The following is a 71,402-nucleotide window of genomic DNA, read 5'->3' on the forward strand; positions in this document are numbered from 1 at the left end:
TACAGAATAATAAACGCGCGCCATCTTACAGAGTTGATTGAGGAAATAGCCGAAGGTCAGCTTTTCTTTTTCTGAATTTGACCACTAACACACAGCTGTTGGAATAGGCAGTCAAATCGACAACTGCATTGACAAATGAATGCAGCGTCATAAAAACACGCTAGCACCGTGAGCGGCATGTTCATTTTCGCTTGTTTCGCCTAGTCACTACAAGCACGTGCGCTTGCAGCCGCAATATGTATGTATGTATGTATGTATGTATGTATGTATGTATGTATGTATGTATGTATGTATGTATGTATGTATGTATGTATGTATGTATGTATGTATGTATGTATGTATGTATGTATGTATGTATGTATGTATGTATGTATGTATGTATGTATGTATGTATGCATGCATGTATGCATGCATGCATGCATGCATGTATGTATGTATGTATGTATGTATGTATGTATGTATGTATGTATGTATGTATGTATGTATGTATGTATGTATGTATGTATGTATGTATGTATTGTGAGCATTATTCCATAAGCTTTATTTTCTCACCTGTACGTGCTCATCACCGTTTTGGGGCCTGTTGGTGGGGCTCTCACTCGGAAGAATAAAGAAGAGACCAGCTGCCTAAACCTTGTGTCACGAGTGGTGGAGTGTGCTGTCCGGTTTCTTCGTACTCTCACTCCCGGTCTCTCTTCAGCTTCCTATACGCTACATCCCTGGAGCTCCGCTCGGGCCACCTGTGCCAACTGCACCCGACCATGTTCCAAGACCAGCAGGCCAATACCACAACATCCACCTTGCCTGTTCCTGCAGGAACCCCTTCTTGGACGGTCACCACCTCTCAGAAGGATCCACCGGTGTTTGCTGGACTTCCAGGTGACGACGTTGAAGACTGGTTGGAGCTATACGAGTGTGTGAGCGACTTTAACCACTGGAACGAATCTGCACAACTTTCTCACGTCGCCTTCTACCTAACCGGCTTCCCGAAAACTTGGTTTTGCAATCATAAGCTCGATTTCATCAACTGGAGCACCTTTAAACGCCACCTACGCCAGACTTTCGCGAACTCGTCTGTCTGCTCCGATATCGCCCAGAAGAAGCTTGCTGAGCGTGTTCAGCCCTCGGGCGAGTCGTACACTTCGTACATAGAGGACATCCTCGCCCTCTGCCGCCGCGTGAACGCCTCGATGGCAGAGAGTGACCGTGTACGCCACCTGCTCAATGGTATTGGGACTGTGGCATTCAATGCTCTTGTTGTGCTGAACCCCACTACCGTCGGAGACATCATCAGTACATGTCAGCGTCTCGATGAGCTGCATATGCTCCGCTTACACCCTGACACGTCTGATTTCAAGGCGTCCAACGACAGTGAGCTACGTGCCTTGATTCGCTCCATAATCCGTGAGGAACTGCACGCCCCAAGTATTGTCAACCCCTCCTGAGGTCCATATGACACCTCCTGGTGGCGGCCTACGCCATATCATGAGGAAAGAGATAGCTGCCGTGACCGGCCCGCAAGTCCCGAGCCCGCACCCTACGCCTACGCCAGATTAAGCTCAGGTTGCCTATATATAGTGCCACCCTCCCAGCAGCCACCACAACAGGCACCTGCGCCGCACGTGTCCTTGAATCCTATCACTAGCAGACCACCCCCTCTTCTGTCACACCGCTTCACACCGAATCACCACTTTTGTCTACAACTGATGATCCTACAGCTGCCGCTGCTTTACCGACCGCGATAAATCCCGATCTCACCGCTGCGCAGAAAGGAGACCTTTTCGCACTACTGCAAAAACACAGCGCCTTAGTTGACACTCACTCCAAGCTTCTGGGGTGCACTTCCGTCGCAGTACATCGTATCGAAGCCGAAGGCAGTTCGATTGCACGCAGCCGTCCGTATCGCGTGTCTTCCGCAGAACGGAAAATTATTGCGGATAACATTGATAACATGCTCAAAAAAGACATCATTCGGCCATCGCCCTGTTCTTCGTCGTCTCCTGTGTTGGTTCGCAAGAAAGACGGCTCTGTACAATTTTGCGTCGATTATCGAGCGCTTAATAAGATCACGCGCAAAGACGTATATCCGATGCCAAGAATCGACGATGCCATTGACTCCCTCCAGTGTGCACAATATTTATCTAGTCTAGACCTCCGATTCGGGTATTGGCAAATCCGCATGTACGAAGCGGACAAGGACAAGACAGCCTTTGCAACACCAGGCGGACTTTGCGAATTCAACCTCATGCCCTTCGGTTTATGTAATGCTTCTGGAACATTTGAACGCATGATGGACACAGTTTTACGTGGCATTAAGTGGAAAACCTCTCTATGCTATTTAGATGACATTGTTATTTTTTCTATAACTTTTCGTCACCACCTTGAGCGCTTGGACGAAGTTTTCACAAGGATTGCCAACGCTGGACTCCAACTCAACACAAAGAAATGCCATTTTGCCGGAAAGAACATCAAAGTGTTGGGCCCCCTTATCAGAAAAGGTGGCGTTCAACCAGATCCCGACAATGTTGCGGCCGTGCTTCGCTTCCCTCGCCCTGAAAACCAAAACAATTAAGAAGTCTTTTCGGCCTGGCATCCTACTTCCGCCGCTTCATCAGTCATTTTGCTGCCATGGCGTCGCCGCTAAACAAGTTGCTCACCTCGGGCACTGCTTTCCCTTGGACAGATGACTGCGAACTTCTTTCAAAGCCCTCAGACAAGCATTAACCACCGACCCTATCCTCTGTCACTTCGATGAGAACGCACCAACTTGTTCGCACACCGACGCTAGTGGTCATTGGATCAGTGCTGTCCTTTTACAGCGTGATACCACCTCACGAGAGAGGGTTGTTGCTTATGGCAGTCGCGCATTAACGGCTGCCGAAAATTACTACTCGATCACAGAACAGGAATGTGTCGCAGTAGTTTGGTCGATACAAAAATGTCGACCATATCTTTATGGACGCCACTTTATGGTCATAACCGACCACCACGCCTTATGCTGGTTGTCAATCAAAAAATTGTCTGGACGCCTTGGTCGCTGGGTGGTTCGCTTACAAGAGTACGATTTTGAGGGTAACTACAAGTCTGGAAAAAAGCGTCAAGATGCCGACGCTCTCTCTCGCTGGCCCTGCCGCTATTACCTTCGAGTAAATCTCTCAATTGCTCGCCACTTGACGATGAGACTAAGTCTCCACTCAGGTTATTACCTCTAGAGGTTTGTGGCACGTTATCTTCGCGTCACTCAGCTCGAATCGTGTCAACGTTCTGATCCCTACTGCAACAGCATTATCCAACGCCTGTGCGGAACTACTACCGCACCAAATGCTAGATTACGTCGGCAACTGCCGACTATTTAAGCTCGACAACGATGTGCTGCACCGCTACATTTACAACTCCGACGGACACCGCTGGATGCCTGTTCTTCCACATTCGATGCGCACACAAGTCCTTGAAGCCTTTCACGACGACCCATCTACTGGCCATGCATTTGGGTTTCCACAAAACATACCACCGCGTTAGAAGCCGTTTCTTGTGGCCAGGCATGTCTACCTTGGTGGCCAAGTACGTCGCTTCTTGTGTCTTGGTTCAACGGCGGAATTGCTGGACTGTTACAGCCCATCCCACGTCCCGAGACACCCTTTGCCATCGTTGGGATAGACGTAGTCAGCCCTCTGCCCATAACGCCAGCAGGTCATTGATGGATTGTAACAGCTGTTGACCAGCTCACACGTTACGCAGAGACTGCTCGTCTACGCTCTAGTTCGGCCTCAGACGTTGCCACCTTCTTTCTGGATGACATTGTGCTGCGTCATGGTGCACCACGTGTACTGTTAAGTGACCGCGGCAAGACTTTCATGTCAACAATGATCAAAGAAGCACTCGGAGCTTGTGGCACAGTTCATAAGACGACATCGGCATATCACCCTTAAACAACTGGCTTAACAGAGCGATTTCTTCGAACACTACCAGATACGATATAAATGTATATCGGGCCAAACCACGACAATAGGGACAATGTATGTATGTATGTATGTATGTATGTATGTATGTATGTATGTATGTATGTATGTATGTATGTATGTATGTATGTATGTATGTATGTATGTATGTATGTATGTATGTATGTATGTATGTATGTATGTATGTATGTATGTATGTATGTATGTATGTATGTATGTATGTATGTATGTATCAGGGGCGTAGCCGGGCGGGCGGCTTATGGGGCTTCAGCGCCCCCCCCCCCCCCAAAATTTTTTCGTGCTGTACATGCACCGCCGACCAAAGCAGCCCCCGGCGGCGGAAATCATTCTGGATTTTGTCTAGAATGTTTTTTTTCTCACGCTCGAAAAGACATTTTAGCGAAAAAATTGCGAACTCGGGCTGTGTGTCGTGGCAACGGCCATGCACCGGGAGTCACATAACGCAAGCAGCCCCATCGGAGCACAAGGTTTCAAGGGCGTTTTGATGGCGAACGGAATCGCCGCGGCATCTCGCGGATGCCGCGGAATCTACGGAGCACGTGGATGTCAATTCCGAAACTTTATGGGTATAAAGTTCTCATAAACTTTTGATGCGAAAGGTGCACTGACATTTCCAAACGTGTGCTTTAGATTTTCAATTGCTGAACTTTGTGGGCTTAACGTTCCTATAAATATTTGACGCCAAAGATGCATTGACTTTTCTAAAGTCTTCCATCGCAACATACGAGACAAGCCAAATCAACACACTATCAGACAAGATCACATGCACGCAGCGAGGTCCCATGAGACAAAGCGTTGTGGTGGTTTATTTGCGCCGTCATGTCACACAAGAAATACCAACATTTTTTTTCACCTGCGCCAAAGCATCTAGGTCAAGACACTAAAGCCAGCAAAGGTAACTACGTTCTTATTTATTTTTTCTACTTTGACTTTTATTCGCGAGGACACGTTGAGCCTCTTCAATTTTTTTGTACTCGCTACTCACAGGCTGCCAGAGCCAGCCAGAGCACATACATTTTTCTCGTGTTGCCCTGACCACTGGGCTGCGCACTTCGGTGCGCGTTCGGTTTTCTCTGGCCGAATGCATTTTTGCCTAGCAGAGTTTTGGACGCTTTCTGGCCAGCAGACGAGAAAAAGAAACAATGGTCGCTCGCCGCCATCGCTGCGGGGACTCGACGGAATGCACCGCGCTCGCTTGAGTGCAACCTCTACAGAAAGTCTTGTCTCGCCGGTTTAGGATACCGAGCAGTATGCACATGTTTTTTCGGTGGACCAAGCGTCTCGCGTTTTCTTCGATATTCCTTTGGTAGCCAATACAGGTGCCCAAAGTAGGCATTCGATTTTGGCCAACATACTTTCCTTTGCGTTTTTTATTTCGGTGCCCCCGCCCCGCAGAAGGAAAAAAAGAAAAAACATTGTTGCGGCGCAGCGAATTGTCGCACCGTGAAAGTTCGATTTTGTTACTTCTTTTGCGCAAAGTAATGGGCCATGGGACGCTTCAGTTGGCGGATACTCTTATTATATTATTTTGATAGAAATTATATGGACACTCAGGCGCATTCCTGTCGTCGCCGTCGCCCTCATGTTTCGTATAACGTCTAAGGGCGATAACATTGTATTTCCGTATAACACGTATAATATATATATATATATATATATATATATATATATATATATATATATATATATAACACTAACACGTATAAATACGTATAACACGTATTTCCTGAGAGTTCCGTACACGAAAGCGTCGGAGCCATTGAGTTTTATTGTTCAAAGGCTGAAACACAGCGCCCTTTTCGAATTGAACACAAGGAGCTGCTTACATGCGCGGAATCGCTGAAAATCAGTGTGGTGCTGAAATACCTTTGGCAACATCTGAAATCGCCAAAAACGGTTGCCGTCAGGTATTGCTGCGGAGTTCCGAGTCAATTGTCCAGTGGGAAGGTTGACTGTGCTCCATTACCTGAAGGCAGCCCATAAAACAGCATCTCAGGAAAGAACACTAGGGATTAAGTGAATACAATCGCATTCTGGTACCAAAGAAAACGACGCTGGTGATACGGTCGCTGTTTCAGCGCACAACCATGATCTGGCTGACCAAACGTTGTGCAAGTTCGCAAATAGGTGCTTGTCACCCCTCTCCCTCTCATTTATATGACGCCGTATACATCGCTTACAGCCAGACGGCAATGTTGCCAAGGGATCATGCCCTACCTTAACAGCTGTTGATTTTTAAGTCAGACAGCCAGAGTCCTTGTGTTCAAGTTAGGCATCGGGTGTCAAATTGACAAAGTCTTTTTTTCGTAAATGCTCTTTGCCATTGGCTGGTCGCCTTGTTTATTAACAGGTCCAGCATCAGACTTGGTTGGAATTTGCGCTTACAATTCTAGCGCAAGGCCAGAGGTGCTATGCAGGAGGCAGTGAGCTTGGTGAAAATCGGGATCTTCACGAGTTCGACAGCGAAGTTCCAGGATGAAAGAACTAATAGTACCAAGACAATGTTTCTCTGTCGGCACGCCTCCAGTTCCATTGGTTGGTAAGAACTCGAATTAGCCTAGACTTGAGGAGGGAACGGAAGAAACTGGTACATATGATGCCGATCAATGAGTTAGCGATAAGAGGGAAAATAGAGGAATTCCGGATCAAGCTACAGAACAGATATTCGGCTTTAACTCGGAAAGAGGACCTTAGTGTTGAAGCAATGAACGACAGTCTTATAGGCATCATTAAGGAGTGTGCGATAGAAGTCAGTGGTAACTTCGTTAGACAAGATACCAGTAAGCTATCGCAGCAGACGAAAAATCTGATGAAGAAACGCCAATGTATGAAAGCCTCTAGCCCTACAGCTAGAATAGAAGTGGCAGAACTTTTCAAGTTAATCAACAAGTGTAAGACAGCTGACATAAAGAAGTATAATATTGTCACGTGGTAGTGACGGTGAAGAAAGAAGCAGTACGGTGGAATACAAAACTAGCTTTTATTGGGCGAACCTGTTCCCACAAAACAGGCTACACTTATAGCACAACGATAGCGGCGAACACGGTCGGCGATCGTCGGAAATCTGATCAGCGGGTCAAGCGCGTCGCTTTTATAGAGCAGTCGTCGAACGTTCCAGACTAATCGTTCGGACCCGCGTGCCTTCCACAATGTTCTACACCATTCGCGTTACGCGATGGAATCAGATAACACAAGGTTCGGCGACAACAGACAGCCGGGTAGAAGCATCGATAACTTTCCAGAAACGTCGGATACATGCAGGCGCGTCCCTCACTGTGCGATTGCATTTGTTAAGCGGCGAAACATGGTCGCCCGATAAAGGTAAGTACACGTGTCAATACCCCCCTCTTAAAAAGCATCGACCCGATGCTGCAAACAAACGAAGGTAATAAACAAAAGCACTCGTAGCAAAGAAAAGAACAAAAATGGCGAAGTTTGTCAGCGTCCGTAAAAGGGTTTAAGGCGCACCACGTGGACCACTTCAGATCGTGCGCGGCGCCGCTGTGAATGCGAAATGCCGTCTGGCACGACCTCATAGTCCAGAGCGTCAATACGTCGGATGACCTTGTAGTGTCCGAAATAGCGTCGGAGTAGTTTCTCACTGAGTCCTCGTCGGCGTATCGGGGTCCAGACCCAAACACGGTCGCCAGGTTGGTACTCGACGAAGCGTCGTCGGAGGTTGTAGTGTCGGCTGTCGGTCCTCTGCTGGCTCTTGATTCACAGGCGGGCGAACTGTCGGGCTTCTTCGGCGCGCTGGAGATAGCTAGCGACGTCAACATTCTCTTCGTTAGTTACGTGCGGCAGCATGGCGTCAAGCGTCGTCGTCGGGTTCCTGCCGTAAACCAGCTTAAACGGCGTGATCTGTGTTGTTTCTTGCACCGCCGTGTTGTACGCAAAGGTTACGTACGGCAGGACCGCGTCCCACGTCTTGTGTTCGACGTCGAAGTACATTGCTAGCATGTCGGCGAGGGTCTTGTTCAGGCGCTCCGTGAGACCATTCGTCTGCGGATGGTAGGCAGTTGTCCTCCTGTGGCTTGTCTGGCTGTACTGCAGCATGGCTTGGGTGAGCTCTGCTGTAAAAGCCATTCCTCTGTCGGTGATGAGGACTTCTGGGGCACCATGTCGCAGCAGGATGTTCTCCACGAAAAATTTCGCCACTTCGGCTGCGCTGCCTTTTGGTAGAGCTTTAGTTTCAGCAAAACGGGTGAGATAGTCCGTCGCCACGACGATCCACTTATTCCCGGATGTTGATATCGGAAACGGCCCTAACAAATCCATCCCAATCTGCTGGAATGGTCGGCGAGGAGGTTCGATCGGCTGTAGTAATCCTGCTGGCCTTGTCGGTGGTGTCTTGCGTCGTTGACAGTCTCGGCATGTCTTGACGTAACAGGCGACGTCGGCGGTCAGACGCGGCCAGTAATACCTTTCCTGTATTCTTGACAGCGTCCGGGAGAACCCCAGGTGCCCAGCGGTTGGATCGTCGTGTAGGGCGTGCAGTATTTCTGGACGCAGCGCTGACGGTACAACAAGAAGGTAGCTGGCGCGGACTGGTGAGAAGTTCTTCACGAGCAGGTTGTTTTGTAGCGTGAACGAAGACAACCCGCGCTTAAATGCCCTAGGGACAACGTCGGTGTTCTCTTCCAAATACTCGACGAGGCCTTTTAGCTCCGGGTCGGCTCGTTGCTGTTTAGTGAAGTCTTCCGCGCTTATTATCCCAAGAAAGGCGTCGTCGCCCTCGTCGCCTTGCGGCGGGGGTTCGATGGGGGCGCGCGATAAGCAGTCGGCGTCGGAGTGTTTTCTTCCGGACTTGACGTATATTACCGTGACGTCATATTCTTGTAGTCTGAGGCTCCACCGCGCCAGCCGTCCTGAAGGGTCCTTTAAGTTAGCCAGCCAACACAGTGCGTGATGGTCACTGACGACTTTGAATGGCCTGCCATAGAGGTAAGGGCGGAATTTAGCTGTAGCCCAAATGATGGCGAGGCATTCCTTTTCAGTCGTAGAATAGTTGCTTTCCGCTTTTGACAGCGACCGGCTAGCATACGATATCACCCTTTCAAGTCCTTTCCTCTGGACTAGGACGGCACCGAGGCCTAGGCTACTGGCGTCAGTGTGGATTTCGGTATCGGCGTCCTCGTCGAAGTGTGCAAGTACCGGCGGCGACTGCATGCGTCGTTTGAGTTCTTGAAATGCCTTGGCCTGAGGCGTTTCCCACTTGAACGCGACATCACATTTGGTTAGATGTGTTAGCGGCTCCGCGATGCGTGAAAAGTCCTTGACAAAGCGCCTATAGTAGGCACACATGCCAAGGAATCTGCGCACTGCCTTCTTGTCGGTTGGCTGCGGGAACTTTGCGATGGCAGCTGTCTTCTGTGGGTCGGGGCGTACTCCTGATTTGCTGATCACGTGGCCTAGGAACAAAAGCTCATCGTAAGCGAAACGGCACTCTTCCGGCTTCAGAGTGAGCCCTGATGATTTGATGGCTTCTAACACTGTCGCAAGCCGCCTAAGGTGATCGTCGAAATTTCCGGCGAAGACAACGACGTCATCCAGGTAAACAAGGCACGTCTGCCACTTCAGTCCGGCTAACACCGTGTCCATGACGCGCTGAAACGTTGCAGGCGCCGAGCATAGTCCGAATGGCATGACCTTGAACTCGTAAAGGCCGTCTGGCGTGATGAAGGCAGTCTTTTCGCGATCTCTCTCGTTGACTTCTATTTGCCAGTAGCCGGACTTGAGGTCCATCGACGAGAAGTATTTAGCGTTGCAGAGCCGATCCAATGCGTCGTCTATCCGTGGAAGGGGGTACACATCCTTCTTCGTGATCTTGTTCAGTCGACGATAATCGACGCAGAAGCGTAGGGTTCCGTCCTTTTTCTTTACCAGGACTACAGGAGAGGCCCACGGGCTATTCGATGGCTGGATGATGTCGTCGCGTAGCATTTCGTCGACTTGTTGCCTAATAGCTTCACGTTCTCGCGTCGAAACTCGGTAAGGGCTCTGGCGGAGTGGTCGAGCGCTTTCTTCGGTTATTATGCGATGCTTTGCAACTGGTGTTTGTCGAATCCTCGATGACGTCGAAAAGCAGTCTTTGTATCGTCTGAGAAGAGTTCTGATCTGTTGCTGCTTACTCACAGGAAGACTTGGATTCACGTCGAAGTCTGGTTCGGGGATAATGCTCATCGGGGTAGATGCGGCTGAATCCGAGAGGACAAAGGCATTGCTGGTTTCCACAATTTCCTCGATGTATGCGATTGTCGTGCCCTTGTTGATGTGCTTGAACTCTTGGCTGAAGTTGGTTAGCATAACTTCCACTTGCCCTCCGTGGAGTCGAGCGATCCCTCTTGCGACGCAAATTTCACGGTCGAGCAGTAGATGTTGGTCGCCCTCGATGACGCCTTCTATGTCAGCGGGTGTTTCAGTGCCGACGGAAATAATGCTGGAACGCGGCGGGATGCTCACTTGAACTTCGAGCACACTCAAGGCGTGGTGACTTCGACAGCTCTCCGGCGGTATCGCTTGACCTTGTGACAGCGTTATCGATTTCGACTTCAGGTCGATGACTGCGCCATGTTGATTCAGGAAGTCCATGCCGAGAATGACGTCTCGTGAACACTGTTGGAGGATAACGAAGGTGGCAGGGTAAGTCCGGTCATGAATGGTAATTCTTGCCGTGCAGATTCCAGTCGGCGTAATGAGGTGTCCTCCAGCGGTCCGAATTTGGGGGCCCTCCCATGCAGTCTTAACCTTCTTCAACTGGGCGGCGATGTGTCCACTCATTACGGAGTAATTGGCCCCTGTGTTGAATAAGGCAGTGACTGCGTGGCCGTCGAGAAGCACGTCGAGGTCGGTGGTTCTTTGTCTGGCGTTGCGGTTAGGTCGTGGCGTCGGATCACGGCTGCGTCGTGTTGAACTGAAGTTGGAACGTCGCGTCGTCAAGTCGTCGTTCGTCGGTGTAGTCTTGCCTTTCTGACTTCGTCGGGACGGCGGCGTGTCGTTGTTATGTCGTCGAGATCGTTTCTTCGTCGTCTTCGTCGGCGGCGGAGGATCTTCGTCAGTTCGACGAACAGCAACCGCACCTCCATCGGTTGCTGCTTTTAGTTTTCCGGATATGGGCTCGCTGACCGACCCCGGGCTGGGCCAGTGTATGGTCGGCGCTGCGGCGACAGGTAGCGGCCTGGTGATGGCGAACGCGATGGTCGTCGAGTGCTCCACTGAGTAGCGGCGAGGTAGTCGGCGATGTCACGAGGTCGTTCACCTTCCCTCGGGCGCTATGCGTTGACGGCGAAGCCTCGCAATCCCAGGTCGCGGTATGGGCATCGGCGGTACACATGGCCGGCTTCGCCGCAGTGGTAGCAGAGCGGGCGGTTGAATTGCCGGTTCCGCATTTCAAGTGTCTTCTCAATGCCGGTGGCCTCGCGAAGGAACTCTGCTACGGTCGTCGGTGGGCTTCGCACCATTGCGCCAAAAAGTTCTTCCTTCACACCACGCATGAGTAGGCGTACTTTCTTTTCCTCGGCCATATCCGGGTCGGCGTGGCGGAACAGACGGCTCATTTCTTCCGTAAAGATGGCAACGTTCTCATTTGGTAGCTGCACTCGGGCGTCCAGCATAGCTTCGGCCCTTTCCTTGCGAACGACACTTGTAAAGGTGCGCAGGAAGGCGCTACGGAACAGGTCCCACGTTGTCAAGGTCGACTCCCTGTTCTCAAACCAAGTTCTGGCGGCGTCTTCTAAGGCGAAGTAGACATGTCGTAGCTTGTCGTCGCTTGCCCAGTTGTTAAACGTAGCGACCCTCTCATACGTTTCCAGCCAGGTTTCCGGGTCCTCAAATGTGGAACCGCGGAACGTCGGTGGTTCCCTGGGCTGCTGCAGCACGATGGGGGACGCTGGGGCTGCCATTGGGGTTGCCTTGGCCACAATCTTCTTGGTCTTCTCAGGTAGAAGTCCGTGCTCCGGGGGCAGCTGTTGAAGACGGCGGCTTGCTCGGTGGTCCGGGACTACGTTGGTGTTCTGTTTGCGGTCTGGGCTGGGATCACGGCTTGTCGGGGGTGTCCCGTACATGAACGAAAAGCACCTCCACCAGATGTCACGTGGTAGTGACGGTGAAGAAAGAAGCAGTACGGTGGAATACAAAACTAGCTTTTATTGGGCGAACCTGTGCCCACAAAACAGGCTACACTTATAGCACAACGATAGCGGCGAACACGGTCGGCGATCGTCGGAAATTTGATCAGCGGGTCAAGCGCGTCGGCTTTTATAGAGCAGTCGTCGAATGTTCCAGACTAATCGTTCGGACCCGCGTGCCTTCCACAATGTTCTACACCATTCGCGTCACGCGATGGAATCAGATAACACAAGGTTCGGCGACAACAGACAGCCGGGTAGAAGCATCGATAACTTTCCAGAAACGTCGGATACATGCAGGCGCGTCCCTCGCTGTGCGATTACATTTGTTAAGCGGCGAAACATGGTCGCCCGATAAAGATAAGTACACGTGTCAATATGGATAGAATTGAACATGGTCTCATGAACGGAGAAAACCTAAAAGCAGTGAAAAAGAAACTAGGAATAGGCAAGAACAAGATGTATGCGTTTAGAGACAAAGCCGGCAATATCATTACTAATATGGATGAGATAGTTCAAGTGGCTGAGGAGTTCTATAGAGATTTATACAGTGCAAGTGGCACCCACAACGATAATGGAAGAGAGAATAGTCTAGAGGAATTTGAAATCCCACAAGTAACGCCGGAAGTAAAGAACGCCTTGGGAGCTATGCAAAAGGGGAAGGCAGCTGGGGAGGATAAGGTAACAGCAGTTTTGTTGAAAGATGGTGGAGAGATTGTTTTCTAAAAACTGGTCACCCTGTACACGCAATGCCTCATGACCTCTAGCGTACCGGAATATTTATTTATTTATTTTTATCTTATTATTCATTGCACAATAATGTCAATCCCAATAGGGATGATTGGAGGAGTGGGCATATGGTCATCAAAAAAGTACAATATGAGCAAACGCTGAAGAAACAAGGAGTTAGCATAGAAAAACATGGACGCTTACATTTATTGAGTAAGACACTGGTCTTCACACAATTGCTCTTGCAGAAAAAAAATAACTAAAACACTAAGTTGTGATTGCGATTGTTCCTTCTAGATGATTTGTAAATGTTTCTAATGTGGGCTGGGCAGTAATAGCAGGGTTTAAGCAGTTCCACTCTTGCACAGCTCGCGGAAAGAATGAAAAGAAAAAAGTATTGATGTTACAAAGAAATTGCTCTAGCATGAAAGCGTGCTTATGCCGAGTCGGTCTAGTGTGTTTGTACTTTAGAAAGGTGGCGGGATGCAACTTCAGCGCACTGTGTAATACCAAGTATAGGAACTTCAATCGTTGAACCTTAGCTCGAATTTCGAGGGTAGCGAGGCCTGCGCGAGAAAGAAGTTCGGTTGGTGAATCTGTGCGTTTAAAACGATTATAGGTAAATTGGGCAGCTTTTCTTGTATGCGTTCCAGCGTATGAATGTAATTTTTGGAATGTGGAAACCTTACTATGCTGGCATATTCGAGTGCCGGTCTGATAAGGCTGACGTAAGCAAGCTCCTTTGTCTGGCTGGTGCAATGTGATAAGGTGCGTTTGAGGCAGAACAGTTTGTTGAAGGCTTTTTTAGCTACGTACTGTATGTGCGCATTCCAGCCGAGGTCGGATGAGATGATTACGCTTAAGTATTTATACTGAGTGACGCTTTGTAGAATAGTGTCGTTAAAACCGTACGGGAACTGCAGACTTGATTTTTTGTTTGCAGACATGCAGACAGTTTTGTCGGAATTTATCACCATTTGTGAGTCTGCACACCACTGCACTACCTTATTTAGGGAATTGTTCAGTTTTGCTTGATCTTCGTGGTCACGCACAGCATGATAAAGAATGCAGTCGTCTGCAAAGAGGCGAATGGTGACGTCGACTTGGTTTGTTATATCATCTATGTGTAACTGGAAGAACGCCAACATAATCTTAATCCATAAGAAAGGGGACGCCAAAGACTTGAAACATTATAGAGCAATCAGCTCGTTGCCCGTTCAGTCCGTTGCCTACAAAGTATTTACTAAGGTAATCGCAAATAGAATCAGGAACACCTTAGACTCCTGTCAACCAAAGGACCAGACAGGATTTCAAAAAGGGTACTCAACTATAGACCATATTCACACTATCAATCAGGTGATAGAGAAATGTGCGGAATAGAACCAACCCTTATATAAAGCTTTCATTGATTACGAGAAAGCGGTTGATTCAGTCGAAACGTCAGCAGTCATGGAGGCATAACGGAATCAGGGTGTAGACGAGCCGTATGTAAAAATACTGAAAGACATATATAGCGGTTCCACAGCCACCGTAGTCCTCCATAAAGAAAGCAACAAAATCCCAATAAAGAAAAGCCTCAGGCAGGGAGATACGATCTCTCCAATGCTATTCACAGCGTGTCTACATGAGGTATTCAGAGACCTGGATTGGGAAGAATTGGGGATAAGAGTTAATGGAGCATACCTTAGTAACTTGCGATTCGTTGATGATATTGCCTTGATTAGTAACTCGGGGGATCAATTGCAATGCATGCTCACTGACCTGGAAAGGGAAAGCAGAAGGGTGGGTCTAAAAATTAATCTCCAGTATAGGAAAGTAATGTTTAACAGTCTCGGAAGAGAACTGCAGTTTACGATAGGTAGCGAGGCACTGGAAGTGGTAAGGGAATGCATCTGCTTAGGGCAGGTAGTGACCGCGGATCCGGATCATGAGACTGAATTAATCAGAAGAAAGAGAAATGGCTGGGGTGCGTTTGGCAGGAATTCTCAGATCATGAACAGCAGGTTGTCATTATCCCTCAAGAGAAAAGTCTATAACAGCTGTCTCTTACCATTACTCACCTACGGGGCAGAAGCCTGGAGGCTTACGAAAAGGTTCTACTGAAATTGAAGACGGCGCAACGAGCTATGGAAGGAAGAATGATAGGTGTAACGTTAAGGGATAAGAAAAGAGCCGATTGGGTGAGGGAAAAAACACGACTTCATGACACCTTAGTTGAAATCAAGAAAAGAAATGGGCATAGGCAGGACATGTAATGAGGGGGGGTAGATAACCGATGGTCGTTAAGGGTTACGGACTGGATTCCAAGGGAAGGGAAGCGTAGCAGGGGGCGACAGAAAGTTAGGCGGGTGGATGCGATTAAGAAGTTTGCAGGGGCAACATGGCCACAATCAGCACATGACTGGGGTAGTTGGAGAAGTATGGGAGAGGCCTTATCCTTGCAGTGGGCGTAACCAGGCTGCTGCTGCTGCTGCTGCTGCTGCTGATGATGATGATGATCTAGATTCATTCTGGGTGGCTACCATCCCTTGCACGTTGCCTTATGGGTGGTCGACAAAGTGGGGCGCACGTGATCATGCCATCGGCGCATGGTCCGCGCCCTCTTTCACTTGTTTGTCGTTCCACCGAGCGCATTACATGCACACGCAAGTTGTAAAATAAATTCATTTAAGACGATATTATAAGTAAATTTATTGCGGTTCATAAGCATTTTGAAGTTTACAAGACGTAGACTGAATGCGTCTTAATCTAATGTGTAATTAATTACGCTTTGGCCTATATTTCGAGGGAACCCTAAGGTGGCGTCATCAGCGGGCGAGCATGACGGCTAAGGAGGCAATGGGGGAAAGTCAAAGAAGCCCAGTGTAAAGAAACTCGTACAACGAACTTTCGGTGCACGGCGCAGGGATCAGGCTCGACGATGACCACTATTCCTTGGACAGTTCTGTTCCTCCGGGAGCAACCTTTCCGTGCGCCCCGGAAGACTGCCAATAGTTTAGGCGATTTTGCAGATCGCGACGCGCACCAGCTGTTAGACGGGGTAATGCTGAGGAAACAACCTGTCCGGTGCTACTTGTGTGAGTGCGCCGAGTTCCTTCACTCTGCGTGACTGCGAGCGCCACGAATATTACATACAGTGCTCAAAATGAAGACAGCCTATACGGCTACGATGCGACAAGGAAGTGGCGCTGACGATGGATCTCTCAAACAACACAGTGAAGGGCACATCAGCAAACTGCAGATAAGTATACTTCTACTGTTTCATATTTACCGTAACAATATCGCGTGGCTTGAGCCACTTTCGCAACAACGAAATGAATGTCTTTGCAGTTTAAAACGCTCCGAGAGACCAATGTGTCTTCGTGCTTTAACAAGGATTTGGATCCGCGAAAATGTAAATGTGATCGCGTTTGCTCGAGCTTCGAAGGTAAGCCGCTCCCCCAGTAGACATGTGCCATAGGCAGAAACAAGGTGGAAAGTGAGTTCGCACCATCTGCGGCAAAAAAAAAAAAAAGGAGCTAGGTCTGGTGTCATGCGTCTGCTATTCAAAGGGAAGAATTTTTTTTACTAAGGGGTTTTACGTGCCAAAACCGCTATCTGAGGCACGCCGTAGCGGAGGACTCCGGAAAATTAGACTACATGGGGTTCTATAACGTGCACCTACATCTAAGTACACGGGTGCTTTCGCATTCCGCCCCAATGGGAATGCGGCCGCCGTCGCCAGGATTCGATCCCGCGACCTCGTGCTAAGCAGCCCAACACCATAGCCACTAAGCAACCACGGCGGTTGAAAAGCGAAGGATTAGTAGCCTCCTTGGAGAGGCATGCCGGCCTAGCCTGGCCGAGCAGTGAATTGTCCGGGAGCTTCACGTGCCATGAGCGTGATAAATGGAGGGGACAGCTGAAGGAGCTTCTCAACTAATGTGGCCCCGCAGAGAAGAGTGACAAGTTGGCGTCGGTATTGTTCCGAGCTTGTTGCACAAATCAAGCGGCATGCAGTCGTTGTGTCAGAAGCTGCCATGTAAGTTACACTGCTGTTATGGTCATTAATCAAAAAAAGACGCTGATGTTATCGGTCTGCGTTATGCTCACAATGAACTGTCGCCTTATTCGTCGATTCTTCAGGTGTCCACCAGCTCAGAGCTTCGGGGCCGTGCTGCAACAGTGGCTTTTATTAGTTGTTAATCATGTTAAATATGTTTCAGTAAACAATTGACCGCAGTTGTTCTCTCGAGTAACCTTTATTGCGATAGCATTTGTATGGACATTCCAGCCGCATTTCTGCCGTCGCCGTCGCCGTCGCCGTGAGGTTCCGTATGAGTGAAAGCGTGTGAAGGTGAGCCGGCGAACGGCAGTCAGTCTTCAGAGCGAGAAACGCGGCCAGAATGCGTGCCTCCCCCCCAACCCCACCTCTTCTCCCCTGTGGCGCGTGAGGCAATGGGAGTTAGGCGAGGGAGGAGGGGCGTTGTTCTCCGGCGGCTGCTACGGTACTTCGATGTCCTCCTCGCCCACCGCTCCGTATAGAGTGGACTATACCGTGGTGTCTACTACGGCGTTGGCCACACGAATCGCGGACGCCGTAGTACACGCCTTTGGCGGACGCCGTGGGGACGGGTTACCCGCGCTTGTGTGGCTTAAAGCAAACTGCGACGTGGCCAAAGTGCGCGCCCGCGCAGTCTTCAAATTCAATACAATCTGCAATATTTGCAAAGTGTACGTAGTGCCAGTAGCTTCTGATGCGTTGTACTTTCGACGTTTCGTTCGCGTTGAAGCGACAGATGCACGGAGGTCAATTGGCTCGCGGCTACTGCCGCGATTCGTAACTCCAGCGTTTTCACAGACAGTTCCCGCTGTCATTGAGCGAGATGTGCGCATGTTTACCTGTGCGCGCGTGACACAGTGCTGCTTAATGTAGGTAAAACACATTGACGGTCTAGTTGGTTTGAATCCATAATATAATCGGTAAGCACGACTGAACAAGGCGCAGAAAGAAGCAGACACGCAGAGAGCGCTGTCTCTGTGCGTCTGCTTCCTTTTACGTCCTCGTTGAGTTACGCTTACACATCATATCACTGTTAATTTAGGGAGTAAGTGAATGTTTGCAAGTTTATACTGCCGATAAAGCTACTATCCTTACTTCGTACAGCTATTTACTAATTTACTATCGCAATAGGTGCTTCGCCTTATGGGCGGAACTGCGAATTTTAAAAAGAAAGTATCGACTGGTAAAAGGTTCAAAGGGGCTTACAGGCCAAATATTAGTATTAGAATAGCTACATAAAACTGTTTTCGGCGCCCGAGGACCCAGTAAAAGACTGTGTACCAATTATTGCGCAATCTGTTACGCGAGGAAGACGCAAACATAACGGAATGTTGCGCAATTTGTTTTCCTCTCGGTAGACTTCGCGTAAATCTGAGAACAGCGCAACAGGGCGCTGGATGAGGCACATATGTCTTATCCTCGCGATAGTAATTACATTGACACCCCAGGTGCATTTTTGCCGTCGCCGTGATGTCCCGTGTAAAGTCGAAGGGCGATAACACCGTCGCCTCGTGCCGTATGCTATTGTGCGAGGGAAAGGACGCGAGGGGAACCGACGATCGCGGCGCAATGTGGCGTGCGGGAGGGAGGAAGGCGGAGAGCAAACGCGCCGTCTTGCGTCGCGCGAAAGGCCGTGGGGGGATGGGAGGTGAGAGAGGGGGGTGGCGCGTTGCGCTCTGGCAGCAACTGTTATATTTCGCGACTGGGCGCAAGCAGAACCGAGGGAACTGACGACCGGGGCTCAAAATCGCGCTCGAAAGGGAGGAAAGTGGGGCGGCAGCGCGGGAGGGAAGGGAGGGGGCGGCTTCTATTCCGCCAGCAACTGCGTACTTTAGCGCGGAGGCGCTCGAATGCGATCTGCAAACGGCTCGTACCGTTGCGCGTGTGGTTTTCTCGTTGCGGTTAGCGTTGAAGCTATAGACAGCACGAAAGTCACTTCGCTTGTTGCTGCTGCCGGGCTCGCTCACACCAGCGTTTTGATAGCGAGTGTCCGCGGTCATCGAGTGTGATGTGTTCATGTTTGCCTGGGCGCCCTGACATTGTGCCTATTGATTCAGTTAGTAAGCGAATGTTTCGAAGTTTATACGGCCGGTACATCTAGTATCCTTACTGGGTATAACTGTCTACTAATTTGCTATCGCAATCGATGTTTCGCCTTCCGGGCTAAGCTGAGACATATTTTTTTGGTAAAGCGGCAAGAAGAAAGCTTAGTTTCGTTTTACGTCTGCGTTTCTAAAAAAAAGGTACTGATGAAAAGCTATATGCGCAGAAATACACACGAGAGACATGCTGCTTGAAGAACAAGCCAAACAATTGTTCTCCAAGGCAGCTACTATAACATAGCACAGTGAAAGCGGACACTGCGGCCGCAATGCAGGCGCAATCACTACGCGGCGTAGAAACTCGGAAAGGAATTTATTCTTAAGACTTAAATACACGTCACATGCAATTAGGAACACAATTTGAGCGGTCCCATCGCAAACAGCAGAGCGTGAAGCAGTACGAACGACCCTGCCGAGCAGAATCGCCCACAGTTTCCAACGGCGCCACCTTGATGCGGCCCACTCCACTTAGATCGCAGCACGGCCACAGTATTTCTCGTCGTCGGGCGCCTCTGTGGAAAGGATGCGCTGCTCCCGGCCACTCGTTCCACTCAACCGTGTTCTAGTGTATAATATCTGCTACGGTACCCTTGAATACCGTACCGCCATTTTGAAGCGACAGTCGTTGCTCCCGTCTCTATGTGTAGAATGTCATTTTTTAGTCGGTACAGCGGTGGTCCTGATAGCCTCAGTGATGCTCCTGCGGTGAACAGCCATTCCGCGGCGCTGCGTTGCCGTTCCTCCAATAGACGCAGGATGGTCAGATCCTTGCCATGACTTACTTTATCCGGAATGGCACAGCAGCGCCCCTGGCGACTGCTCACCTGATGAACTCCCTCGTGCGTGCGACCCTCTAGAATGCATTCGCTTGGAATCTTTCGCCTCACTGTGGCCACTCGCGGTAAAAAGTGGAAAATTTAATGATTCGCTCGACCACCGTTTGTGATGAGAAATTAGACGAAAGACAGAGACTTTAAGAAAGAAAATGTTTGTTATTTTATTTGTTGTATTTTAAAGCATTCGATTGAGTGGTGTAAAGAAATGTGTAAGGTGATAAGTTCAAAGACAAATTATCCTAAAGATAAATTATCCTACATAATTCCTACACCGCTGGAATAGTTCCTCTGCAGTGCACACCGATCGAATTGCGAAAACTGCATGTTCAAAGTTTTTAAACTACATTGACTCTCTGCTAAACCTTATACTTATTCTAGAGCTTTGTCTGTTGATGCGACTCAGGCACCCTCTGTATATTTTAAAACATATTTCCTGTACGTTGCATGGTATTGTAGTTGCCACTGCTGACTGTTTTGTAGAAAGGTAACTGTGGGCCTTTGTCAAGCTACCTATACGATAGATCCACTTTTACCTACAGCTTCCTTTATCAGTGTGACAATGAAATAAACATTAATATTGCTATTTAAAAAGTGAGTGTGCAAGAATCGGCCGCATGTGCCCTGTTCGCGTTCGATGTAGGATAGAAGGATAATGCCCGAAAGAGGAGGCGCGCCCTTGAAGCGCCCGCGAAAGGCATGGCAAGCGGCTCACGGCAGGTGCAAGGCGAATTTACAGTGGTGGCGAAGGCTGGGCCGAAAAGTGGTTTAGCGCGACTGCAGCACAACCAGAGGATGGGGGGCAAAACACTCATATAAAGAAATGATAAAGCTACAAAATTGGAATGTAATCTGCCAATAGAAAAGAAAAAATATATTAGCACCTTGTTTTATGAAAGAGGTAAGTCATTTTATTAAAACCTGGCAAATTTTGTATTTTTGCAACACTCTTGACCTGCCCCCTATTCATGAGTGTGCGGTGCATTACAGCGCGTCTTTGCAGGCCTTGTTTCGATACCCGGCTAACCCGGCCACAGTGGCGGGAGCTTACGAAGCGATTTCTTATCGCCAGCTGTCTGCGATGGCGCGCCTGGTAAAGCTTATAAATTTAGCTCGCCGGTCTCAAAATGCTCCTTTTGCGAAGTTTTCGTCGTCCTTGCACGTCGCTTCTTTGTCACCGTTCGGTAAGATTTGCAGCCCGCTGCACCGCTGCGGCAGTTTTCTCGGTTTTGTCGTTTCCTTCGGCGTGCGGCCAGTGCGAAGTCCTTTTCCGTCTTTGCACTGTGACTATTGAGATGATTAGCCAACTTAAACAATACTGCTTGTGCTGCCTGTGACATGTATTTTTTGTTTGTGTGCCAAGGGTGTGCTTTGTGACTGTATTTGTTTGGTTGCTACAATAAACAATGAATATGAAACTATGAAAACCATACTTGCCGAACACTCTATTGCGAACTGTGCACTTGAGCCAGTGCTTTGTGCATCATACCTTGCTGTACTCAAAAGCTCTCAAAAGTACTAGCACCATTATTTGCACTACGAATCATGCATGCTTCGCCAGTGTCTGGAAGTGTTGCTGCCTTTCTATGCTGCCCCTCCTTTACCAGTCACTTTCATTGCGTTCCCAATTGCACATTAACAAGGCCATAACTAGCAGGAACTCGAGCACATTTGACTGGCAAAGGTTGGGGCGCGCTGAAAGGCAGCAACCTTCGAGAGGTACGGGCGCGAAAACGCGGATTCTACAGAAAGACCGCTTTATAATTCGCGCCAAAAGCATACGTATGCGTGACGTCATTCTACGTCACGTTTGCGTAGTTTGCCCCCCAAAATCCAGGGGGCGCTGGAGTGCCCACGAGCCGCCATTTTTTTGGACCAATGGGCGTCTATGGAGCCTTCGCTACCAGTACATCTACCTTGGCAGGTGTGCAGGCAGGCAGCGGGACAGACGCGGTATTTCTAAATTGCGATAATACGTTGATAACAATACGCGGCGATAGCGCGTTTCGTTGCGCAGCATTCTGTGCTTGAAACAGGGAAGCAGCGAGCCAGTCAGGATGCGCTCACGTTGTCATACGTAGCATTATTTCTCGACATATTTTTTTATTTCGCCTGCTCTTCTTGCGTTGCTCCATGCTATCGCCGTTCACTGACTGCCATCGAGCAAACTCGGGCAAAACGCGTGCGAACGAGAAACTCGGCGCATCTTGCATAGCAACCCAGGCGCGTTCATGGAGCGCATCACCTGCAAGAAGCAACGACGTGCTTCGAGCGCTTTGTGTGCTGTCTGGCGATGCTGCAGTGAAGGCCCTGCGAGAGAGAAACGGTTACTGACACTCACTCGCCTAGAGCATGCTATTGATTGATTTTCGCGCTGTCTTCGACATCATACAAAATTTAGGGGAGCGGAAGACAAGAAGCTCGAACTAAAGGAACCGATTGGTCGCCCGAGGCTCGCAATGTGATCTAACGGGAAGAGGAGAAAAGAAGGCTGTGAGTGACGACATTGAGGACAATTTCTAAATCTATGGGCGATTCTTCACGCCGATAGTACCCCGCTTTGACCGCAACATGTGCCTTCAGCCTCCGCAAACTGTCGTGCCATTCCGTTCGCGTATTGTTCGGGCAGATTTTGGTACAAGTTATCATCCCGAAAAGAAAGGCATTAACCATACCGACGATATCGTCGTACAAATATGCCAAGAATAACTCATTGGCTAACCTTCATCTTTGCGTCTTCAAGAAGGAGAGCCAGATATACATGAAAACTAGATTTCTCGACGATTCTTAGTCCAAGTTTCGGCTCTCGGAGTCCAGCTAGTTCACCGGTTAGGCGTTGAGTGCTGTTGTATGGAACCGTTTTCGTGTGGGGCATGAGTGGTTGTCGCCATAGTGTACGGCATGCGGCTACGAGACCCTGCGGTTACATGCTCTACGGCGCTGTAATCTATCCACGTATATGTGATCATCTAATATCTTCGTGGTTATTTCTGCTTCGAATTTGATAGCTGCCAAATTGTTACCTTCCTCCGCATTTACTGCTGACTCCGTAAGCGTTCTTCAGAACGATTCTATATGTTGACGCTTCACTCTTACCTCTAAGGTGGTGAGCACGATGGTGATAACCTGAACGGCAGTGGAACTCTACATTTTGGAGATTGGCCAAAAGTTGGGCGGATTTCATAAATATACAAGCAGGATGAACTTAACAATATCTAGTGATAAAAAATAAATAAATGAAAGGATGCTCGAGTAGATATATTAATTTCTTGCACAGTCATTCTGCAAGAATAATAGTATGAGAACCTGTAAGAAGTATCATCCAAGAGACAAATGCCTAATATGACCAATGAGATTGGGAATAGAACCGCCAAGCAATTACATGCCCTATTTTGCTTGTTTGCTTACTCGCTGGTAATGGCTGATACCGACTATAGCGGATTGGCCTAGCCATCTTAAAAAAAGACAAGAGAAATAATTCAGGAAAAATTAAAAGAATTATAAAATAACATAAATGATTAGGAAGTCCACTAAAAATCTTTTTGAAACCATTATAAGCACTTCAACGGCTGAGCAAGCACCCTTGCAACATGGGAAAGGAGAGGAAGCTCCAAGAGAAAGAATTTCAATTATTGTAAAATTCACTTCAAATTGCCTAAGTGCTATTTCTAAAATATTCTTCCCTGCATTTGTGAACCGGCGACCGAATAAGAATAAGAAATAATAATATTTTGTCTTCTTTATCGCATTATGGACACAGCGCGAAGGTGGCCAGACGAGGCCTGTGTTGATAAAATCATAAGGCAGCTATTTGACAACCTAAGTGAGTGACAGTTACTTCAGTTTACTAGTTAGAAAGAATGTTTTGCGCCAGGGGAATGGCAGGTGTCGAGACTCAGCAAAATTATTTACGGCTGGGTTTAACAATGCAGGCGTGATAGCATATGACTTGAATATAGCTGCAGGGATGTATGTCGACGCTGGAAGTGCCGAGAGAACTGGACCCTTGCTAGGCTATCTGCCGTTTCATTCACGAATAATCCTTTATGTTAAGGTACCCGGGCTTGTCTTACTCATTAGAACTGAGCAGATACTACAGAATGGAATTCATGCAAAACGTGAGAATCCCTATTGAAAGTGAGTGATCAACATAACAACAATGAATCTGTTATTGTGACAACTGATGAAGTTGTTGAACTTAGTTTTCATAGGCTAATATCGCCGCCAAGAATTAAGCCAGGAATGCTGGTATAGGTTTGCCAGCCTTTCTGAGTCCTTTTATCCGTGTTTATGTAACTTCCAAACCACAGTTGTATAGACCTTTTTCATGTTTGCAAACAAGCAGCGCGCGCGTCCTATTGGTGCTCCTCAGACGCTTCCGGTCGAGCAACTTCCGGAAGCTTGGCTCTCGTGTCGAAAGCCTGCACTGCGAGCGCGCTGCATGGTCTCCGTGCGCATGGTGGAGGTTTTTTATTCTATGTGTTCGATATTAATCGCTTGCACCTCTCAGCACTGTGGCTATCGGACATGTCCAGCGAATATTTTAGAGGACTGGACAACGCTGCACAGCATCGCTACCAAGACAAGCTGTCCTTCGAAGGCCAACAGCTGCCGGACCCGTTGGACGACGATGTCGTGCAATTTTCTTTTTCGTCAAGCCCGAGAAACTTTCCGCCTGTCACAGCAGCGGATATTTTCATGTATTTAGTGGAGGGCGTTTGCTTCTACACAAAAGAACAGTTCAAGAACCACAAGATGAGTGACGCTTACAATGCATTCTTGAGTGGGAAAGTTAAGCGTGTAATGTCGTTCAAGGCAGGCAAGCGCGGAGTCGGCGTCGTCCTCTTAACTGCATCTGTGGAGGCCAGCCAGCTGCTCTCGAAAACATACCGACCGTGGTGCGTCGTCAAAGACGATGGCGCTGTTGTAAGCGCTCACTGCACGTGCATAGCAGGGTAAGTACAGTTTACTGCCTACTCAAGCGCACGATTTACATTACCACGACCTTAGGTGCCGATTTGTCTTAGTCCCACCGTGGTATCTTAGAGGCTAAGGCGTTGCACTGCTAAGAACGAACAGTGGGTTCGATTCCCGGCCACGGCTGCTGCATTTCGATGGGGGCGAAGTGCAAAAAATTGACCGCCCTTCCACTACTGTGAAGAGGGGTGCAAGCGAAGCTTGTGTTGACTCATTTGTGCTACGAGCGCGTGCCGAGCACGAGCGCAAACAGAGGGGCGCCAACGAGCCAGCTGCGGAATATTTCCACTCCGTGAAGATGGTTAACCAGCGAAGCGCAAACGTACGGCCGCGGTGTTTATATTAAAGTATTTAACAATTGCGAGGTTACACACACGTTCGGCTGCGACGGCGAGAACGACCTCACTGACCGAGTGCCCGCAGTTGTCGCTTGCGTTCGATGTCTCGAGTTTGTTCGGCAGCGTTATTAGCAGCATTCGCGCGCCATTTCCACTTGTGATTCTCCGAAGTTAAATGGCTTAAAAATTAAATCTGTCCGTCACGTAATACAATGAATGGCTCATATTTCCCTTAAGCAATGCCTCATACCCCCGTAAACGCGGCCTCCCCATTACGGCGACAAAAGAAGTGAAATTCCACGCTCGTATGATGAGCGGTGACGGAGCCAGCTGTGGAAAGTAGACGTTCTGGCACGTGAAACTCCATCCATCATTATTATTTGTCGTAAATTGCTAAATATGGGCCTACATTTCTTGTTGCAGGAATTAGCAAAATTTAAATAATTTTTAGAGTTTTACGTGCCAAACCCACGATATGATTATGAGGCACGCCGTAATGATTGGACTACGGAATAATTTGGTGGGGTTCCTTAGCGTGCTCCTAAATTTAAGCACACGGGTGTCTTCGCATTTCGCCCCCATAAAAAGGTGGCCGCCGTGGCCGTGATTCGAACCTGTGTCCTCGAGCTTAGCACCGCGACACCTTACCTGCTATGCTACCACGGCGGAATAAAACTTAATGCCAGTTAACGCGAATCAAGCTATGGTAATGCACACTTTATGCATTGTGGGCTGGATGTTCAATACCTTGCACATTTATCGTGCAAGTCACACTGCAGTTAATGCAGTGGTTTACCAGAGAGTTGTCGCTAACACCTAAAGCGCACTTGCCCTTGTTTCAGACTTGGAGAATGCTGCACACACGTGGCTGCCCTTTTATTCAGCATAGAAGCAGCCATAAAATATGGGCTGAACGACCCTTCTCCAACTGAGACAGCGTGCAGGTGGTCTGAGGTATCCAGGAAATCTATGGTGAGTTTTTAAAAAATTTATGGATGTTTGGTTTCCCCAATTGGTTTCCTTTGTAGCTTCTTGATATAATCATGGTGGATAAAATTGTGAAGGAGGCGAGAGTAAATGGGATAAATATTTACAAGCGTATTTCAGTAGACAGACATTTCACACACATTCGTCGTCTTCCATCAATTTGGAGAACACCGCACTAATCAATGTTCATACCCCTCCATAACAATATTTCTTTCATAAAATTGCAACAATGTGTATTTTCAGGCAGCCCCAGTCAGCGAAATAAACTTTTTCAAGGCAAAGCCTGGACAACAAGTTCCTGAACCTGCCCCGAGGCAACAAGGGTCTATACCAACATGGAGCTCTGATCAAATGCACAGCTTCTTGCAGCACGTCAAGGTAAACTACGAGACTTGCATTACTTCTAGTGAAAGTTCACGCACTATTCAAGCTGTCATAAGCTACATATTCAGCATCAGCATACTTTGGTACACCAAAACCTAATCAAAAGATCACATGCTGCATACTCACTCTATTTCCAACACCTTATCTTATGAAATCATTTATTACTTTCATACAATCATGCAGTGTTATTGGATGTAGTGGCTATCTGTTTTCTATGACACATGACAGACTGTGGTCTGGCTACATCAGTGAATCTTTATTATTGGTCTCTTTCACAGACATTCGCCCCCAGCACACTTGTGTTGAGTTGCGTGACAGACAGTGAAAGCACGGATTCTTCTCCCGAGACTGCTGCAGAAGAAAGGAAGACCAACCACCAGCACTGTTCATCGCAATCAGCAATAGATGACATTTACAGCAACATTGACTTGAATACTGCAAAGAATGTTCAGCTCAGTAATGAATGCTGTGAAGAAATTGAGCAGTCAACCCGTGGGCAATCACGGACATTTAGATGGACCCACGAACGCAAAGGCAGAATAACGGCCTCAGTTTTACATCGTGTGCTAGTTTGTCGTAGTGGCGTCAATGGCATTGTGGCTGAAATCATGGGCTATGTAAAGGCACCTAGGGTTTCAAACATCTGTTGGGGTGTGTCAATGGAGCCGAAGGCCAAAGAGGCATTCATATCGCAGGAGTCAAAAAAGCACAAAGGGTTTCAGTTAACTGAATGTGGTCTATTTGTTAATGAAAGACTCCCTTTTCTTGCTGCCTCTCCCGATGGAATTGCCTCCTGTGAATGTTGTGGGAAATCTGTGGTAGAGATTAAGTGCCCTGCATCTCTAAAAGGTGCTCCACTCAATAATGCTTCAAAGCATCTGCAATATTTAAATAATAATTTGCAGTTAAAGCATGACCACGCATATTATACGCAAGTACAAGCCCAAATGGCTGCCACGAAGCTTCGCCGAGCCTACTTTTTAGTGTTTACAGGGCAGTCCCTTACAATTGAGCTTATCAGCTTTAATGAATCATTTTGGTTGCATGCAGAACTTAAAGCAGCAAGCTTTTTTTTTACCCATATTTTTCCTGAACTGCAGACTAAACAAATTCTGAAGCAAATAGAATGTGCCAAAGAAACATGTTACTGTCACGGTAAGAAGTCTGGCCGCACTGTTCAATGTTCACTGTGTAAAGCAAACTTTCATTTGAAATGTGTTAACCTTAAACGTACACCAAAATCATGGATGTGTACTAAATGTCAAGTGGAACTAGGGCCAGCTAATGTAAGCGCACCAAGTGTAGAACACCATCAAGAAAGCTAAAACAGAGCTGTGGTCTTTTTTCCATAAAACTAAACCATTGGAGTTTAGCAAATTCACAGCCTACAACACTCTCCAGACATTTCACTTGCTGATGCAATAATGAAAATATTATGGCCATTCCTCTACTGCAGCGAGACTGTACCAAAGTGGATGCAATATGTAATCCAGTAGTAAAAGCAATAAATATTGAATATATATGCTTTGAACACCACTGGCTGCTTCACTTTTTATTTGGCAAGCAAGACAGCTTATTTTTTCAGTTACATACAGCAAGGTCTTTATGGTTTGTGTTGATGATAGGTGTTTGGAGATTCACCAGGCCACTACACACAATTGCCAACTTGTCAATGGTGGCATAGCCTACATCCCCAGCTCTTTTTATAAAGTTCACAGGAAGGATCATGTGAAACAGCCTAAATGATTTCAGCCTCTGAATTGATCGCTCGACGTGTATGCGGACACTGGAAATTTTTCTTGAAGTGGTGACCTCAGCCCCAGGGAGTTGTGCTCGTTTCTTCGTCAATGAAGGCATCAGCAGGCTTGCACCTCGAGCACCAAACATTTCTTCACATCTGAATCCTCTGTCTACAAGGAACACATCCCCTTCTTCTACCAATTCAAGCAGTCCGCTATGTTGCGTCAGCTCTTTGTCAGAGACCCTCCCGCCCCATGCTTTAGAAACGAACATGATTGATCCTGATGGGGAAATCACCACAAGAAGCTTGACTGTGTTGTGATGTTTATAGTTGGAATACGTCTGGCTTCTTGCTGTCATAGAAGTGGGTCTCTCGATAAATATTTCTGTGCAATCAATTATGCCCCTGACATTCTTGAATGCAGCATCTCTGAATGCTTCAGGGCACCTAGATTGCAGTGTTCTACGAGATGGCCAAATCAAGAGCTTCTTGAAGTTCTCAGCTAAGACATCTAGCCACGAATGAAAAATCCGGCTTACAGAAGTTACAGAAATGCCAAAACGAAATGCTAGATCTTCCGTCAGAAGTCCCAGACGCAGTCTCATAAGCACTAAAATAAGCTGCTGCTCTGGATCCAGGGCTGTTCGAGTTGTTGGGCTCCAGACAGACAGAACCATTTGAAGCAATGCAGCAAACATTTCCGCAGGCACGACACCTGTGTGGAACTTCACAGCTTTCTGAGACTTCATAACAATGTCCCTAGTTTTCTTCCGAATCGGAACTGGCTTATTCTTCATCTCAAGCTCTGCATTTTTTTTCTTCGCAGATGCCAGCTGTTCTTCTAAACAAGCAACCTTATCTTTCAGTGCTGCATTCTCTAAAGTAAGAGCAGATATATCAACCATAGTAAGCATTGTCTCTGTTTCAGCTTCACAAGAACCTTTAGTGTAATCCTCGAGGCCGACATTACTGTCAGTTATTGACGATGTTGCAAGGTCACTTGTAGTAGATACACATATTTGCACCTTTGCACTTTTGCTCCCCACTGCAGGTCTGCTCGCTAGCACACTGCGCCTCCTTTGGCCACGCTGGTACCGCTGAAGTTTCTGGTTCGTGTTGCCTTGAACACGGTATGGAAATATTGTAGGGACATAGTCCGGATGGGTAGGGTCAGACGACGGCCGGCCTGGAAAATAAAATTGTCAGTTATTAAAAACATTCAGGGTCAAGCGCAATATTGAAAGTTTAGCTAGGAAGAGATGAAAGTCAACAGAGCTACTTTGCCAGAATTTGTTTTGCAACTGACCATGCTTGCTTGTATTGAACGGCGCCAAGAAGGCGGCAAGAAGTGAAAAAACGGATGGTAGACAGCACCGAGCACATTTTACGTGCCTGTAACCTTCGCAGCCGGCTCGCGATTTTTCAAGCATGTAACACGGGTGTCACGCGGCGCACTTTCGATAACGATCAAATCTCTAAGTTCAGATTGGTTCCGTTGTGCAATTTGCGGAAAGGTGTCGATCGCAGTAGAGAATTTTGATCCGGATCGGGCTCGAGCGACAGTTGCCGTGTGACACCGGTGCAAAATGCAAAGGATCAACTAAGATATTCGAAACGTAAAATAATCAGCCAAGACTCCTCCTAGCTCCATTTAATTTACTACAAAATGGCCCTTCTACATTAGGCACCCCCGTCGCGCTAGCTTGTACGCGCGCAGTGCTTGACACTGCGCGATTTAAAATACGATCAAAACGCACGGATTAGCTTTTCGCTGCCGCAAGCTGCGCTACAAAATGGCAATGGGCTTTTCCAATACTCAGCACTACATTATTAGTTGACAAGCAGTGATCTCGCATCGCCTGAAATCTTAGTAGATATTGCTCGCGATAAGCGGATGTACTAAGCTCACGTAAACGCGCACAGCGTTGCGCGCGGCATTCGCAGCACCAACATTCTCGTGAACGATCCTCGCAAGGCGTACAACAAAGCGAGATTGCATAGTTACCTTCAAAATGCGCGGTAAGTGAAAAAACAAAATACTCACCTTGAATGAAATGAGCAGAACAAATCTGAGAGCTGTTTATAGGCACCCATTTATCTCTTCGCACTGCAGCGATCCACGCGTCCCGTCTGTCACTTTCTCTAGGAAACCTGAATGTTCGCACTTGCGAAAGGAGATTGGTGCCAGACCGCCGGCTGCATCCAGGTACAACACAGCAAGGCCCTCGTTGGGTTTGTCCAAGCGCGGATGATAACTGTGGCGAGAACATTTCGCGAGCAGCAGCAAACGTGAACCACCGCAAGAAAAACACACAACAGCCAAGGACGCCGGAAGTTTCTTGGGAGGACATCCGGTTTGCGGCACGCTGGCGCGCCCTGGCGGCAAGCCTTCGTGAAAAAGGTCTATAAGGTCAGAAATCCTAATCGAAAAAGACCAGTCAGGAGCAGGGGAGAAAATGCCAATGTTCGACTTTTCTTGCTATTTCAATTCCTGTGTCTCAATGTTTGTATGTGTCACAAGACAGATTAAACGATCTTCTAACGACCCATGTAAGGCAATTTAGGTAGGTCCTTGTGGTATCTTAGTGTACATTGACACCTTAGCGGCCGCTGTGATATCTTGCCAAAGCATCATTTGGGCCTGTCAATGTTCCATCCTAATTACGAAGCATACATATTCTACCAGTGTAGCTCTAATGATTAAAACAATAACTTCAGTCTGATCGGATGCTTGGTATGACTATCTGCTGCGACAGTATTGATTCTTTGTTAAAGGAATTAATCAATGAGAATTATGTTCAAAGCCATGTTCTTTTCTAGCGTATTTCGCCGCGGTGTACAGGCGTACTTAAATAAAAGCGTACAGGCCCTCTTGATAGAAATCGTAGTAGTGGCTTAGTGCACCCAGTCGTCTCGATTACCTCCTTCGCAACGATATTTTGCCGCGCGGAAGCCTTTGCAATGCGTGGCGCCATCTCTCGTTGGTAATTGGTACCGTAGAAAGCACTACGGTCAACTGGGGCGCCACCTAGAGCCTAACTAAACAGAGGCGGCGGGATCTTTTTGATGTTTGCTGATTCCTTTCTCGCGCATACCTCTACTACAGACTGGACGTCTTCGTAGTAAACCCGAGAAGAAATGTCACACGTCTGCATGGTCAAAGTGGCAAATGACTTCGGTAGCTGTAAGAGGTCTAACTTGATGTGCTTCACTAGGCATCCGTTATTTAGGCTATCAAGAGAAGAACCACCTAACTTGAAGTTGGCTAACAGCGAGCAGCAAGTAATTGCAAACGCCGCCACCATGGCGGCACTAAAAGAAGTGTGAAACTTTCGAGACAGAGTTGACAACTGTACTAATTGTTCATTGTATTGAAGATTTGCTTTCTTTCGTAATTGCCCAAGGAAAGACAATTGATAAAGTATAGCAGTCAATCTCTTCCTATGCCTCGCATTGATAAGAGAAGAAGGAGGAAAAACTCAGAACCACATTTAAATGGGTCTAAAATGTCAGTTGACCGGGGGCCACTTGCGGTGGCCAGAAGTACTTGGATCGTGGCGACTGGCTCTGCCCGCTGCGTTACCCAGACTTGCACTTCTGGATGCGAGCTGAGCAGCGCTTGGGGAACAACTAAAATAAATGCGCAGAATTAGTTTTGACATTCAACGAACATGTGGAATTTTTTCTACTATATCTGTGATGCTCAAAAAAAAAATCCCTGGTTGATTTGGCGTGGAATGACCCTGCTTCAAAGTGTCTGCTACTGCATCCCGAGCGTACCTTCGAAAGCGCTCGATAGGTGGTTATCTGGGGAACTTGTACACGCGGTGCCGTGACCACGAGCCTGCAGCAGCCCATCGCCATAGCCACTAAGTGCGTAGCATGGCAGACAAATCTCACACGCTCATTTTCTGACGTTTGCCAGCATATATTCTCGCCTGCACTTAAAACTGCGAAAAGTCAATCAAATTTAATTTAGAGGTTTGTGAACACGGTGCATTTCTGTCGAAAAAATGACCTTAAAGGGCTTTCGCTACTTTGCCGCCTTCCCAGATTAACTTGCAATTGACTTGTCTACCTGCACCACATCCCATCGCTTCAGCTATGGCACTGTTTTTCGACTTTGATCCCTTCATACTTACCTGGTGCTGGGTCGGCGGTGATCACCGAGGCCTCGGCCCCGTGCAGAGGCCTCGCCATTGCACTGCGGATGGCTGAAGCACGCCACTTCCCCAAGTCGGGGTAGCTGGAGCATGCAATTTTTGGTAGTGGGGCTAGGCGTGCGCGCCAGCCCTCTTTACGAAAATCAAAAGATATTGGATGTGTTCTAGGAAAATGCCGATACAGCTTAGATGCATGCAATGGAAGTTCGAAGGGAGCCGTTTGGAAGGCATACGGAACGCTCTTCTGCTACGTGACACCACCTTGCGGCGACAAGCAAGACTTGAGAAAAGCACACATTATTTGCGATTTGCGCACTGCGCAGTCTTTGCGCTTGAAAACCTATGAAAAAGGAATCTTTTGCTGGGGCGCTCCTATCTAAATACATGTAAAAGGAGAATTCGTTTTTCTCACCAACCACTGCGCCAAATTTGACGAGGTTTGTTGCACTTAAAAGAAAGCTTAAACTCCAGAGACTGTTGGTTTTAAATTTTTGATTTACGTCGTCAATTATTTATTAAAATTCGCAAAAATCGCGAATTTTCAAAAAGTGAACCGATCAAGTTTGCAACTCCGTAACTCAGCAATGATAATGATACCACAATTCTGTGAATTGCTTCTAATTGCACATCTAAAGGGGCCAAAACCGGTATGTTACACATTAATCTCAAAAGATTTTGCAATATGGAAATACAGTTTTTGCAGAATCCTTGTACACAACGTAAAAATTCACTAAGATATAAAATGACATATCGAATTTGTCCGCTTTCGATGATCTAATGGGTACCGTTAACAGAACCGCGATGTCTGTTCTTGATGCAGACCTATTAATTTGCAAACTTTGTGCTTCTATATTTTCCAATGTCTCGCATTTTCGAAAATCTTTTTAACAAAATTCTGGCCCGTAATCGGAATTCCGCTACGAACAGTCACTGAACTGCAACAAATTTATTTAAAATCGGTCCAGGGGTTACCTCAGAAAAGCGTTTTTGTGTTTTACGCGTATTTGAATAGACCGCATAGGAGTTCCGACAGAGCTAAAGTTAGCTCGTAAGGGCGCGGCATAGCATGTCTACGCTTTCTTGTGCGTAGGCAACCTTCCTATCGGCTTTCCATAACTGAGCAGAATCTCAATAAAGTTGTTACCACCACCACCAAGCGTCCTGCTCTGCCGCCATCTTGTTTGGACGGATAAGTAGCCTGCATCGTTTTTGACTTCGACACTTTCTTCGCAAAGCTGTCTACTTTATCGTCTTCATGAGAACTGGAACTAGACCTAAGATGGCTGCTGACCGCTTAAGCGTCTACTATGCCGTCTACGGCGAGTATTCGAACATAGCCATAGTACGTGAAGGCCTGGAGATGATCCAAAGCTCCTGTGTTGCTTCAGCCTTTATTCAGATGGCGTGTTTTATTTCGTGTTCATTGTAAATATTATCCTATGGCACAGAGATGCCGAAGAGCCAAGTTGGGAGCATAGACACGAGGACAACCTCATAAAAAATTGGAGGACGCTTAAGCTTTTCAAGAGTGGAAGGCGATAATGTTATCGCACCCCGTTCGCACCGCCCACTCATTCGCTCGGCATGCTCTTGAGTCACACAAAGACGAAACGTGCACCTGAGCAAGCGGAACGAACCAAGGAATTCGGTGTCTCGTAGGGAGAAACGATCTACGCGAGGCAAACGTCGTGATCGACACGGACAGCCGGGCCGCGACGCGCCATGAAGGCAGGCGTGATCATGTGGCTGACGCCTCGATGGGATTGTCCTCTATCTCGCTTGGGAGCACCACGTAGACGCATGCCTCCTCGCCAGCAGAACGGCACACATCGCAGGGGACGCTTTCCCACGAGACGCGCTACCGCGCAGCGATCACGTCAGAGGCGTCCCGCATCGGACGCTGCACCTAGGAATCGCGCTGTGAGCGGATAGCGTAGCCGCGTTGCCTAAACACGAGGGTTCTAGTGGCGCACGCTGGAAGGGGAGAGAGCGAGAAGACTTCTTGAACGCAACGGTTTTGGGGCATCCTCGCATCAGTCCCCGCAAGGCCCCAATGCGCTCAATCGAGACGAAGGGAAGACGCGAGCGAGTGGCGCGCCACCTGTCGGGGCAGCGCCGTACATAGCGAGGAAGGGGTCCTCTGTGTTTGCCGCAATATGGCTCTGCGTGTGCGCCAAGCGCAGAAGAAATGTAGCGGAAACGTACTTAGCTACTCGTTGAACTGCGACTTCTGTAATTTACATGCTCATAATTACCGATATACACCGCAGTATAACTTTCTTCGGCACGTTTTCTAAGGCAACACCGCATTCACTAGAGGCGATTTTGTCCCGCTTTGAACCATCGAACTCATGGCTGAGAGGCTGAGAGACGCTGTATTTTTTCGGGACATTCTCCAACGGACACTTAGAGATGACATTCACATGACTCCATATTCAATTAGGCTTCTACCGTTTAAGGTTACGGGTGGTCCTCCCTATTACATGTTCATAGTACTTGGTTTATATAGCCTATGGAGAAGTAGACTGTGATCGCCATGCCGAAAGACCGGATTCTGCAAAGTCCTTTTGCGAAAGTGCTGCTTATGTAAGAAGTATGTACGCTGCGCAGGAACCTCCGCCAGACTGGATGCATTTGTTGGATGCATGTGTGTGTTTGCCTGAGTTTTAAGTGTGTACTTGTGCCCACTTTGTAATACACCTTCAGTTTGTTTTCCACGTAAATATGAAAAAAAAAACTCATGACTGAGTGGTAGCGTCTCCGTCTCACAATCCGGAGACCCTGGTTCGATTCCCACCCAGACCATCTTGCAAGTTGTTTTTTATTTATGAATTGCATTCCACCATTTTTGGCTCACTGCCAACGTCGACGACACCAGCTTTTCCGCGACACGAGTACCTTAACGCTGTCGCGTTAAAATGCGATGGAGGTCTGCTTGTTCTACTAGGCATATCATAAAATAACAAGAGGAGTGGTTTGTGCATGAGTATATTAAGGGGAACGGGAAGGTATTCGTTTGGAGTTGCTTCTAGACAATTTCCTGTTTTTTAGTTAATTCACAAAGGTTGCAATGTGGGCTTGTTGTAATGGCATCCTGAAGGGGTGTACGGTAGCGCGATTAAAAGACGGGACAAAAGAAGACACACAGGAACACACACAGAGCTTAAGAGGAAGCATAGCGCTGTGTGTGTCCCTGTGTGTCTTTTGTCCCGTCTTTTAATCGCGCTACCGTACACCCCTTTTAGTTAGTGCTTTATCTGCGGCGGGTTAGGCGAGGCCAGCCAATCAACAATGTTGAGTGATTTCCTGATACTTTACCATGCGGTCCCGCATCGACGACCCCGCCATCTCTGTCTCCACATGCCTAACTCTGGATGGTAGTGCAGGGGAAAGCTCGAGCATAGAGAAAGGAACTTTGCTCGAGCGTGCTCGTGGGTGGCGTCGTTGCAGGGGAACAAGGAGGGGGCCGGCGCCCAGAGAACCTCGACGGTGCGGCGGTAACAGTTATTATTGAGGATTGAATTGAAGACTGGGGTAGTGCGTCCCCGCGCGATATTTCGAGCGGCGGTTTGGAATCGCTTGTGATGTAAGTATTGGTAGCGGTATCTGTTGTGTCGTGCTGTCCTCTGGTGTCCTAGACCGCTCAGTCGGCCGGCTTCGGGGGCGACGCTAAAGTATCTATTTCTAAAGCAATAGCCGTTTCCTTCACCTCTGCTGCGTTAGAAGCCTTTAAACGATATTCCCGTCGTAAGTTGACCTTCGTAACTGAGGACGGCCACTGTGAACGCTATGTGATCCGGGAACTCTGCTGCGTCAACGTACGCCGTTTTACAATTGCATTTAGAACGAATGTGTAAGGCTTGGGAACGTTGTGTCGGTGCTTGAGTGATGGGCAGGATGAAATGTTAGGGGTTCGATTGTTTTCCACCAACCTATTCAGGTGACGACTTTTGCGGGCAGAATTTGTCACAGCACAAAAGTTCTCATTTCAACACGCTATTGGTTTTCACCAATGCTGCACGCTTACATATGTAGCACGTTCACGTCTATCTTCGAGTTTGCGACGCTTGGCTCAGCGTTGTATTGCGTTAAATGTAAGAATATCGTTCTCGCCTTGTATATTTGTCAAGTCTTATAATCTGTGTCATGATTGTTTCGAGTCAGTCACTTTCAATATACGCACTGGCCTCAACATAGTATACTACCTTTAGGGGCAGACCTCATGCTCCTGTATTTCTTCGTATTTCTCCCCTGCAATAATTGCTCTACGACACTGTAGGTGTTCTGTAACAAATAAAAAATTGACTGCCGGTCACTTTAGCGTACGCCAATCAGGGTGAAGACGAAAGCCTGCGAGCTCAATAGATATTTATTAAATTACTTGACATTCTCATTCTAATGCCTTGTTACCTACTACTTATTTTTTCCCACCAAAGGTCGTGAGTTAAAGTGCTTTAATTGAAGTTACCTTAATTAAAAGTGCCTTAACTAACTTCGCCCAAATTAACACCAAAGGTCGAGGGTACGACTCTCACCAAATGTGGTGGGTACGAGTGGCTTAATTAACTGTGCTTTAATTAACCTCGCCTTAAGACCAAATGTCGTGTTGAACTCCCACATAAGCTCGAGGGTTCGATTCCCACTAAAGGTCGTGGGTTTCATTGCCTGAATTATTAACTCGATCCTAATTAACTATACCTTCTTTGGAATGATGAGAGGCCTCGGAGCAAGCTGTGGAAGACGATGACGACAAACGCGAGAGCAGTGGCACGGAAGCGAGGGGCAGTATGGGTACGGTGGCATGATGAGCAGCATCGGAGCCAGCTGTGGAAGTACAAGAGTGTGAACGCGCGAGGAGTGGCAAGAGCGAGTCTCTGCGCCAGGCGAGCTCACGACTCTGTGCCGCACACCGCGTTTTTAGGGCCACCGTCTGATGAAGCATTTGAGGCATTAATAAGTAAACAGATATGTGAATAGATAAATGAATGAATAAATAAAGAACGAAAATTACGTTGCCGAGGGGTTTATCTATCTTTCGCTCACAGTGCCGACAGATGCGGGGAGGGAGAGAATACATTAACTAGCTATTCAATCAATCAATCAATCAATCAATCAATCAATCAATCAATCAATCAATCAATCAATCAATCAATCAATCAATCAATCAATCAATCAATCAATCAATCAATCAATCAATCAATGAATGAATCAATCAATTAATCAATCAATCAATCTATTTTTATTTTCGTCGCAGACAATACATTGTTACTGCGAAAATAGGGGGCCAGAGAAAAAAGCTGCATCTGTGCAGCTTGACTAAGCTCTAGCCACCAGTACAGCAGCAGTGACACGACGATTTGTTATCTTGATTCAGGTATATAAAGATATCAGCAAATAAACGATCAGACAGTCCGATCACAAATGACAATTACAAGAACAATTAGAAGCATAAGCACTTTCAATACAGTCAAGCAAACAGGTCAAATAAGGTTTTGTTAGTAAGGGCCAGAACGTCCACACTTTTGCGGTCTAGCTCATTTAGTGTAGTTGCTAGGGCGTAGTCAAGTTTTCTTTCCCATAATGGGTGCGCGAGGAGGGAAGGTAGTATGGCGGTTGATATCGGAATGGGTAGGAAATTGTACTTTTCCTGAGATTTGATAATTCTTGGAATAGTTCCGCCCTACCTAATGTGGCGCTTTTATAGGTTCTTAATAATTTGTATTTGTATATATTGTGGATTTTTAGAATATTATGTTTGTGAAAGAGTGGTTCTGCGTGTTCTAAGAACGAGGAATTTTCTATTGATCTAAGTGCTTTTTTCGGAATAAGGAAGAGTTTCTGCAAGTTCGATGCTGTCGTGTTTCTCCATATTAGCATGCAGTAATGTAAGTGAAAGTTAAAGAGTGCAAAATATAATATCTTTTTAATGCTGACTGGAAAAGTGTGACGGTTCTGGCTTAATACACCGGCGGCTCTACTTAATTTTCGCAATAAAGTTTTCACATGCTCATTCCAACACGTTTTCTGAAAAAAAATGACACCTTGAATTTTAACAAACTTTTCTATTTTAATTTTGAATGGCCCGAGAGCAATATGGTCGTCTATATTTTCTAAGGTACCTGGGGTGGGAAACAACACACACTTAGTTTTTGACTCATTAAGAATGAGCCTATTGTTCTGGCACCAAATCTGCACGTTGTGACAGAACGGACTTCCCTTTTGTCTTACGATATCAATGTTTTTTCCCTTAACGAGCACCGAGCAATCATCGGCATAAATAACATATCTACAATCCTCATATATTTTTACAATGTCATTAATATAGAAAAGAAAGAGAATTGGTCCCAGTATGCTACCCTGTGGAACTCCAAATGCAATAGACCGTAGGTGAGATTTATGCTTATTTAGTTCGACGTATTGATGGCGCGCACTCAAGTAAGATTTAATACATTTTAGTTTTGTGCCACGAAACCCATAATGCTCTAATTTATCTAACAATATTGGACGGTTGACTCGATCGAAGGCTTTGCTAAAGTCTAAGAGTATACCCAATGTCATTAACTTATTTTCAAAATTGTTTAATATTTCTTCCTTCTGAGCTAGAAGTGCTGTCTTGGTGCAGCGTCCCTTTCTGAAACCAAATTGGTAGTCCGTTAAGAGGTTATATTTTCTAGTAAATTTCTGAATGCGAGAATTAATCCCTTTCTCGAGTCCCTTAGAGAATACAGGCAAGATTGACACAGGGCGATAATTACCTAAACAATTTTTGTCACCAGTCTTGTAGATTACTGAAACTCTTGCGACCTGTATGTTGTTTGGAAAAATCCCCGTCGAAAGAGAGGCGTTATATATTTGTGTAAGCGCTGGCGCAATTAAATCTATGACGTATTTCGTATGACGAATTTTTTAAACTAAATCTATGACGTATCAACGCAAGACAGTTGATAAACCTTGAACGAAGATTTAATTGCTGCTTTTGTCATTACTGACTCAAGGGCAGGATTCGGCAGTGTCCAGTGAACTCATTTTTTTCTCGGATGGCTCGCTTTACGAAATGAGGAATTTCAGCCTGATGCGCTCCACGCACATTCGTCGCCCGAAATTTAGCGCAGCACGGATGTGGGGATCTAGGCATCCTTCTCGAGCTTGATGAGCTCGAGGATCCCTTCCTGCATGGTCCTGACGGCGTCGTACTCGGTGAGGCCCAGCCGGCGCTTGTTGGAGACGTCGTAGACGCCGCCTTCGCTCGCCGTGTGCTCACCGCGGGTGCCTGTGGGAAGTAACGTCGCTTAAGCATGCAGCAGCCAATCCATTTACCTCTTTATACGTCTGGTCGAACTTTAACATTGGCCGCAGATGTGGTCTCGCTCAAATGTAACAGCCTTCGAGATCAGGCGTGAGAAGGTCTGAGGCCAAGATCATAAGGCATCTTATTCCATTTCGTGAACAAAGCGCAACGGGCCTTTTATGAAAGTAAAGCCCTAGAACCCTGTGTTTGCACATAATTTCGGGATCTAAGCAGAAAATTCAGGCTGTTGGCGCGAATTTATAAGGAAGGAAGGAGGGGGAAATGTAATTGCTGTCACTTCAATGAGTGCGCAGCAACTGGCATTGCTGAAGTGAGCATTTTCGTTTCGTTTTACGCGTCCTTTATTCCCTCTCTCGTCGCATTTTTTTTCAAGATTCCCCAGATACGCGAAACCTAAATGGACTTATTCATTCGTAACAGTTCTCGTCACTTGAAATTTGTTTTAAAAATATATACATTTTATGACCTTTACCGGTAATTACTTTGCATCACATTCCCTCAGCGTCATATATATCCCCGATAACATTGTGTTTTTCAAGTGTGGAAGCTGCGAAAAAACGCAAGTGTAGGGTTGCAGATGTTTCTGTACATTCTGTTACTGCCATTTTTATCTATACCGTGCAATTTGAGTCACGTGCGTCAGTAGTGCTACTCATGTGTCGGTGAAAACTTTTCTTTCAGAAACTTCGCACACCTTGCGAATTTCACCGAAATTAATTTACTAATTTGATGTCCTTGAGCTTATAGTAGTCGATTGTGTAGTTCTCTCACCGCTACCTGCTGGCCTTCTGGTTAGCTTATAGATATGGAACAGCGATGGCGCCGGAAAGGCGTTGGTTCTCCGTGGCCAGGACAAATTTCACTTCAATTGCGAAGCTTTCTTTCTGTGCAACTCGCATTAGTTTCCTCTAAGCATTGTGCTACTACTAAATAGGATACTTTTTACTTTTTTAAACTTCACCTATGTTGCGATTTTCCGCAGAACAGATTTGCTTAGCGAGGTTTAAGACAGCTGCGCGTTAAAATTTGTTGCCAAACAACGTTTGTAACTTAGGCGTATGTAAAGTTCACTTAAGACTCTGCAGAGTCTGTAGCTTCACTCAATTTGCTAGGAACGCGCACCAGTAGGCAGCATGACGCAAAAAATAATTTGACATTTATTAGCCGAGGTAAAACAAGAACAAATATACAATGATCATCTGGATCTGTAGCACCATGCTTATATGTATCCACGTGGAACCGATTAAGGATGCGCGCATAGTGATTTCTTGAGACCGACTCGAATGCAAATCGAACAGGGGCAGAAGCGAATCGAAGTGAATGGTGTATCGAATAGTTTTCCAATAATGAAAAGCCGCTGTCACGAATAATATAAAACGGTGTTAACATCCCAGTATTCTTAAGGTCTGCAAGTTTCACTCATTGCATAGTACGTTATGACGCGTTTTTTTTATGGAAAGTACAAACGGAGCATTAGAAGCACACAAGCTGTTTCTTCGCACGCACATCGCTCTTCAGAGAGTGCGAATGACAGCTGCACAGCGCGTGAAGTATGGCTACCTAAGTGGCGTAGCCGGCTCCAGTGCGAAAGTCTTCGTGTTTTATGTCTATACCATGCCTGCGGGGGTGAAAACTGATTGCACTTTTGCCCAAATTTTGGATTGACTTGGGCGCAGTGGACGCTGTGAAATAGTTGAAAGGTATTCCGCATTTATGAATAGGAACTATTCGATTGGAAGACTGAATCGAATAGGACACTATTGCATTCGTTATTCGAATGTTTTCAATATTCGCGCACCGCCAGAAGCGATACGAACAGGTATTGAAAAAAAAAAAAGAAATATACCGTAACTTTTATTGATGGCGGCACAAGATCCCTTGTATTCTATATTACATTTCAGCATAAAACATACTGCCACGTGTACTTATTTATGTTTCAGGGTGACCCTCTTTCACCGGCTGACAAATCTTTAACGTATTCGCCCAGCGGAACACACGCTTTTCTGTGTTTCTCGAATGCTATTGTGATCCCACCTGGTGATTATGTTGTCGCTGAGCTTTGTGTAATCAGTTTGTGTGCGCGACGAGAATAGTGTTGCACATTCCGGAACTTACGCGAGCGCAAGGGATTACGCTGGGCGGTTCATTGCGCTATGAATACGTAGCCGAGGCGTCTGATGCGCAGGTGAGATTTCGACGATCAACGGCTGCGCTCACCGCCTTCCATGTATTTGAGTTGCTTGTTTTTCGGGGCTTGAGTTCGCCCAATAGAGAGTTCGTTTACGCCACTCGCAGCTGTGGGCGCGCATCTTTCTCTCCATGTCACTACAACGTGATGATGCTAATTATCAGCGCTTTATGCAGCCCCTTGTAATAGTGCTTGAGCATGGCAAAAAAGCTTTGTTCGTGTTTTACCTAAGCAGCAAGATTTTGTCGTTAAATGCAACCAACACTTGATAGGCGACGCTTCCCATGTACATTTTTTACCACTGGCGGCGTGAAGGTATTGAATTCGCAGCCTCGTGTACGTGTTTCAAACAGGGACGACACAAAAACGAAACGCTATACATTTGTACTACACAAATATTATGGTGTTGTACTACACAAGTATCATAGTGTTGTAGTTTATTTAGCCGTTTAGGAATAATATTTGATATTTATTAAAGCGGGGCTGCGTAAATTGAAGTCAACAAAATAAGTGGGGCGTCTCATTTTATAAATGGTATGTTCAAGTAACTTGCCTCGGATTTGCAGTTCGTATCTGGATGCGATCTCTTCGAGCTTGGACATGTTGGACGACAGCTTGGGTATCTTGATGTGGACGCTGGCCCGAATAGTGGTGCCCAGGTTCGTGGGGCAGAAGGTCAGGTACCCGAAGCGGTCATCTCGGGAGAAGGGCAGCTTCTTCTCAATGGCCCTGACGGCCTTCACAAGCCGAGTGAATACCTGCGAGGTTCCAGAGCGCGAGTGTCTTGTCGCGACTCATCAGCAGAGGAAAAGACCTTGTTAACGGGCAAGGCGAACTGACTGCAGCCCCAACGCTGGAAAGCCTAGCGACATTTAACCATCAGTAGTCACAGTGGCCAATGACGATATATGAAAACATTTGCACTGTTTAAGGCAGGAAGTTGGGCTAGTTGGAATTCAGACAACGACATCTTCCAGCACGTAAAAAAAGCCAGCAAAGAGGCCAGCGAAAGGCAGTCTACCTCTAAACTTTTTTTTTGTTCTGGGATTTTTTGCATATTTTAATGCGTTAGCATTCTTTGGATACTTCACGCACTTTTCCGGAGCTATCTACCTATGTTTGTATGCTTGTGTCTAGCCATTTTCCCATCTACCTGGGTCACTGGGTCGTCAGTCAGCGATCGAATGGGTACTGCATCAGGCTGCTGTGCCAAGTTCACAGGGTTCAAACACAACTATTGGACCAACTTGGGTCATGGACTATGTGGCAGCGTAAACATAGGTGCCGCTCCTGAACGAAGCTGTTTCACCCCGACATGGGTCACTGTAGATGCGGGACTGGGCAGGTACTGCAGTTTGAAGAAACTTTTTGACGCCGACTGGGTACGCAGTGATGTGACGACGAGTACTGAATATATGCCACTCAGTTTGTGCTGGTCTCCAGTGGGACTCTGATACCGACTTCTCATTGGATATCTGTCAATAGGTGCGTGACGCTCTTCAATGAACGTCTTTGACGTCAACGTGTGTAACCAGCTATGGTTTTGTCCCGTAGAACCCCATAATAAAAACAGAACTAATAAAAGTCGGTTTGTGTCATTGGGAATGTGTGCCTGTCTACAGGGACGAGAAATCTCCCTTAAGTTTCCACACCGAAGGGAAACAAGCCCACGTCACCAGGGTTCCTCAAGGACAGCAACCCGGCGCATTGGCAGGCTGCACCACAATTGAACTGGGCATGTGCCGCTTTTCAATGAACCTCTCGCCAACTTGGGTCACTGAGCATGTTCCACTGAGTGTATGGCGAGTGAGGCATCGATTCTCAGCGTTCGCAGGCACCGGCGCACCACGCTGCTGGTCTCGGAGGTCTCGCGTGAACTTCTCGACAGGGCCACCAGATGGAGCAGCGCGTCCAGAAAGAAGCGCGAGAGAGGAATCCCGTTGCATCACGGCGCGTTTCTCAGCGTTCGCACGCACCAGTGAGTCATGCATTTTGGACGCTCCGCGCAGGTTTTCGGCGGCGGTGGCGCTAGAAGGCCCCGAGCGTTCCTAGGGAGGCGTGAAGTGACTGAGTGAGTGAGAAAACTTTTATTGTCCGTAATGGGTGACACCGGAGCTCCGGTACCGCTCGTAGGCGTCCAGGGAGCCCGATGAGGAAGGCGTGAAAGAGGAATCGCGATGCCGTACGCGCCTCATACATAACTGGTTTCGACGGTGGCAGTACGTTGCGTCGCTATATTGATTCAACGATAACGCATTACCTGTGCAGTTGCTTGTTATTTTTCTGCACTTTCTTGCACTTTTTTCCTTAGACATTTTCTACCTTACATTCTGCAGCAGCCGCATGCGCGTTCGAGCTTGCTTGCCTCTTAGAATTGGTGCCAAGCTTACTAGTTGTGCTGATATAGAGCAAATGCTTGTACATAAAAAAAAAAGGAAACAGCGGGTTGACAGAAAAGCTATGGTGGTCGACATGGGGAATCCCTGGGTAAAACACGCCTAAATTTTCAATTATTGACGGGAAACCTGTGACAGAGATTACGGATAGCAAGATTGCTATGGTACCAGAGCCCGAACAATGGCTCCGGGAAAACGACTTAAAACAGCAGTGCACATTTGTGCGTCTGGCTGCGGTTTCACCGAGAGGGTATCGGTGTCGCCTCAAATTTATTCCCCGGTCGTTACTGCGAAATTATTGTTTGAAAACATAACAGAGTTGATGACTGCTATGAAATGTCGTGATTTACTTAGGAAAGTGAAAATACCTAGCTTCTCTCTCAGTAGCTGTTACATTTTCCCGCTGATTCCAGTCTCACCACCGTGCGCCTCCTGTCCCATCGTATTGGCCTGATGCTAATGTGTAGACGCCAAGGACTACGGACAATTTATTCGAGTGGGACCAGTGTAGACATGTTCAAGCTTGATGTAACGTTGAGGGGCTGCCACGTATCATCAACGAGGACCACACCTCAGTAATCACTGCAAGTGAAGCGGTTCCACATTGGGTGTCATGCTACGTCGAACTTGACTGAATACGTTCAACCATGCAGCGGCGTGCGTGATCCAGTTCCCGTGCGCGGAGCATCTAACTTCTACGAACGCACGTTAGACATACCGGAAGAAATAAGGTGTATGCTCAGCATGGGGGCTTCCATCCCTAGGCATGTGCACCCCGTCGCTAACAAGGACGGGTGCAGAGCCAGGGTGAAAGCCAGAACCAGGTTCTACCAGAAGTTAAAGAACAGCGTTTACCTAGACGATGCTAGGGACACGGCCGCTGGATAAAAAAAGAAGAATAAATTTTGCAATGGTTTGAAATGATTTCGTTTATTCCCTCTAACCCAACAGTTCAGAGAAAACAAAATTTCGAGGAGGCTTAAGCTCCTCCTTTAAGAGTGCAACGCGACAGCGTTCAAAGATCCCTTAGTGCTTTTCGTGCTTCCCGGCAGCTGTAGCTTATGTAACCGTAATGTTTACCGGGAAATGGTGGCTGCGAACGCTAAGCACAAAGGCGACCTTTCTGGTAGAAACGCGGCCTCTTCCGTAGGTCGATTCCTGTTATTGTTACGCACTTTTAATATTTCAGCCTGACAAGAGCTAACATAAAGGACATGCGCTGTCGGTGTTTCTTTTCCATTACATTTGTTGTCAACTGCCGCTCTCGAAATTCTGAGGAATAGCCTTATAAAAAATGAAAGACAAGGTATGACGAACTTTGGTGGTAGGGAAGTGGCTGAGTATGCGTGATTCAAAATTTGGTGCGAATTTTTTTTTTGTCGAGGCGACGTCCGACACGGGCTACTTGCATAGAGAAAGAAAAAAAAGTTAAGAGCGGACACTCCCATACACCCCCAGCGGCCCAATCGAACCTAGCGCGCCTGGCGGTTGATGAGAGCAACTGGCCTGCACTTCGTGTTTCGGTTTCGCTGGCGCGAAATTTGGATTACCCCTCGTAACCGACGTTGGGCTGTCGCGGAAGCTTGTCATTTCAGACCACTTTTCGTCAACGCTTTTATTTGTCGCTTTGATTTAGCGATTCACTCGTTTGTCTAGTTCAATATTTGATGTAAATTGAGGTAGTGACGCAATTTTTATTTCGATTAAGTTGTAACAGATGAAGATCGAGGTAATCATAACTCACTACGGCTTTATCCATCGCGCTTGTCTTCTGTGTTTTGGTACAAGCGCTCATATGTATCAAAGAGACAGATTTTCCGCAATGTTTTTATTCCAATTCAAGATAGGCTTCTTCTGGGTTCTGCCGTTGTCAAAGCACCACGACACACAGCAGTAGCAGCCGTAGCTTGGACCGCCGGACGGCATGGCATCAGCAAGGTCTGAAAATATCAATAAGTGCACGCTTCATTAATTACTAAAAACATATGTACACGTCATAACTGTACCAGGAAACCGCTTTGAATGAATAGCGAACCGATGCACCATATAAAACCACCGACACATCCTGACCTCTGACCCATATAACCCGGTCTTACAAGGATAAATGTTAATACCTCGTACAGGGGTGTTCAAAAGTTCCCAGGCCGCTATCCTATTTAATCCCATGGAGGGCATCGCGGCCTGTGAAGTTTTGGACACCCCTGTACGTACTCAGTATAAGGAGTATATTGGTAGGCAAAATAGCAGTTCACATAAGCGTGATGAAGATACATTCGAAGCGTCCAAATACGAGGCCTCTGTTCAAATGCGCGCCACGCCACGCCTACGCGACAATACGTTGTGCAATGTCTTCGCCACGAAAAAATGATAAGGAACCGAAAATTACTAGAATGCGCAGTACTTAACACGGCCGCCGCAATAAGTACATGCAGTAGGCATTGGTGACTTTTCCACACCGTTACTTTTCTGTATAAACAATCCGCACGGACGCATACACCAGCGTCCGCCCGTGCGCCGTAGATACACACCTCGCTAAAGTACCAAATGCAATAAGCTATGCTCGCTGTTTATGTCACATGCCATTGTTTGCAAGCAATATCGTTAAAATATTCAGGAGCCCTTACTCTATAAGGGAAACGAGCAAGTAAAACTTGGCTACAGCGTGCCTAACGTCCTGCTTTCTTTATTTAGGTAGCGCCCGTCCCCGTAACTCCGTTTTCGGTCTGAATCAGCGTGGCGTCTTTTATGTTCTTTCCAGCGTTCGTCAGCCTCTAGAACGGGCCAACGAAAAGACCGTCAACCGTGACGCGATCATTTAAACGCGGTTTAGGAATTCAATTTTCTCGAAACCGGAATTTTCCTGAAATGTGCAATTCATGATATTCACCTTAAGCGTTGTCCAGCAGATCATTTTTAATCCGCCAACACGAACTATTTCAATGGAACGCCGATACCGCGGTTATCGCAAACAGTGCTGGGCAAGAACGGTTTACCCTCGCAGACCGAGACGCAGCGTCTCGATGGAGTCTGACAAGCTGCGAGTCGCAGTGCAGTGCACAGCCGTGAACCGGTGCAAGTTAATGGCAGCTTCGCGTCGTTTGATTATTTTCACGGAACGCAACCAACAAAGATTATGCCGTTCTCGGTGGGGGTAGCAAGGAAGTACAGCTAGAACAGCCGTCTTGCTACGCGTTTCTTGAGGGGGCATGCTTTTCGCATTGTTCGCGTCTAGCCGCCTCATATAGAGCCGCAAACTGCATTTTTTTAGCGAACCTCGTCGCGCTCACAAGTCAATTACTCCAAGCTTCGCTTAAAAACGTGACTCACCTTTCTCACACACAAGCACACCGCCGCAGCCGACGTTCACGAGACGTTCCCGCTGGCACGCCGCTGGTGTCGTTGATTTCTTCTCGATGGACGAATGGTGATTGGTGTTGATGGCAGTACGAATGAAGAACAAAAAGCCCGGAAGGTGTCTTCGATAAAGTCTGTTTTTATGTATCAGAAACACGCCAAATTTGGGTGTATAATTATTATTTTGTAAAGCGATTGAGCAGAATTCATTACAACATTTTCTTTTTTTGCGCCTGCGTCCCCTGGCGTTTGATGAGAGCATTAGTTCGTTACGTAGCCGTGACGTAGTTCCTGAGGACAGATTTCTCGGAGTGACCGCTCTTAGTCTTTTTCTTTCTCTATGCTACTTGCGTTAAAATTTGGTGGACGCTTAAGCTTCGGCTTTAAGAGTGGAACGCCATAGCATTCAAAACTCCCGGACTGCTTTTTACGCTTCCTGGCAACTGCGGCTTATGAACAGTATTGTTTACCGGGAAACTCCGGTGATGGACGCGATTCCCGAAGGCGAGCATTCTGGTAGGAACGTGGCCTCTTGCGTGCGCCGATACCGGAGATCGTGCACAGGGGCGTCAAAAGATTACTCCATTTTGAGGTTTCTGTTATTGTTTCGCACAGTTAATATTTCAGTCTCAGAAGGTTTAACACAAAAGGCATGCGCTGTAGGTGCTTTGTTTCATGACATTTGTTTTTGGGCTGACAGCCTCAAAATTCCCAGGAATAGCTATGTCAAGAATGTAAGACAAGGTATGAGCAACTTTAGTGATAGAATGGTGTGACAATGATGTGGTTATGTGAGGCAAGGTAAATTCCAATAAAGTACAATTGGAAGTCCAGCATCCGTCCGCATGCAACGTCTTAATGATGCAGTTAAATGCGGCAATGTGAATTCCAATAAAGTCCAATTAAAAGTCCAGCGTCCGTCCATGTCTGACGCCTTTTCCTTGTGCAAGCGTTCTTTGTGCCTCGTTGCTACACCAATTTTTCAAGTGCAATACAACCCGCATATACCGCATGTCATAAAGCAAGGCGTGGCATATACGTGTACCTAGATATACACGGCAATTTTCGCTCATGGGGCGCCAACGCCGGCGCTGGACGCCGACACCGAATTTTCTGCGACACGAAACCCTTAACGGTGTCGCGCGAAAAAATGCAACAAACTCGAGGTGAATGCACTATTCGGCTCGTACCAATATAGCGCGCGCGCACACACACACAGATCGTATTCTGGCGGTAGCTACAAACAGGTCGATATCCATGTCTACTTACGATTAGATACATCCAATCGTATACAAAAACACTTGTCCCTGGTGCGGTCAGAAACAAACTTTACACCATACAGCATGGGCTTGCAAGAATATAAAGGCACAACCCATCATACACAACGCCACGCCGGAGCCGGGGGAGGCAGCCCTGTCTAGCTGGGATCGAAAGACTAGATTTGGCTGGTGGAACGCGCCAAATGGGCAGCTAAGGCACTGTAAGTCCTGCTTTAAGGACACATCCACAGGCACTGTGGAGCAAATAAAGCTTATTCTCTCTCGCTCTCTCGCTGTTGAACTACGTGAATACAAGACTTCTCTAGGTGTACCACTATTTAAAAGCGGCTGAAGACTTCGTAAAATTATTTGCATAAAGCTTAACAAATTTCGGTGTTCTACGCGCGAAAACAACGACCTGATGATGAGGCACGCCTTAGCGTGGGACGTGCGCCCGATGCTGGGTACACAAGTATTTTTGCGTTCCGCATCCATTGGAATGCGGCTGCCACAGGCGGGAGAGCTCAGCAGTGCAACGCGGTTGCCACTGAACTGTTGTGGAGTTCAACTGAGTTCGACATAAACGATTTGAAGGTATTGCTGTTGTAGCCGGTAAATTCTTTCACTGTGCAGGTTGGCGAAAGACAACGCATTTCTTTAGGTGCTCGTCACCAAGTGGTGGGAAAATGCAGTATCACTAGCCATTTTGTTTCAATATCACGTGAAAGTTGTCAACAGCACGTGTAACAAAACTTGTTAGTTTGAACAGGTTCAGGACGTTGACTGAAAAAACTGAAACATTCGTCCTGATAGGACTGCACACAGCAAAAAAAAAAAAAAAAAAAAACAAAAAAACAAAAAAACAAAAAAATGCGGATTCATTTTAAGGATGTGCAGCAGGTCCTTTCCTGAGTTGAGTTGTTTTCTAGTGAGCCCGAGGTTCTTTATTTGATTCGGTTCCAGGGCTCTGTGAAATTGAGCCTCGTAGCATTACTTTGCCCTCAATACGTCTTGCATAGAAACATCTGAATTCCAATTAAATTGAAGACAACTTGCTGAGTTTGGATAGCGAAGGTACTAAACATAGAACTGAATAAATATCCTCTCCTTATAAGCAGTATTAAACATATTTATTGATATATTAAGCACGTCCTCCAAACCTTTACAGGTAGCTTGGAAGCAGGATTCTACCTCGGGATTCATTTTCAATTTTCTTTATATTCGAAAAGAAAGCTATGCGGGAGGGAAGACACAATCGGAGTGGTAGATGATTAGATGGCGTGACAAGATTAGACAAACAGGAAGCACAGGATTCGGTCAGACTTGGTTCGCTCTCGTCTGCAACGCGAAGATGCGTACTGGTGCTGCCTACTCATAGTCGCTGGTTTGAGGCATCCAGTTCTCAACTTGCGTCTTCAAAGCAAGCGATTGTAGGTTTGTGCATCATTCACGACAAAAGCGATAGACTTTAAGCCATGCTTGAATACAAAATTGAAGTGCGAATTTAATCAATTTACAAGGCCGGTCTCTTTCATCGAGATTTCGTAAAAGGAAATCAGCACATTTGGGATGGCTTGGTTGTCTGTGTCGCGTCGGTGCACGCAAATCAGTGGAAGATTTGCCTGAGATTGCTTCATGCTGACTGCTATCGAGCGAGAAGTGCAACGAGGCAGAAAAGAACACAAGGCACAACATACTTCCTTGATGTTGCCGCCCTTCTGCATGGAGATGATTCGCAGGTGGTCCTCCTCGTTGCACCACACCAGGAAGGTCTTGGCGTCGTTGTGGAAGATGCCTCGACCGGTGGGCCAGAAGCGGCACGAGTTGGCCGCCTGCAGGAACCGGTCGCCCTCCTTGAAGAGAAAGTGGTCGTCGATGAGCTGCTGCTGAACCTTCTTGTCCATGCCTGTGAGAGGGTAGTAGGTGCCGCTCAGCTCGCCCTCCAGAGACGTGAGTGTCGACACTACTCTTTTCTCCATTTCCCTGTACTGAGACTCGGTCAGGCAAGGGTTGAACGGATAGCCCTGCAAAAGGTCCACATAAAAGAAAAGTACATTAACACGCCCTTCTGCCGAACAACTGCAGGTGATCGCGTTTGCGCAAAGTCGGATGGTACCAGAAAGGGGAATAACGCTTGCTTCGAACTTTAATGCCTCTGTAAGGGCCTTTTCAAGGTTGACTGTTCTTTCCACCTATAATAGTAGAGAAATAAGATCAGCACTGTAAATGTTTACGAAATGTATAACATTATACTTCGCTATTTATATTGAAACAAAGCGCGTTAGACACTGTCGGAACAGTCCTAGCTATAATGGCAACGACCTTTGCGCTCGGGGCTGTGTTACGGCGATTCGTAATCGAGTTTCTGAGAAAAGAGAATGTTCGTTCTGACAAAATTCTTCGCTGGCTACGTGCACAGTGTCGAGATCAGACTGTCACGAACGCGCCAGGTACGCTCGGCCAACTTTCCAAAAGAATATGTGAGTCTAGAGTGGTTGCCGGCTTTTGCTTTTGGCAAGTGTGCAATCATCAGTTCTTGTTCGCAGATGGAACGTGGTTGGTAGAGCCTGGCACCTACTATCTACACTCCTATGAAGCGCATTGTCACAGCTCGAGCCCGCACTTGCTGGTAAGAGCGCCAGGAATTTGATAGACCTTTAAAGTGCACGGTCTTAGCAGTTTAAAGTGCACGCACGGTCTTAGCAGATAAAGCGAGGAGGCGGTGTCGCAAGTATTTAAAAGAATATTTGGCCCTGGAAAACGCCGTGACCAGAAGGTACCGCTACAGGGAGTCTGCCGCTAGTTAAGTCAAAAGTTGACACTCACTATAGCATCCGCAAAAAAGGATAACGACAAAAGCCCGCCTGCTCACGAGGCATTGATTATGTGACTTCATATTTTCATTCTAAGGCATTGTTACTCCCTATTGTTTTCTCCCACCAAACGTCGTTGGTTCGAGTGCCTTAATTACGTATACCTTAATTAACTGAAATTTCTTCACTGTGCTCTAATTAACACCGAAATATGGGGTTCCGTCTTGCACCAAAGGTCGTGGGTTCGAGTGCCTTAATTAACTGTCTTAATTATTTATGCCTGATTCTCTTCGCCTTTATTAACACCAAAGGTAGTGGGTTCGAAATTTTTCAAGTCGGCTCATTAATAGACGAGATACTTCAGTGACGCGAACCCATGGTTTTAGCAGGCGGGCTCCACTGCACAGCGAGACTCCCTCTCCACTCGCCCTGTTTAGCCTTCGCAAGCAAAATTCCTTCCCTGCGCTCTCCCATACCGAACCTCGGGGACCGCGTGACGCATACGTCACAGGCCGCGCCCTCATTTTTTTTTTGCTACTCGCTTTCTTTCGGCGCTTCGCACTTTCGCCGACGGTGTCGCGCGCGAGCTGTCTCGTTCGCGCAGCGCACGATTTTGCATGCTGTGCACAAGGAAACAAGAGTAGCGGTATAATTCAGTGCTACACAAATACTGAGGCAGAACAAGAGGATCGCAGAGCGTGATCACGGCGCTGGAATACGGTAGAAAATGTCATCGTTTCGGTACCTACGCACGGCACCCCATGTCCGTGAGTACAAGCAGCCGAAGCCGAAGTACATTTCTCGTGATTCAGTGCGAAGTAAAACAAAACAAAAACACACGTTTGTGTGTTCTATCATTTCTCTAAACTTCAATTCGTGAATTTAAGCAACAGATCGCACAGATAGCGGATATTCTCGAAGTCACGTGTCACCACGAGCGACGTCACGCCGCGGACGCGATTGCGTAGGCGCAGGGGCGCGATTAACGTCACCGTAAGGCTTGGAGCGCGGTGGCTGCGAGTGAAGAGGGAAACGGCGTTCGGATCGAAATTTCAGTTCTTCCCGCGGCGCGTAGCGATCTAATACATTGCAGGCGCGATTGTTATGGCGCAGTGTATGCTCTGCGTTTGTTAGTTCAAAATGGCCAGACCTGGTGAGGGGCCCCTTTAAGGAAGAACTCCGACGCCCCCTGCTTTCAGACCCCACTTGATCGCGCTCGAGAGCAGAGAGCAGATGCACTTTCACGTGCATTACAAAACTCGATCTGAATGGACCTGCGTGATTCCCTAGCGAAGCTCTCTCTGTTCCCCCACTTTGAGGGCACTGTCGTGTGGAACAGACAACCTGGACTACGGAGGTTGTACCCAAATAGATCACAGCTTCGGCCACTCGTTATGTACCTGAATAGATGACTACTTGAGCTACTTTGTATGTACAGCGTGCGTATGCGAGTGATTATGTGCCAATCATTTGGCAACGACCTAGGAGGGTTATGTGCCTCTGTGATACTAAGCGGGCATAGACACCTTCGATGCATTGATATGTCTTACTTCTCTCTGCATTCACCTCTCAACAGTCTTCGCCGGACAAGCGTCTTGCATCGCCTCTGTCCTCGTGACGCAGGTATCTAGAAGAGACGAGGCTGCACCCATGTCACCCACCACCGCGGCTACCTTGCTAACTAAAAGAAGCTTAGAATCGTTTAAATTCCAAAGGTTGCGTTGCAGCTGCATATGTCAGAACCGAAGCACGAAGAGGCGCTGGCACTCACCTCGAGAGAACGGGCGCATCGAATACGAGTGGACACGACGAAGTCATTAGTCGGGTCGACGTTCCTGAGCGTGCTGAGGTCGCCGAAATTTGTGGGCGGATGCCGGTCGGTGGGCTTAAATTTGTGGTAGTCCTCGATGACCGGATCGAACAGGTCGGCGAACACGCGGTAAGACTCGGCGTCTGGTGCGTACACGCCCACGCCGCTGTCGAGGTTCTCCACACCTGCGACGGGTCGAACAAGTCTGCGTCAATTTCATGGAACACTACAAAGAAACGCCAAGGTGCTGTTATGCAGCTTCTATCCTGCCACGTATACACCAATGCACTTATGTGGTACATTTTACATTATGTGGCAACTGAATTTCTTGTGGCGCATGGATTGGCTGACTGAGCAAACTAAGAACCAAACAGGTCGGTTTTGCTGCGAGCGGTAGATCTGTGGCAAGCTTTCCTTCTTCTGAAGCGTCGCTGGTTTTAGACATTAGCGAGTAGTGGTGCAGGGCTTATGAGTTCAGGTAGAGTAGTTAGAAACGGTGGAGTAAATCAAGTGAAGGGACGTACAAATAAAATCACTCTGCTTTTAACTGTGCTTACTGGTTCCACAGTTATTGGTAACACGGACTATAAACGCGACCTTCAATTGATCAAATCCAGACTCCAGACGACCTCAACTCCGTTCCTACTACCTCTGCAACCGATCAGGTACCTTCTACGTGTGTTATAGATGCTGCAGCTAGAGTTACGCTACTACAACTATGGCTCGCCGATCCCACGTTACGGTTCGTACAAGCTGAGAATAAGTTCCCCGGTCGTCGCGTCACGTCGAAATTTCGCAAATATGAACTCCTGCTCGAAGCTTTGCCGCTACAGGCCATGGCCGAGATACGCGACATCCTCGTCCAGCCACATCAGGAAATACCATATACGATAGTCAAACAGACTCTTCTTCGCCATCTCGTCCCGCCTGCGCATAGGCGTATTCAGCAGCTCCTGAACAACGAAGAACTCGGTGACGGACGTCCATCTCAGTTTTTACGTCACCTGAACCAACTAGGCTCCCTGGACACGGCCGTATTACATGAGTGTTTCTACAACGTCTTACCGCCAACGTGCGCATGACTTTCATCACAGCTGAGCATAAGCCCTTGTCGGAACTCGCCTAACTGGACGACGATACGATGGACGCCACTTCATGTCAGTAGCTCTTCCCTTCCTGAAGGGGACTCCCTTAGGGACACAGTAAAAGAGATCGCATCTGAAGTCGCCGACTCGCGTTAGGAATTACACAACACATGCAACTTCAATGGCCGGCCCTATCTAACTTATCAGATTCTCCCGTCGCCTTCTATGCAACGACCGTGTCAACAACCTGAGCGCAGTTTATCGTCACGCAGTTTCTTACCCTGTTCATGGCACCAATAGAAGCGGCGGTTGGTCATGGCCATATGTCAAGGCACCTTTTCCATATAACCAACCGAACCACAGGACTACCTTTGTTGGCAGACACTGGTGCGGAGGTCAGCATAATTACTGCATCCAAAGCTGACCGGCGTCTCCGCGCAGACAAGCCCCCTACAAGCTATGAACTCTTCCGTTATCGCAACTTACGGGCACAAGTCTCTCACCCTCTATCTTGGTCTTCAGAGAAGGTTGCCATGGCTATTTTGGATAGCAGACGTCGCTATGCCATCTTAAGGGCTGATTTATTGAGCTATTTTCCTCTGCTCGTGGACATGAGCCGCTGTCGCCTGGTGGATACCATCACTGGTCTGTCAGCCAACGGTTTTCTTTTGCACGCTACTGCTCTCAACCGTACTATCATCAAACTGCCTACCTCACCATATTCAGCTCTACTCAACGAGTTTCCGGTGATTACTACACAGTCTTCGATGGACAAAACCCCTAAACACACTGTAACCCATTAAAATTGTTACCGAGCTGGCGGGGGCGGCAGTGAACGGGCGGGCCGCCCGTTCACTGCCGCCATCGCCAACTCGGTCCTGATAAACCTCCCAGTTGCACGCAATGAATTCGATCACATGTTCCAACTAAAAACAATTCATTTGTCATCAAGCTCGTGGTCGTCAGCAACATGGTGCTTAAGAAGAACGATGACTTGCAGCCCTGTGGTGATTATCGCACACTGAATGCAGTCACTATTCCCGACCGATACCCGCTACCCAACATTCTAGACTGCACTATCTTTTTAACCGGCACAACAATATATTGGAAAATCGATCTTGTGAAAGCTTATCACCAGATCACCGTTGAGCCAGCAGACATTCCAAAGACTGCTATAACATCCCCGCTTGGCCTTTTTGAGTATTGACGCAGGTATTTCGGTTTGCGCAACACACCTCAAACCTTTCAGCGTTTTATAGACAAAGTCACCAGAGGCTTACTGTTTCGTTTCGCCTACATAGATGACCTTCTCGTCGCCAGCAGCTATGCGGAAGCCCACAAAGCATATCTACGTCAACTTTTCACTCGACTTCGTGATTACGACCTCGTCATAAATGTTGGCAAATGCCAATTTGGTGTTCCAGAGATTGTTTTTCTCGGACATTACATCAGCATTCACGGCATCACTTCACTGCCTGACAAGGTTCAGGCTATCATCCACTACCCGCCACCAAAGTCCAGACGTAGTTTTAGACGTTTTCTCGGACTCATCGGTTTTTATCGCCCTTTCTTCGCTGCATGCTCAAAGTTGGTAGGGCCTTTGAAGCACTCCTTTCCATTTCGAAAACTGAGTCTACTGCACTTCCTTGGGACACGGTCGTTGATCAAGCTTTCGCTGCCCTTAAGAAAGCACATCACAAGCCGCTCTCCTGCGTCGCCCTTCACAGACCGCTACCACTGACCGTATGGTGGTCGCTTTTTCGGAAGCCGTGGGAGCCGCTATTCAACAGTGGAAAATGGTGCATGTGCCCCCATCTCCTCCTTCCCGCGCAAGTTTCACGACACTGAACGCCGATACAGTATTTTCGGAGGGGAGCTCTTCGCGGCTTACGCTCCCGGCGAATCATTTCAGGTAGTTCCTGGAAGGGCTACAATTTATAATTCTTACCGGCCGAAAACCACTTGTTTTGGCTTTACCTTCCTGCAGTGGCACCCATCCTCCTAGAGAGCTCCAGCATTCTTGCTTTTATTGCTGAATTCACGACAAACATACGCCACGTCAAAGGCAGCCTCAACAGGGCAGCGGACGCTCTCAGTCATATTACCATCAGCGCCATGGCAAGTTCTGTACACCTTTGCATATTTTGACTCGCGGCGGCTCAAGCATCCGGCAGTGAACTTCCACCACTCTGATCTTCTACACAATTTTGCTTGGAGCTAGCGAACTTCCCCGACCACGACGTCGCACACTGGGGAAGCGTTTCACTTAATATTACCCGTATTTATGTTCCTGCACTTCGTCGTGTTCTTTTTGATGTACCGCACACAAGCTGCCATCCAGGCATACAAGCCATACGTCTTATCACCCAAAGTTATAATTGGCCACGCATACGCGCCGATATAGGCGGCTGGGTGCGCACTTGTACAGCGTGTCAACGTCTCAAGGTGCAACGACACACCAAGCCTCCTTTGGGCTAATTCCCTCTCCCCGGTGCACGTTTCGACACCATTTATTTGGACATCGTTGGCCCTTTGCCACCATGACGTAGTTATACGTATTTGATTACATCTATTGATAGGAATACACGATCGCCTGGAGCAGCTCCAATGCCTGACATAACGGCGGAGACAGTAGCTGATACTTCTCTGTTTAACTGGAAATGCCGTTTTGGTGTGCCATCAATGGCGACCACTGATCGAGGCAGACAGTTTGAATCGGCACTTTTCATGTCTGTAACATCCCTTCTGGGTTGTGCGCGCATCGGCACAACTGCTTACCGTCCTGCAGCCAGTGGCATTGTCGAGAGGCTTTATCGACAGTTGAAAGCTCCACTTGCCACTCATCCTCACGTGGAGGATTGGGCGTCGCACCTCCAAATCGTGCTTCTCGGCCTTCGCTCAACACACCGACCAGAACTCGCGCGTTCTGTAGTTGAGGTGGTTTACTGCTGCACACTCAGTTGGCCCGGTGATCTCATCCACCCCATATCTATGCCGAATGTTTCACTTCCATCCTCTTTCGTCCAGCGTCTACACATTTTCATGCATAACACCCATCCGTCGCCAACTTCTGCTCACACGAACAAGCATGACATTTTTCTACCCTCAAACTTGCAAGCATCCTCACATATTTTTATCGTGTTGACACGCATCGTCGTTTTCTTCAGCACCGCTACGACGGCCCTTTCTCCGTCATCAAAGGTTCTACGCAATGGGCGTGAAGATACTGTTGCTATTGCATGGATCAAACTGGCTCCCATTATCAGCCCCTCTGTCTGACCCCCTCTTCATCGCGGCCACTTGTACGCATGGGGGGCCCATCTGTTACAAACTTCTTCTTTTGGGGCGTTGCTAGTTTTAGACATTAGCGAGTAGTAGGGGGTGGGGGTATGGCTTAGGAGATGAAGAAGACGACTTAGAAACGATACAGTAGAACACGTGAAGGGACGTACAAATAAAATCCATGTGTTCTTAATTGTGCTTGTTGGTTACGCATATCGTTAAGCCAGAAAGAACAAAATACAGGTGGCTGGCGACGCCGCGCTGTTGTTTCTGCACCTGTGCACTGTCACCATCGCCTCCGAGACCGGGCGCGCGAAATAATATCGAAGGCCACGTGAACTTCAACTTTCACCCAAAAGTTTCACAACGTCTGGTACGCCTTGTACGAGCATCAGAAGGAAAAGCTGGGCTAAAGGCAAACATTGTTCTAGCATACACTGACACGAATGAGCGAAGAAAGCCTGTCGGTTGTCCACTCTACGACGTCTTTTTTTCACGTGAAAATGTTAGATCTATTACGTGATAGTTAATCATTTATTGATAAAGAAGGACCACGTTGCATATTGAAGGAGTAGAAAGCTCAACTTAGCCGCCTTTGGGAACATTTTTGTCCCCCCCCCGTGAAGGTACAGCTACAGGACAATACTTGTAAAGATGCGAATTCACACTGACGTACTGACACTATGCTTCGGGTGTAAAATAAAAGAAATAAATAAACAAATGAAAAATAAGTTTGGCCTACTCTATCTGGATCGTTCAACAGCTGTCCTTCAAGTAAACTGCAACATTGCCAACTGATTTTAAGTAAGCTGCTCACACTGGATGGGAATAATGAAGACATTGATTAAGGCGTATATGTCCGATATGCTTGGTGTGGTCCCATTTAATGCAGGTGGGAACTTTAAGGTCACACTTGAGCGTTTGAGGTGAGCAAATGGTGAATATTTACGTTTATAAGTTTTCTTACTTCGTTCTTCTTTTCGCTTTTCGCCAGCGCACTTCAGCCGCAGCAGTGAGAGAACAGCGCTAATATTTGCGCAGGTTTCCCAACGCCATTGGTGCGGTTTCAGAGATTAATCAAGACAGAGTAAGAGAGAACGCATCGTAATAAATTTTCACGCGTCCACGTTGTAGTCCTTGGAGACGACGCAGCTGACTATTCCACGTCGGGCTTGCCCTCCAGAAGAAACTATCAGTTTCAGTGGACCTTCTTTCGCGGCAGGGGGAACCTCTGAAAAATAGTTCTCGAGAGGCATTCATTGCATCTCATAGGCTGCCAATACAACCTTCTGAGAGGTGCAATTTTCGCGCTATAGTGCAGACGTACCATAAAGGGGCGACACACGACACAAGACTGTCCTACCTTGTGTTTGCGTCTCATCCTGTCCTTTCAGCTGTTTAAGACTGTTAAAGAAAAACACTGCTTGCGGCATGTCCGGCTGATTGCTATTCTTATCTTCGCAACTGGTTGTTGAATAAAAGAAACATGACCTACAACGCGTAGGAAATCATTGGATTTGAATTGTGTAAAGCCTAAAATTCTACAATGCCTACCCCCGCTACCCCCGCTACCCCCAAAAAACAATAAACAACAACAAGAACAGCAAAAACTTGTCAGTCATAAAGCTTTTCTCACGAAAACTCTCATAGCCTGAAAGCGGCGCCCATACTTCTTAGAAGATTCTGAACGGCAGCTCATGGTAATGAAAAACCGTGAAATGGTTAGCCAAAGCAATGCACAAATTGTTAATTCATTAAGTACAAATTGAGTATGAACTTGTAGTAAAATGCTAAGATACACACAAAAGAAATAAAAAGAAATGGATATAAGCATTTATTAGTAAAAGGCTTGTGTGCGGTAATAAAAATATATACTCATATTTTTAGGGTGTCTTCAAGCGCTACTTCGCCTCCAGAAGGTATAGAGGCCAGCACAGGCCTTCAACTGAAGTATCACTGCGATTAACAAGTGAGCCTCGGCGCTTCCATTGCTGAATTTTCGTAGTCAGGCATTCTTACCGTCTAGTGCAACGCACTGCATGGTAGTGATTTTTCTTGAAGGGCTCGCGCGAGATTCGCCGAGGGGCATTATTGATGCGCAGCTTCGCGTTCAGTTGAGGAAGCGCAGTGCTATTGTAGACTCGGTGGAGTTGAATTTCCAATTCTCGCTCGACAAGGACTGGTTATAAAGCTAAATAAGTAGCTTGAGGAGCCCGTGTAACACTTTAGTGCAAGTAGGCGTCAACGGAGGATCGAGTTTCTAGTCCCAGTTGGTTGGCGATAATAAGGAAAGGTACGAGAGGCGCTCAATAATTAACCTACATATGTGTCAAGAAGACAAGTCAGCACGTTGAAACAAGTCTCGGCATGTTAAGGCGCATCTCGAAGTTACTTATGCACAGCAGAGTTTGAGAACGTGCTTGTTGTTTGAAGCAATAGGATACTGGGAGAAAGCTCGGGCGCAGCAAGTAAGCATATGCTTGATCTTGACCACGACTCTGTCATAAAATTTCGCACTAAAGAAGACATAAGTCTAGAGGAGATCCAAAGACACCTGACAACAGTTTATGATGTATTCTCTGCCTTTAAACAAAGCAATGTTTTGGAACAATCATATTAAATAGCGAAGAGCCTGCATTGAAGATGACCGTTATACTGGACGGCCTGTTCGGTGAGCTTCAGCAGAAACGTGCACGAAAGACAAGTAGTTTTCGCTAGATAGGACGGATTAACGTTTATAAAATAGATAAAATAGCCTAGAAAGTGTGTGTCTGCGTAGGTTGCCTTTCGAGAATTGCTCATTAAAACTTTGGCATGTGTAAGGCTGGTGTAAAGTGGGGTCTGAGAATGTTGACATCATTTCAGAAGGCTAGGCGGCTTCAGTGGCGCCACAAGAAGGTGGAACAGCTCCACAGTGACCCGGTAATTCTATTTCATGGTTTTGTGAATAGTGACGGCACATTGGTTTATCACAAAGATCGTAGTCCAGAATGAACTCAGTGCAGTGGAAGCGCAAGTCGTCACCCACAAGCAAAAAATTCGAGGCCGGAAAATCTGCTCGAAAAGTTGTGGCTAGTGTCTTCCGGGAAGCCGAAAAAGCTCTGTTTCTGAAGTTCATGCCACATAAGACAACCATAACTGAGGCAAATTGCGGCAACCACAAACCAAATTACGAGAAGACGTCAACAAGACAAAGAAAGCTGACAGTGGGCCTCCCTCTTGCCCCCCCCCCCACCCCCACCTCCCACCCTACTGAATTCATCATAACGCACCAGTTCATGCGTGTCATCGATAACAAATCATCCGAGAACGCATGCTCCAGAATGCTTTCTGAGTTAATTAGCCCGCTCCAGAGCTGAACCTTACCTCCTACAGTCATGTCCTTGCTCCCTCTTACTATGTCCTATTCAGGGTTTTAATGAAATCCTTCAGACGCCAGCGGTTTTCACGCGGCTAAAAGACGTCAAATAAGCTGCGATAGGTTGGTTCGATATTTCTATGCTTTTCCAAGAGGTTTACTTCACTGCAGGATAACTAGATGAAGTATGTGGAGCTTTTTGTAAGTTAAATTAAGAAATAAAAGAATAATCTTGCGAAAAAGCACTTTCCTTGTTACAGAGGTACATACCATATCGAACGCCATGTACTTAGGCGAGTTCAAGAAGCTGATGTATGCCTACTAGAAGTTTGTACAGGCTGCTGTTTCGCGTGTTGTAAGAGTCAATTCAGTATCACACGGCCCTCAGACCTTTCCCGACTGCCACATTTTTCGTTTTGAATACCGTGTACATTTCACCACGGCTGCAAGTGTAACGTAGTGTAGATAACATTACAGTAGGATATGAAGGTGATGTAGTTGGTGGGTGGTCATCATGGAAGAAATGCGAAAAGACGGTAAGGAAGCGGGCAATTGCTGAGTTCATGTCTGCTTAATTATTCTGATTTCCTGCTTTTTTCATCGTAAATGAGACGTTATGAGTTGCATAGAAAGGAACAGTGCACACTGGATGCGCCGTACTGTTGTTGTCCGACAGCAGCATAAACGCGTTCAAATATCTGATGGCTGCGGATCACTTATCGTGTTTCACCCTCTCTACGTCGCATTCCACGCAGGATAAATCCACAGCCTCAATCAGTGTTTCGCGACGATAGCTACGTGTCACCATCAGCAATCAAATGCAAGAACAGGCAGCTGGCATCCAGGAGAGTTTGTGCAACATTCAGGCAATGGGATTCGTAGTAGTAGATCAGCCGCGGGTACTATGTTACATTTCCTGCGACACACTCTCCGTTCAGTAAAGAAATGGTAGTCTCCCTCGTATGATGGCCTCGAAAAAAGCGTTTATTTATGGTATTGTAATTACATCCGCTGTTAACACCCTTATAACGCCCTTTTATAGGCGTGGGAAGTAGGTAAGGGAATGAAAATATGTAGCCAATAGCAGCCAGTTCTACTTCCAGTTCGGTACCCGCCGTGCTTGCTCAGTGGCTATGGTGTTGGGCTGCTGAGCACGAGGTCGCGGGATCGAATCCCGGCCACGGCGGCCTCATTTCGATGGGGGCGAAATGCGAAAACACCCGTGTGCTTAGATTTAGGTGCACGTTAAAGAACCCCAGGTGGTCAAAATTTCAGGAGTCCCCTACTACGGCGTGCCTCATAATCAGAAAGTGGTTTTGGCACGTAAAGCCCCAAATATTATTATTATTATTCCAGTTCGGTGGCGCCACGCTTAGATTACTCGGCACGGAACAGAATTGTTGGGAGGGAGTACAGTTTGCTGTAGCCACTAAGATCGACGTAGCTACCCTTTAGAAGAAAAGTGTGAGCCTTTTTCGTCTAGGGGCACTCACCGGACTGTATTACGTCAAGTAGTGTCGCGCCCATGGCCGTTTTGCGGTACTTGAGCTTGTCGAAGACCTCCTTGGTGAGGTATTTCTTGAGAAGCGACTTGCAGTCCTTGGCATTTTGGAGCTTCTTGAAGCCTGCCTCCAGCTTGGATAACGTAGCCTTGTCTACGCTTCCACGTCCTCTGGCATTTTCAGAAGACACCACTCTGCGAAAGTGAGGTGCCCAGAAGCGAAGATTACGTTGAATAGAATGGCCATACTATACCCATCGACTGCTAGACTGAGCGTTGTGAACTTCCCAATACTCAGCTTTGGCCTAAGCGAGCTGCCGTAGCGGACTACGGGCCTGAATTGGTCTCATAAGGTGCCTCAGCTACATTCAAAGACTTGGCACAAGGATACTTTTTAATGCAGAAACATCCACAAGAAGCCAATAAAAGGTTTGATTATAGGGACTGAATGGGGCTGCCTTATTTCGGGACACGCTGGCGTCCTCGCAGAATATTCTACGTGATAGGCTTACAAATTCCTGTGGGGAGGTTTGACATCCTTTTGTAGGATTCCAGTGAATGTTATCCTATGAAGCTGCAAGACCCGTTACTGCAACGAGGGATATTCATTTCGCAACGAGAAAAAACGCTATCCTTAGACGAGACAGGAGGTTTACCCAGGAAGTTTGTAACTTTTATTGAGTCTGGATACGTACAAGCCTTTTGCTATGTTTTATAAGATAATTTTACGAAGGTTATGTGGGAATTCGAACCCGCAACCTCATGCATAGCATGAATGAAACGATTAATTATGAAAAATGTAACACGGGTAACTTCAGTGGCCATTCTTCTTCACCCTGTAACTGTAAGTAAAAGGCAATACATATTGCAGTTATCGTATCAACAATACATTTTAATACGCATCTAACCACTAATACTTCCTCAGTGTGGTGTAGCGGTCGTCAAAAGCGCGCATGAACGCGGTCGGTTTCTAGGACTTCGGACTATAGCGACGGCGAGTATTTCAGACAAACGTCCACAAGGTAGAGGCGTTTTAATAGAAACGCCTAAAAGCCGGCGAGTATAATGTTCTGCGTTCCAACCAATCAGTGAGTTCCAGAAACGGTGAACTCTGTCAGTCATGCTTATATTCGTAGAAATGGTGGGAAGCTTAGGTATAGGCCCCTGTCAGTTTGTATAGGTCGGCTATAGTGGTGTTGCAGCGGGGCACGAAGCCACATACTGTGCGTCACAACATTCTTTTAAACACTCGGTGAAATCACGCCCCCACCTGGCTCTCCTGTCCACAGAATACACTCAAACGTAATGACGGCGCAGTTTAGTAGGCTATGCTAGTGGTGTGCGAGTTGCGGTTTCTGTGTTAGCGTTTTACGGATTGAGCGAAATAAACAGTGACGTGCCACAGCAGCCGAAGTCAAGGAAATATGACCGCCTATGATAACCTTTGCAAGTGGGCTGGCGTTTGACTAAGACCGCTATCAATGCCTTCGACTTTATAAGCACGCTCTAAAGTTAGACCGGGAGAAAACTGCTGACCTATTTGGGTACAAATACACTACTAAGCAATAACTGCTGCAAATGGGCAAAACGTGAAGTTGTAATCAGTGCTCACCGAGTTGCAACTTCAACGTTAGATTACGAAAATGGCAGTGCGGAGCACCAACACATCTGTAGAAAGCTTGAAAATCCGCAATAGCTCGTTGAGACAGCTTAAAAACAACATTTCTGTTTAAGATCATCATAAATTCTAATATTTACAACTCATCGTAGACTATACTAGCGGTGCCTAAGCCTTTCATGTGCTGGAGCCGGTCACCAACGCCAAGCATTAGAGCAGCACCCATGGTGTCTGGCCCTGCAGCACACTGCTGAAGTCGTAGCCCGCCACCCTTTTCTTTCCATAAATCCGCTTTACATAAATGCATACCATGGAAAAAGTGAACGCGCAACTCTGATGGAGGCAAATATTATATATGTAACAATAATCTCGCTTTTTTTCTTCAGCATACAGCTAGCAGATAAAACAGATGTTTAATCCATAAGATTTGGAAATACATAGCTTGAAGCTCCAGCAAGACCTCCTGTTATGGCGCAGCCCTGTCTCCGGCCGTGTCACGTTGGTAGAACAGATGGTGCGGGTCGCAAACCGTAAATAAAAGCGCGAGCAATGCATCGCGTAAAGGTCAAAGATGAAGAACAAACGTGCCTTGTGTTCGCTTCCGGCTCCGGCGAGCGGAAGCAATGCCCGAAGCAGGTGCTGCAGCAAAGCCCCCATCGCTGGACGAAATCCATGGTAATGTTCTCGGGCAAGCCACGCAAAGAAAATCGGCGATGTCAGCTCGCTGGAAGTGGGACTGCCGACGATGTCTTCGGTTTGGGGGCCATGAGGCAGCGATGTTTGCATGTGAGAGTCGCCGAAGCCGTCGATGGTCACCGAAGGAAACATGAGACTTCTTCTTCTTCGGCTCAAGGTATCGCAAGCAACTTCTTCTTCGCTAGCAGCCAAGTACTAAAATTGAGTAGGAGCAATGTCCATCGCATGTCGTGCCATAATTTACTAATTTCACTGCTCCTCTCTCACTGGCAGCGAGGCGGCTCACAAAGTAGCTACTCGCCGAGCGAATGAGCCAGCCCAGCCGGGAACGACAGGAGACGGCATGGTCAGCTACGACGAAATCACCAATTATTATCGGCTAGGAAGGACCCGGTACCCACCAGGTCATCCCGAGGTAATCAAGAAACAGGCGGTAGCCTGGCGCCTCCTGCAAACAAGCATGCATCCTAACCCGGCGGCCTGCATCAGGTTCTATTCAGGGCAATGCAAAGACCAATTTAAATTATGCACGGGTACGGCAGATGTGTTACATATTCTATGGGCATGCTTGAAGGCAGCTTCTTTCGAGGGCCGCAAAATTCAAAACCGGCAGCAGTGGGAGACCCTGCTGCTTAGCTGAGGCCAGCGAGACCAGGTCTCGGCTGTCCAGCTAGCCGAAGCAGCCGCTGAGACCCAGGGGATCTCGGCCGTATCCTAGGCGGAGGGAGGCTGCGTCCGCCCCCGTGATTGCTGGCATCTACAAATGTTCACTCTCTCTCTGCTTCGTGGCGTCCTGTACCACATCAAGATAGACAGACCACCGCTTTTGGATTCACTGCGACTGATACAGCAACACGCTCCGCGTTAACCCCCTACCACGTGTCCGCAACTGCGAACTAATCCCAACCCCAGCTTCTGAGTGACCTATCGCAAGAAACTATCTTGATGAAGTATTTATGGCAGAGATCTGACTGAACATGATTTTAACCGTTACATTTACGTTGGGCTGAGGGCGCCCAAGGAGCACTGCACATCCTCGTCATAAGGAATGCTTTTCTTTCGCTCTGATATCCTGAGAGAGTTATCTCGGCCCGACATAATTATTTCTTAGCGGATACTTGATTTATTGTTTACTTTGTCACCTACGTGATTCAGTTGCGCTGTAAGAAGGAAAGATGGCGACTACACTGACAAAGAGGCAGCCCATCGTTTTGTGCAACGTCCTGATAAATTTTCCCACGCCGACTAAAATTAGAGAGTTTTAGCAGAGTGGTCCGCTCCGCTCAGACCGGTGATTCATAATTTGAACGCAGCCGCTCAGCCGAACGCCACCGGGAACACTGACGCGCGTGCTCACAGCGTACATAGCGGCAGCGGAACGTGGAAGCACGTTCCGCTAGAAACCCGATTTAGTGGCGCGTCACAGTGCGTCTAGTTGCTTTCGTAATCGTTTTACAGCCAAGCTGAGAGCACGTCGATGCGTTCTCTGGGAGACGCGCTTGTTAGTTAAGCGAAATCGATGCACTCTTAAGCAGCAAGCGGGGTGCGTGAAATGTGTGCGGAGCCGAGCGTAAGCAACGCTCTGCTAAAACTGTCTATTATGTGCTAGCTCCAGACAGCTGATTCGGTGGCCCTCAAGCTTTTCACGCAGCTTTGGCGCCGGAAATAGCCACCCTTGTCAGACAAGAGATACAGATAAAAGAAGTTTACAAAGGCACTAGTAAAGCAATTAGGACCGAAGGAGGTTGCAAAAGTCGCTGGTTTCATCAAATTTAACGTCTTTTTCTTCTAATCTTTGTTCCGACTTAGCAGTGAACCGTTCCAATTCCCATAAATCACCGGCTCCTGTATAAGCCCTAAATTGTCCCTACATTGGTCAGCTAGAATGACGAAAACGAACAAGGGCTCAGTGCTACTTGCTCATGCTGCGATCGAATAGCCACCTAGACAACTTTTTAAACCTCAAAGCAGAGATGAAAGTCAGAGAAATGACAAAACCTCACAGCTGTAGGCAAGTGACGATGCATGCGTGCACGGCTCAGATAATAGTCAAGTGTCGATCTCCGTTCGTCGATGTGTGCTCAGACCCCAAGTTAACTAAGGCATTTTGCGTGTTAACAACACGTACACAACATTTTGCGAACTGGTATGGAATAACAAGTTGATTTTCACGCACTAACCTTAAACATGCATCTCCTTGTGCACGGTTACGCGCCCTTGTGCCGCTTTGCCTTAGAGGTTGATATGACAAGGCGAGATTCGCGTGTTCCGGGAACCGCGCATTCAAGGTTGGTGACCGTGGTGTCTGCAGTTATGCGTATTGGCTTCCGCCTGCGACCTGCGACGCTTCCGGGAGATACATGGTACACGTGACAGGCACGCAGGGACAAGTGGTTGACGAGCAGTTGCGCTCACTGTAGCCTGGAAATGAGCCCTCGTGTTGACGTGTGCTTGCGTTATAGTTTTACGTTCGCGGCAGTGTCTTTACATGCGCTTAAAATGCCTCTCACACTAACAGCCCCAAGCGCCCGGCTGAGTAGAATGCATTCTCATGCTTCAGCATCATCCTTCTTGCAATCGTCGAACAGCCGAAATTGCTGTCGCTACAGGAATGCTACCGCGATGGATAAATATTAATAACTGCCCTTCCGGGGATGCCAACGACCTGACCGGGATGCACCAGTGTGGACACGAAGATTGCCAGCCGCGCAAACGCATGGTTAATGAGTTTGCTCGGCCCTCCACAGTGGCTCAGTCTCAGTGGCTGAGGCGTTCTGGTGGCGATAAGGGCATAGGCTGAAGGTCATAGCGGCCGTGTCTGGGTGGGGAAGAAATGCGAGAACGCTCGTGTCCGAATATTTAGGTTCCAGTCAAAGAGACGCATTATGTCAGAATAAATCCAAAGTCCTCCAGTAAGGTGTTCCTCATAACCTCCTGTGTAGTTTAGGAACGCCAAGCTCCACAACTGTTTTTGGCGCTTTGAGGCCCAACCACAAGGAACAAGCTTTCGACAGGATTACAGCATCGGCGCCTGTTGGCGTCACGCGACGTCAAGCTTTGCTAGCTACTCCTAGCGTCGGCGCTGTGATTTGACGCATCATCTAAAAGTTGTTTGGCGTGTTTGAACACGTCCTAGATAAATATATCCGGGAGGTGTTGAATTGGCCGACTTCTGCCTCGAGCGAGCGTCGCCCCCAGCGTCGCACTGTTCTTCACGACGTTGGCGAGTGCCGACACAGAAAATCCGTTGGAAACCTGTTCCTTGCGGTTGCGTATTTGCGTGTGGTGCAATTAAGGAGTGATTGCACGACACTCTGAAAAGCAGTACAATGAAGCACCAACTCGGGAAACTAGAACGAGCTGTTTAAACCAGTACAAAATGTCAAAATTTGGGCACTATTAACAAGCTCATTGGTTTACTTTTACCCATGTTTACATAAGGTTAACACAACCAAGACACTTTTGGATTCTGAAAGATTGTTCATGTGAAAGTTTCCCGCGTTTTTCCTAAGTCTACATTCTTCTCGTGTTGAAGAGATCACCGGACATAAGGACTCTTGCTAAGACACCGGATGTGATAAGGGCAAAGATTAGTGCTTTCGCGAGAAACAGGCTAGAGAGTGAAACTTGGACAATAAAAGGGGGCGAAGTGATCAATAATGCTAACACAATAGTTCCCGAGGTAACGTCACTAACGGTGTCAAAACACAAGTATGATTCCTGCGTAGGTATAAGCAGAGTCCTTCCATGTTTTTTCTGGTCACGAAACTGCCGCCTCAGTTTCATATAGCGCCAGCGCCCGCCGCTAGAGGCGCAACCGTGCATGAGAGGGCATGCGAACGCCGCTACCGCTGTGGTTGTGTGTGGGGCAGCCTCGGTATTCTAGCTTTCTCAACTTCCTCAACGATCGCTTTAGTTTCACGTAACTATTTTTAACATTGAATATAATTAAATTACTGCCTGAGCGTGTCTTCTGCGATGATATGAGCGCACGGGACGAAAAAAAAAAAAGCCGCTCATAACATGGAGCTTGCGGCGGTCTCAGACCAAAAAGAAGAAAGATCTAGAATTTTAAGAGCCAGAACAGCGATACGATTATAAGGCACGCCGTAGTGGGCGACTCGGGATTAGGTTTGACCACCTGGGATCCTTTAAAATGCACCTAAATTTAAATAAACGGGTGTTTTGCATTTCGCCCCCGTCGAAGTGCGTCCGCTGTACACGGCCGGGCGCCCGGTCCCGGTCCGGATTTCTTCGTCATCGCCGTTCGCCTCAACGCTTCGGTGGGCTCCGCTTTTTAATATTTGCCTTAAATTAAACACCGCGCATTCGAAACAAAACGCCAGTGGTCCCACTTATCACCAGAGGAGTAAGCGCCAATTCTCCGTTGCGCATAGCGCCAGATTGTTCGCCGAGCACAGCTGTTCAGTTTCTGTTAAACTGTGGCATAGAAGGACTCTGTGGGCAGTATCTTATAGCGAGATCAAAAGAATGAAATTGCTATTGCAAAGGGCTGCTACCGTAGAATACTTAATGACAAAGAAAATGGAACTGAGCTGCTCCATGCGCTTAAGATTTCTTGCGAAGCGATGTCATTTCTGAATAAGATTTAGGTAGAATTAATGCAAGACGAACTTCGCTACTAAATGTCTTCCTAGACAATCACATGTAAGAAGACAGGACAGACAGACAGACCTGTCCTGTCTTCTTACATGTGATTGTCTAGAAAGCGCAACCAATGTTTCCTATTACAATGAACCAACTTGCCCAACAACGCATCCTGCTAAATGCCTTCGGTGCGGCTTTTAACAACGGATTAAGGCGAACCTGAAGTGTTAGGACCTGCACAGTTGAAACTAGCTGTAATTAGGCAATTGCCTTAGCAAGCAGTCGTTTAGAAGCGTCAGTAAGCCCAGCACTTCACTGCTCGTGGTTTCGACGCAGAAACGACGAGACTAGGTATTTTGGTTCTTAATTCGCAACTATTTACAATGTGTTAAAATGTTGCAATCACCGGTCCTGATATTCTTATCATGGTCGAAAAATGAAAAAAGAACTTTATAATTCGATTAAGAAAAGAAATAAAACGTGTTGGTGCAAAAACAAAATACAAGCACGATCACTTATTTATCATGTAAAACAAGCGGAGCGAAATACAGATAGCACGGAGGCGTCCGGTCACAAATGGTCCACCATTCACAATGCAAGAAGTTTGTTAAAAGCATGACACTGATATAATACGCATAAAGAAATAAGATCAAAAGTGAGAGGTATGAATTGGGAGGCAGGAAACAAACACCAGCAAACGAATGGCAATAAGTACAGAATGCATAGTCGATTGTTTCTATAAACAAGAAAGTGTAAAGCATAAGCATTTCATAACACACGGCTAAAGAACTCTCAAACGAACACAAGTAGCCACATCACAAATACAGCAATTTTTTTTAAATGGCTTGTTAGAGATACCACCTTTCTACTTCTTCAGCTGTTACTTAAACATGCAGACAAAACTTGCTCAGCAAATCACAATACAAATGTAGCTAACAGTGTGCTAATAACCTTCTTACTCATAGCAGCTCATAGACTTAAAAGTACGTGCAATTGAAGAATTGTAGCCCATCATTAGCCAACACTAAAGGACAATGGAAAATAAAACAATGCATATTATTCTGTTTTAACACTTGCATTTAAAGGAATTCTAATGCTATACCTTTCATAGATGGTCGGGGTAAGGGCGCTATTGCTGTGAACTACTCTATCCTGGTATAACACAAATTGAGGTTGCAACAAAGCATAAAGCAAATGTGTTCAGCGTCGGCTTCTCACGCTCCAGGGACACGTCGTCGCCGTTGATGTTGAAATTGTACGCAGTGACGATGTCCGAGGCGTCAAAGTGTTTCGCGCACACACGTGTATACTTCGATTCGAAATTAAAACCGCCACTTTCCTGCCGCGGTATGGCCCGCTTCCATTTCTCGCGCTGCTCCTTGTTATTAGGTAAACAGAACAACGACACCTTTTCGGTCGTGCCCTTGTAGCCGGAACGGCACCCAGGCACGCAACACGTGTTCGGCATCGTTGTCCCACCCCACCACTTCAACCAAACAGCCCAACACTCGAAAAATAGCACAGCACATGCACAGAACGTACCCGAAAAGTCAGCTCGCCTCGCACTGCGCACGCATTTCGGTACGCGAACGATGCCCTCTGTGGCACAGTGGCGCCGCGTCGCGGCACCTTTGGGCAGCATATGAACCTCTCCCATAGCGTGACGGCGGAGTTTCGTGACCAGAAAAACATGGAAGGACTCTGGTATAAGGTAGAAACGTTA

The 71,402-nt window shown here is 47.3% G+C and overlaps 3 protein-coding genes and 1 non-coding gene across 6 annotated transcripts in view; 2 read left to right on the plus strand and 2 right to left on the minus strand.

The window, feature by feature from the left end:
- Positions 1–24,339: 24,339 nt before the first annotated feature.
- LOC142579968 (uncharacterized) lies at positions 24,340–28,029 on the plus strand. Of its 3 annotated transcripts, XM_075690660.1 has the most exons (4): positions 24,340–24,767; positions 25,970–26,099; positions 26,358–26,492; positions 26,791–28,029. In XM_075690660.1, the coding sequence occupies exons 1-4, from the start codon at positions 24,340–24,342 to the stop codon at positions 26,821–26,823; spliced, it is 726 nt and encodes a 241-aa protein (XP_075546775.1). In that variant the 3' UTR covers positions 26,824–28,029. The 3 variants fall into 3 exon arrangements, 2 of the variants coding, with proteins under 2 accessions (XP_075546775.1, XP_075546774.1); XM_075690659.1 differs by lacking the exon at positions 26,791–28,029 and having other exon boundaries at positions 26,358–26,672; XR_012827516.1 differs by lacking the exon at positions 24,340–24,767 and having other exon boundaries at positions 25,743–26,099; positions 26,777–28,029.
- Positions 26,571–30,626, minus strand: LOC142579967 (uncharacterized). Its single transcript, XM_075690658.1, has 2 exons — positions 30,284–30,626; positions 26,571–29,425 (listed from the first exon to the last, which is right to left on the minus strand). The coding sequence occupies exons 1-2, from the start codon at positions 30,588–30,590 to the stop codon at positions 28,080–28,082; spliced, it is 1,653 nt and encodes a 550-aa protein (XP_075546773.1). The 5' UTR covers positions 30,591–30,626; the 3' UTR covers positions 26,571–28,079.
- A 1,747-nt stretch (positions 30,627–32,373) lies between these two features.
- LOC142580564 (U1 spliceosomal RNA) lies at positions 32,374–32,535 on the plus strand. Its single transcript, XR_012827786.1, has one exon. It is a non-coding gene; the product is annotated as a U1 spliceosomal RNA (small nuclear RNA).
- A 6,858-nt stretch (positions 32,536–39,393) lies between these two features.
- LOC142579969 (arginine kinase-like) overlaps positions 39,394–71,402 on the minus strand; it is a 35,451-nt gene continuing 3,442 nt past the window's right edge. Inside the window, exons 2-6 of the mRNA XM_075690661.1 lie at positions 62,750–62,952; positions 53,493–53,716; positions 50,606–50,932; positions 42,453–42,657; positions 39,394–39,672 (exon numbers count right to left, since the gene is read on the minus strand). Coding sequence (XP_075546776.1) covers positions 39,530–39,672; positions 42,453–42,657; positions 50,606–50,932; positions 53,493–53,716; positions 62,750–62,952 — 1,102 coding nt within the window. The 3' untranslated portion in view covers positions 39,394–39,529. The remainder of the gene's footprint in view (positions 39,673–42,452; positions 42,658–50,605; positions 50,933–53,492; positions 53,717–62,749; positions 62,953–71,402) is intronic.

The sequence above is a fragment of the Dermacentor variabilis genome, chromosome 4, assembly GCF_050947875.1.
Source record: "Dermacentor variabilis isolate Ectoservices chromosome 4, ASM5094787v1, whole genome shotgun sequence".
Classification (NCBI taxonomy): Eukaryota; Metazoa; Arthropoda; class Arachnida; order Ixodida; family Ixodidae; genus Dermacentor; species Dermacentor variabilis.

Excerpts from the sequence above, each read along its gene's own strand:
- LOC142579967 (XM_075690658.1), bottom strand. The coding sequence starts at position 30,590 with ATGTCCTCCCAAGAAACTTCCGGCGTCCTTGGCTGTTGTGTGTTTTTC. Across the intron at positions 29,426-30,283 it reads TTCTGCTCATTTCATTCAAG|GCCGGCCGTCGTCTGACCCT; the intron begins GTGAGTATTTTG and ends TTTATTTTCCAG.
- LOC142579968 (XM_075690659.1), top strand. The coding sequence starts at position 24,340 with ATGTCCAGCGAATATTTTAGAGGACTGGACAACGCTGCACAGCATCGC. Across the intron at positions 24,768-25,969 it reads CACTGCACGTGCATAGCAGG|ACTTGGAGAATGCTGCACAC; the intron begins GTAAGTACAGTT and ends CCCTTGTTTCAG. Across the intron at positions 26,100-26,357 it reads AGGTATCCAGGAAATCTATG|GCAGCCCCAGTCAGCGAAAT; the intron begins GTGAGTTTTTAA and ends GTGTATTTTCAG.